Below are 69,649 nucleotides of genomic sequence, written 5' to 3'. Positions count from 1 at the left end.
TAGCATTGTGGATAGCACAATTGCTTCACAGCTCCAGGGTCCCAGGTTCGATTCCGGCTTGGGTCACTGTCTGTGCGGAGTCTGCACGTCCTCCCCGTGTCTGCGTGGGTTTCCTCCGGGTGCTCCGAAGATGTGCAGGGTAGGTGGATTGGCCATGATAAATTGCCCTTAGTGTCCAAAATTGCCCTTGGTGTTGGGTGGAGGTGTTGAGTTTGGGTAGGGTGCTCTTTCCAAGAGCCGATGCAGACTCAGGGGGCCGAATGGCCTCCTTCTGCACTGTAAATTCAATGATAATCTATGATTAATCTAGGACAAAGGTTCGGCACAACATCGTGGGCCGAAGGGCCTGTTCTGTGCTGTATTTTCTATGTTCTATGTTCAGTACTGAGGGAGTGCTGCGCTGTCAGAGGGTCAGTACTGAGGGAGTGCTGCACTGTCAGAGGGTCAGTACTGAGGGAGTGCTGCGCTGTCAGAGGGTCAGTACTGAGGGAGTGCTGCGCTGTCAGAGGGTCAGTACTGAGGGAGTGCTGCACTGTCAGAGGGTCAGTACTGAGGGAGTGCTGCACTGTCAGAGGGTCAGTACTGAGGGAGTGCTGCGCTGTCAGAGGGTCAGTACTGAGGGAGTGCTGCACTGTCAGAGGGTCAGTACTGAGGGATTGCAGCACTGTCAGAGGGTCAGTACTGAGGGAGTGCCGCACTGTCAGAGGGTCAGTACTGAGGGAGTGCCGCACTGTCAGAGGGTCAGTACTGAAGGAGTGCTGCATTGTCAGGGGGTCAGTACTGAGGGAGTGCTGCATTGTCAGACGGTCAGTATTGAGGGAGCGCTGCATTTTCAGGAGGTCAGTACTGAGGGAGTGCAGCACTGTCAGAGGGTCAGTACTGAGGGAGTGCGGCACAGTCAGAGGGTCAGTACTGAGGGATTGCAGCACTGTCAGAGTGTCAGTATTGAGGGAGTTCTGCATTTTCAGGAGGTCAGTACTGAGGGAGTGCTGCATTGTCAGAGGATCAGTACTGAGGGAGTGCCGCACTGTCAGAGAGTCAGTACTGAGGGAGTGCTGCACTGTCAGAGGGTCAGTACTGAGGGAGTGCTGCACTGTCAGAGGGTCAGTACTGAGGGAGTGCTGCACTGTCAGAGGGTCAGTACTGAGGGAGTGCCGCACTGTCAGAGGGTCAGTACTGAGGGAGTGCTGCACTGTCAGAGGGTCAGTACTGAGGGAGTGCTGCACTGTCAGAGGGTCAGTACTGAGGGAGCGCTGCACTGTCAGAGGGTCAGTACTGAGGGAGCGCTGCACTGTCAGAGGGTCAGTACTGAGGGATTGCAGCACTGTCAAAGGGTAAGTACTGAGGGAGCGCTGCACTGTCAGCGGGTCAGTACTGGGGGCGTGCCGCACTCAGTATATATTGCAGCAGGTAGTTTGCTGTCCTTAAGAAATACTTAATTTGCTGGATAGCACATTAGGCATCCATGAAAGACATTATGCAAATGCAAGGTATTTTGTCTTCTGAACAAATATATCCTGTTGCAGTTACAAAACCTGTTCACTGAGAAAAATTGCTTCTAGTGAGCTCAATGGCGTCATCTGCTGGGGTTGTAAGTTACTGCAGCAAGTCCTTAATAAAATGGCAACTTGTTTATTTTAGATTAAAAACGCAGTCTGACGGCCAGAAGATGGACCTGCCCTGGGGGTCTCCGTGGCCCATTGGAGGCACACCCCCCCCACACACACACACACACACAATCTCACACAGGAGTTTTCTGCCGAATTGAAGTGGTTCTGTGATCGCATTTCGATGTATGGTCGTCGTCCAGAACTGCATCTTGTTTTACGAATATCGGACAAATCCTGAGCTCGTGTTCCACGGGCCTTTCTCTAACCTGCCTTTAAATACGCCTCTGCCATTGGCCCCAAATACACCATGGGCAGGGTTTTTCGGATGGCCTGGGTTTCCATTGCCATCACCCCATGGGGGGTCAATGGGAAACACATCCATACCGACATCGGAATTAGGACCAGCAGCCGGCCGTCCGGCACTCCGAATATGCTCCATTCAATCACATCATGCCTGCTCTGATTGTAACATAAGAAGAACAAAGAACAGTGCAGCACAGGAACAGGCCCTTCGGCCCTCCAGGCCTGTGCTGATCCTGATGCCGTAACTAAAACAAAACCTTCTGCCCTTCCTCCGTCCGTGTCGCTCTGTTTCCTCCCTATTCATGTACCCATCCTGATGCGACCATCAATTCACACAAAACCAGGAGTAGAAGTAAGCTGTGGCTTTAATCAACTAGAACAGTGCCTGCCTGCGACTGGTCTGCTAGTGAGAGCCGCCGACAGGGTGACTGCTCTTTATATCCCCCCTCAACGGGTGGAGTCAGGGGCGGAGCCCACACAGGCCCCAACATGCTACATCATAGGTAATACCTTACAATGGTCCATAGGTGGAGCCCACATGGGCAACAGCGTAATACAGATATGCACATGGTGAATTGTTACAGCAATACATTCACCACATTCACCCCCTGTTAAACAAAATGAAGTCCTGCGGGGGTGAAGGATTCATAAGTTCAGCCTGTCCGGCGCACGGATTGTGCGCTGTGATCGCCGAAGCTCTGGTATCGCAGCTGGCCCGGGCGTTGAACTCGGCCGTGCTGGCGTGGGTCGTGAAGTCGCCGGTGCGGGCACAGACGTGGACTCTGGGTGCATGTCTTCTGGGGCTTCATTCCTGTGGGTCGGTGAAGGGGGAATGACGGGCGGGAGGGGGTGCAGGTGCCATGTAGGGGCGGGGGTGCAGGTCAGCGTAGGTTGGGCGGGGTAAGATGGGGTGGCGGTGGTAGTGGAACCTGCGGGTGCCAGGTCCCGGAGGGAGACTGCATCCTGTCGGCCGTTGGAGTGTTCGATGTTTGCGTACTGGGTTGGAGTGTAGGAGCTGGTCCCTCTCGACCAGGGGACCGGACTTATGGCTCTGTAGCACCGTCAATATGACGCGAGGCAGGTTGAGGTAATGTCAATTGAAGGCTTTATTAAGCAGAACTTTATCCCCAGCAGCGTGGTTACAGAATACAGCTGCTGAGGGAAATGGAGGGAAAAACTGGGTTCTTATACCGGCATTTCTGGGTGGAGTCCAGTAGGTGGCAGATCCTATCAGGATCTGGCATCCCTCCACCAATAGCCTGTCGACATGTGGTGTACCGTATTACCCCTAATACATACCGCCACAGGCTCCTGATGTGTTTGCGGAGCAGGACGGGACCTGGTGTCTTCAGCCAGGACGGAAGCGAGGCCCCGGAGGTGGATTTCCTCGGGAAAACAAATAGGCGGTCATGAGGGGTCTCGTTTGTGGCCGTGCAAAGTAGGGACCTAATAGAGTGGAGCGCCTTGGGGAGGACCTCCTGCCAGTGGGGAACTGGGAGATTCCTAGACCGTAGGGCCAGGAGAACGGTCTTCCAGACCGCCGCGTTCTCCCTCTCCACCTGCCCGTTTCCCCTGGGGTTATAACTGGTAGTCCTGCTCGAGGCGATGCCCTTACCGAGCAGGTACTGACGCAGTTCGTCGCTCATGAACAATGAGCCCCGGTCACTGTGAACGTACGTGGGGAACCAAACAGGGGGAAGACACTATGTAGGGCTTTAATGATGGTGGCCGAGGTCATGTCGGGGCAAGGGATTGCAAAGGGGAAGCGGGAGGGGACCTTTGAAATCGATACTGAGGCGCTCAAAGGGCCGGGATGCCTTTACCAGGTGGGCTTTATCCGGTCGATAGAAGTGCAGCTCGCACTCCGCGCAGATCGGGCAGTCCCTGGTCATGGCCCTGACCTCCTCAGTGGAGTAGGGCAGGTTGCGGGCCTTGATGTAGTGGAGAAGCCGGGTGACCCCCGGGTGGCAGAGGTCATTGTGGATAGCCGTTGTGCTTCCCAGGACGATACACTATATCGTCATTATAGGTGGAGAGTCCGATCCTCCACCTCAAGATCTTATCATTCTTGATCTTGCCCCGCTGCGTATTATCGAACATGAAGGCTACCGATCGTTGGTGGGTGATGAGGGTAAACCTCCTCCCAGCGAGGTAGTGCTTCCAATGCCGTACAGCTTCCACAATGGCTTGGACTTCCTTTTCGACCGAGGTGTGTCAAATTTCGGAGGTGGTGAGGGTTCGTGAAAAAAACGCTACTGGCCTGCCTGCCTGATTGAAGGTAGTGGTGAGGGCGACCTCTGATGCGTCGCTCTCCTCCTGGAAGGGGACGGACTCGTCCACCGCGCGCATCGCGGCTTTGGCGATATCCGCCTTGATGCAGCTGAAGGCCTGGCGGGCCTCGGCCGCCAGTGGGAAGATGGTGGCCTTGATTAGCGAGCTGGCTTTGTCCGCAAAGTTGGGGACCCACTGGGCGTAATGTGAAAAGAACCCGAGGCACCTTTTCAGGGCCTTGGGCCAGTGGGGGAGGGGGAGTTGCAGGAGGGGGCGCATGCGGTCGGGGTCAGGTCCTAGAACCCCGTTTTTCACGACGTAGCCGAGGATGGCTAGTCTGGTTGTGCGGAAAACGCATTTCTCCTTGTTGTAAGTGAGGTTAAGGGTTCGGGCGGTTTGGAGAAATCTCTGGAGATTGGCATCGTGGTCCTGCTGATCATGGCCGCAGATGGTGACGTTGTCCAAGTACGGAAATGTGGCCCGCAGCCCGTACCGGTCCACCATTCGGTCCATTGTTCTTTGGAAGACCGAGACCCCGTTCGTGACGCCAAAGGGGACCTGGAGGAAGTGGAAGAGGTGGCCGTCTGCCTCAAAAGCCGTGTAGTGGCAGTCCCCCGGGCGGATTGGGAGCTGGTGGTATGCAGACTTCAGATCCACCGTGGAGAACGCCCGGTAGTGCGCGATCTGGTTTACCATGTCTGCAATCCGGGGAAGGGGGTACGCATCGAGGTGCGTGTACCGGTTTATGGTTTGGCTGTAATCTACAACCATCCGGTTCTTTTCCCCGGTCCTGATGACCACCACCTGAGCTCTCCAGGGGCTATTGCTGGCCTCGGTGATTCCCTCCTGCATCTCGGACCTGATAAAAGTCCTGTCCTGGATGCTGTGCCGCCTGTTTCTGGTGGCGACTGGTTTGCAGTCGGCGGTGAGATTTGCGAAGAGCGGGGGAGGGTCGACCTTTAGGGTCGCGAGGCTACATACGGTGAGTGGGGATAGGGGCCCGCCGAACTTCAGGGTTAGGCTCCTGAGGTTACATTGGAAATCCAGTCCCAATAGAAGAGGAGCGCAGAGGTCTGGGAGTACGTATAATTTAAAGTTGGCGTACTCGGCGCCCTGTATTGCGAGGGTCGCGGTAGTGCATCCCCGGACCTGCACCGAGTGCGACCCGGAGGCGAGGGAGATGGTTTGCTGCGCCGGGAAGATTGGGAGCGAGCAGCGTCTTACCATGTCTGGATGAATGAAGCTCTCTGTGCTCCCGGAGTAGAAGAGGCAGAGCGTTTCGTGTCCGTTTACCCGGATGGTCATCATTGAGGTCCGGAGGTGTTTGGGTCGCGACTGGTCGAGGGTGACCGCGCTGAGTTGCGGGTAGCCGGCGTGGTCGGAGGTGCTGGGGCAGTCCCAAGATGGCTGCCCCCGTTGATTGCACGTGTCGGGTGGTGAGGAAGATGGCGGCCCCCATGAATCGCACGTGGCGGGCCGCGTGGGCGAGGATGGCCAAGATGGCGGCCCCCGTGAGTCGCACACGCTGTGCGGGCTGGAAGATGGCTGCCCCCACGGACAGCACGAGGCCGATGACGCGTCCGGGAGGGGGCGGAGCCGGCGGACACGTTGCCACACTGCGGGATCTGCGGGCCTGTGAGTCTGAGGGTCGGGCCTGCGATTTAGAGTTTTTGGGCCTGGCCAGACAAACTTTAGCAAAATGTCCTTTTCTCCCGCAGCCGCTGCAGTTCGCGTTCCGGGCCGGGCGGCGCTGCCGGGGGTGTTGAGGCTGGCCGCAGGAATAACAGGGTAGCCTCCCCATGGTGGGCGGGCAGCCGCGCGGCACAGGCCTGGGGTATTCTTTGGTCGGGGGTCCACGAGGGGGTCGCGTGATCGGACGGGAACGCGTTAAGGCTTTGGAACGCTACTTCCAGAGAGGAGGCTAATTTTACCGTCTCTTCCAGGTCTAGGCCACCTTTTTCGAGTAGGCTGTCTCACGTAGTTGGACCTGACTCCAGCCACGTAGGTGTCCCGGACGGCGAGGTCCATATGTTGAGTGGCCATAACAGCCTGGTAATTGCAGCTTTGTGCAAGGACTTTGAGGTCACGTAGGTAATCTTCCGGCGATTCCCCGGGACGCTGGCGGCGAGTGGTGAGGAGATGCCGCGTGTATACCTCGTTCACGGGCCTTACGTAGAGGCGCTCTAGCATCGCGAGGGCGTCTGCGTAGGTGGAGGCTTCCTCGAGTTGAACAGAGATTCGATGGCTCACCCGTGCGTGGAGGGCACTCAGCTTCTGTTCGTCGGGGACGGAAGGCGAGGAGGAGGCGGCGAGGTAGGCCTTGAAACAGCGGAGCCAGTGCAAAATAATCTCTTTCGCCTCCGCGGCCTGCGGATCGAGTTCCAGTCGGTCAGGTTTGAGGGCCGATTCCACAGTGGCGTTGTAGTTGATTAAATTGATGCGCCCATCAATTCACACAAAACCAGGAGTAGAAGTAAACTGTGGCTTTAATCAACTAGAACAGTGCCTGCCTGCGACTGATCTGTTAGTGGGAGTCGCCTACAGGTCGACTGCTCTTATACCTCCCCTCAAGGGGTGGAGCCAGGGGCGGAGCCCACACAGGCCCCAACATGCTACATCATAGGTAATACCTTACAATGGTCCATAGGTGGAGCCCACCTTGGCATCAGCGTAATACAGATATGCACATGGTGAATTGTTACAGCAATACATTCACCACACCCATCCAGATGCCTCTGAAATGTTGCTAATGTGCCTGCTTCCACCACATCCTCTGGCAGCGCGTTCCAGGCACCCACCACTCTCTGCCTGAAAAACTTACCTCGCACATCTCCCTTAAACTTTCCCCCTCTCACCTTGAACCTGTGCCCCCTTGTAATTGACACTTCCACCCAGTGAAAACAATCCTGGTTTATTCAACCTCTCCTCATAGCCAACACCCTCGAGGTCAGGCAACATCCTGGTGAACCTCTCTCCAAAGCTTCCACATCCTTCTGATAATGTAGTGACCAGAACTGTGCACAATACTCTAATTATAATACTATATTCCCACCACCCCAGAACCCCACCAATACTGTCCGCACCCTCCCACCGCCATTTAATGCCCCCGGGAGGCTGTTGATTGGCCATTTGTCGAGGGACATGCACCTTGAGGTGCCAGCCAGCTCACGCGGGGGTCACCGAGGTCCCGGAGCTGAGGAGGTAATGGAGACATCAGGCAGTTCTGGGGTATCGGTAGGCAGGCAGGCCTCAGCGAGGCGAGTTTGAGAAGATGTGAGGGGTGGCTGGGGTTTGAGAGGCTAGGGGATAGGTTTGCAAAGTGGGGGAGGGGGTGTGGAATAGGACCTTCCGGGGGCTGCTTCCGGTAGACACAGGAGACCAACCCCCTCCCCCTCCCCCGCCAGAAGGATGTTCCACCCTCTTGCCCAACCTCGACTTGCCCAGAGAACGCTTCCAGGTTTCCCAACCGGCCCGGGCCTCACCTTGTCCTGGAGTAAATAACAGCGGAGGCAGAATGGCATTTAAGTGGCCACTAATTGGTCACTTAAGGTCCTTAATAGGTCCAAGGGTGGGCGGAGCGCCTGACACGTACACCTAATAATAATAATCTGTATTAGTGTCACAAGTAGGCTCACATTAACACTGCGATGAAGTTACTGTGAAAAGCCCCTAGTCGCCACATTCCGGCGCCTGTTCGGGTACACCGAGGGAGAATTCAGAATGTCCAATTCACCTAAGAGCACGTCTTTCGGGACTTGTGGGAGGAAACCGGAGCGCCCGGAGGAAACCCACGCAGACACGGGGAGAACGTGCAGACTCCGCACGGACAGTTTATGCCAAAATATGGGATAATATGTGGTTTCCTCCCACAGTCCAAAGATGTGCAGGTTAGGTGGGGTTACGGGGTTAGGGGGATAGGATGGGGGAGTGGGCCTCAGTGGGGTGCTGTATCAGAGGGCTGGTGCCGAAGACCTCCTCTGCACCTTGCCAATTCTATGATTGTGATTTTACAATACTCCCCTCCCTCCCACACCTGGAAATCTGCCAGCGGGAGATGGTGACATTCCGCCCCCTCTGGTAGTGAGCTCCACCACTCTCTGGCGAAAGAAACCTTTCCTGAATTCCTCCTTGGATCGAAGAGCACTCCTCTTTCATTAATACCTCCTTGATTCGGCCTCCTGCACAAGTAGAAATGTCTTAGAGCAAAGAAAAGTACAGCACAGGAACAGGCCCTTCGGCCCGCCAAGCCCGTGCCGACCATGCTGCCCGTCTAACCTAAAACATTCTACGCTTCCGGGGTCCGTATCCCTCTATTCCCATCCTATTCATGTATTTGTCAAGACGCCCCTTAAATGTCACTATCGTCCCTGCTTCCACCACCTCCTCCGGCAGCGAGTTCCAGGCACCCACTACCCTCTGTGTAAAAAACTTGCCTCGTACATCTCCTCTAAACTTTGCCCCTCGCACCTTAAACCTATGCCCCCTAGTAATTGACTCTTCCACCCTGGGAAAAAGTCTCTGACTATCCACCCTGTCCATGCCCCTTATTATCTTGTAGACTTCTATCAGGTCGCCCCTCAACCTCCGTCCTTCCATAAAACGTTCGGTAATTCTCCGCGTCTATGCTATCAAACACTGCCAGCAACACTGCTCGGGTCTCACTCAGCTTCCTCTATCCCCTGGAACTGTGCAGTCCATCCTGGTCATTTCTAACCTCGCAGCTATAGTATCGTCCTTCTGAATCTTTACTGCGTTTTCTCCAGTGTCTCGAAATCCTCTCTGCAACGTGGCCACCACAGAGTGAGGGAGGACAACAGCGGTACGGAAGTCGTGGAAAAGATTGAGTTGGCGGTGGAGATGGGATGCGATTCCCACCCAGGAGGTGGAGATGGGATGCGATTCCAATCCAGTGAGGATATGAGGATGAGCGATTAGTGATCAGAAAGCAGAACGTGGGTCAGGTGACCTACCCCTATTCGTTGGTGTGTTCGATTGCGAAGAAGGAACACTGACTTCCTTCCCTGCTAGCGACCCAGCTGGGTTTGTTGACAACAATCCCCAATGTTTTCACGGCCATCGTTAGACCTTTGAGTCCCAGATTTTCTTTTTCATCGAATTCAAGTTTCACCATTCGCCGTGGTGGGATTCGAACCCGGTGTCACGACCCCCTGGGCTTGTGCGCTGTCAATTCCAGCCCCACTTGGGCGGCACGGCAGCAGAGTGGTTACCACTGTCGTTTCACAGCTCCAGGGACCCGGGTTCGATTCCCGGCTTGGGTCACTGTCTGTGCGGAGTCTGCACGTTCTCCCCGTGGCTGCGTGGGTTTCCTCCGGGCGCTCCGGTTTCCTCCCACAAGTCCCGAAAGACGTGCTGTGAGGCAAATTGGACATTCTGAATTCTCCCTCTGTGTACCCGAACAGGTGCCGGAATGTGGCGACTAGGGGCTTTTCACAGTAACTTCATTGCGGTGTTAATGTAAGCCTACTTGTGACATAAATAAATATTATTATTATTAAACAGAAAGAAAATATTAATAAAACTAACAAGATAAGGATCTTTAATGCACTGGGAATGACTTCCAGTCAATGTCTTTCTGAGGTTCAGCTTTCGTTTTGGTACCTTTTCATTCTAGACTTGAGGTGGTTTTCTCTGGCATGGTCGCCTACCTTCTCTGCAGACTCAGCATCATTTCAGGTTGACAGCAAAGGATGAGCCATGAACCCACTGCTTTTGGATCGATAGAGCATTCCTTTCACTTCCAAGGTCTAAACACTTCTGCCCAGTTCTGTCAGATAGCATCACGCAGGAACCAGTGGCTGATTGGTGTCACGCAGAACACTGCCCACTGGTTGCCCGGTATCCAATTGAATCGACTTCCTCCAAAACTTCCTCAGATTTACCCGGGCCGAACAGTCTGGTTTCTTCTCTCCAAGGATAAAACCTGGGAACACGCTGTCCTGGCAAGGCAGGAGACTCAGGGGGCCGAATGGCCTCCTTCTGCACTGTAAATTCAATGATAATCTATGATTAATCTAGGACAAAGGTTCGGCACATCGTGGGCCGAAGGGCCTGTTCTGTGCTGTATTTTCTATGTTCTATGTTTGGCTTGAGTTTTCTGCTTAAAGGCACATTCCGATTATGGGTTCACGGATCAAAAATAGCAAAATAAAACAAACGGAACGAAGGAAATAAATAGGAAGGACTCTGACACTGGGTCCTGGATCGTTACTCTGGGTCTCTGGGTTACTAGTCCAGTGACAGTACCATTCACCACCCCTGCCCCACGCATCTTGTGTCAAGAGATTCTCGAGGAGGTTGCCGGGATGTCGGAGCAGCGGTCACATTTTGGGCAAAGTAAGGCTGGGATTTTCCAGCCTGGCCTTGGCGAGACCCACCGGGAAATGCGTCAGGCCAGCCAAATGTCCATTTGTGATCGGCAAGACCCGAAGATCCCAGTGGCAGGCGGGACTGGAAAACCCCAGCCCCAGTCTGTACACCGTATTAGCGGTGGTCTGGAAAGGTTGCAGAGTTTGGCATGGAATGGTTTTCCTGGACGCATTCAGTGATGGAGATAAGCATGAGCTTGATGGTGTGAAAAATGTCAATATAACACCCCGCATGTTAGCCACACAGAGGATGCCCATGTCACCCAACGTGACGCTACTCAACTCATCTGCGCGTAGGGCAGCACGGTGGCGCAGTGGTTAGCACTGCTGCCTCACAGCGCTCAGGACCCGGGTTCAATCCCGGCCCTGTGTCACTGTCCGTGTGGAGTTTGCACATTCTCCCCGTGTCTGCGTGGGCTTCGCCCCCACAACCCAAAGATGTGCAGGGGAGGTGGATTGGCCGTGCTAAATTGCCCCTTAATTGGAAAAAAAACTCATCTGCTCCTGAAAGCCTCCTCTGTTCGTTCAGGATTTGACTATTCCTTCAGCTCAGCCACAACTCTGCTGTCGGTTTTCGAACTCACGCCCAGTTCCGTTCGCCCGTCGGCGCCGCGCTCACCAATCTACATCCGTCCGCGGCTCAGCAATACCTCGGTCTTCAAACTGCACATTCTTGTTCTTAAAACCCTCCATGGCCTCACCCCTCCCTCCCTATCTCTCTAACCTCCTCCAGCCCCACAAACCTCCGAGATCTCCGCCCTTCTCCAACTCAGGCCCCTTGAGCATATCCCTCGCCTCCAGTTGCCAGGGCCCCAAGAACTGGCGGTGCGGTGGTTAGCATTGCTGTCTCACACCGCCAGGGTCCCAGGTTCGATTCCCCGCTGGGTCACTGTCTGTGCGGAGTCTGCGCGTTCTCCCCGTGTCTGCGTTGGTTTCCTCCGGGTGCTCCGGTTTCCTCCCACAGTCCAAAGATGTGCGGGTTAGGTGGATTGGCCGTGATAAATTGTGGGGGGGGTGAGACCCAGGCAGACACGGGGAGAATGTGCAAACTCCACACGGACAGTGATCCAGAGCAGGGATCGAACCCGGGTCCTCAGCGCAGCTGTGCTAACGACTGGGCCACCGTACCACCCTTAGAATGCTCCCGAGAACGTTCCACTTTGATCAAACCTTTGGTCATCCATTCAAATATCTCTGCGGGACTCTAAAGATATTTCCCGAATCTCACTCCTTCATCTCGGAGTGCCAGTTTAAATTTGAGGACCACACCCCCTCCCTCACCCCTCACCCCTCGTCACAAGCTCCCTACCCAGAGGGAAAAGTCAATTCCTTATTTACTTCATCAAAGGCTTTCTTCGGCTGGAACGTTCCAGTCGTTCTCGCCGGTGGGATATTCCGGTCCGTTGGTTTCCCAGCGGGGTGTGCTCAGGATGGGAAAGCCTATCGACGGCGGAAGGACGTGGCGGTCAGTCCGCTAACGGCAACCGGCCTCCGCCGCCTCGAAACACGCCGCCCGAGGGGAACGCGGAAAATCCCACCCGCTAGTCACTTCCAATCTCCTCAGCTTTCACTGGTGCAATCTTAATATTTCCCCTCGGAGGGTTAGCTGATGTCAGTGTAGTCACTGACCTAATGCAGTCAACACTGCAGCCAATTTGCTCACAGCAAGCTCTGTTAAATTGTGACGGCGGATGGGGGCTAAATATTGGCCAAGATTCCACGCAGATCGCCCCTGCTCCTCTCTTTGATGTGGAATGGTTTTCTCAGTCTCCTTTCCCTGGTGATTGTAATTGTTTTAAGTTCCTCCTTCCCGTTCACCTCTTGCTTGACAAATATGTCTGGGATATTTCCGGGGCGGCGCGGTGGCTCGGACTTTAGCACTGCTGCCTCACACCGCCAGGGACCAGGGTTCATTTCTGATCGTGGGTGACTGTCTGTGTGGATTCTGCACGTCCTCCCCGTGTCCGCGTGGGTTTCCTCCGATTTCCTCCTGCAGTCCAAAGGTGCGCAGGTTCGGTGGATTGGCCGTGATAAGTGGCCCCTTAGTGTCCAAACGTTAGATGGGGTTACGGGTTTAAGGGGGAGTGGGCCTAGATGGGGTGCTTTTTCAGAGAATCGGCGCAGACTCGATGGGTCGAATGGCCTCCTTCTGCACTATAGAGATTCTACGATATTATCCGTGTTCTCTACAGGCTCGCTCTTCAGAGGGCTCACACTCACCTGAGTTACTCTTTTCCTTAAAAGCCAGTAGAAACATTTGCTAGATGTTGTTATATTTCGACCTCGCTCTCTCTCATTCTCTATTTTCCCCCTCCATATTATTATTTTAGTCACCCTTACTTGGTTTTTAAATTCTGTCCAACCTTCTGACCTACCGCTAATCTTTTCAGAATTTTCTTTCAATTTGATTCTATTTTCAACTTCCTTAGTTAGCCCTGGACTGTGCATCCATCTCCTGGAATCTTCCCTCCTCGTTGGAATGTGTCTTTCTTCAGTGTTATGAACTATATCCTGAATTGTTTGCCACTGCCCTGCCCTTTAGCCTAATTCCCCAGCCTACTGTAGCCAGCTCTATCTCCATACCCTTGTTTTTTTTAACATTTAAGTTGAAACCACTAGTCTCAGACCCACTCTTCTCTCCCTCAACATAGAAAAAGGAGCAGGGGTAGGCCATTTGGTCCATCGAGCCTGCCCCACCACTCAATGTGATCATGGCTTATCCTCTAACTCAACGCAACATTCCCGTTCTCTCCCCATTCCCTTTGGGACCTTTATTGCCTGGAAACCGATCTATCGCTTTCTTCCATGCATTCAGTGATTTGGCCTCCACAGCCAAGCGTAGCAGAGAATTCCACAGATTCACCACCTTCTGAGTCCTAAATAGTCTAGTCTGCACCCTGTCTGCAACTTGCGACCGTGACCCCCCTTGTTCGAGACTCCCTCCACACCCAGCCAGACGAAACATCAAACCTATGCCCAGTCTCACCCGCCCTGTAGGAATTGTGCAATTGTCGAATAATGGGATATTTGATAAAGTAGTTGACGATGAGGTCATGAAAGAGGTCGGATCCGATTTTGGACGCACGACTGGGCCGTAATTTCACATGGAATCAATGGGCCGAATGGCCACCCTCTGCACTGTAGGGATTGTGTGGTTCTATGAATTGTTGCCTTTTGTAAGTGGGGGAGATTATTTATGGCGAGCTGGCCTACTAACGATTCTGTATGGTATGGAAATTGTCATAACCGGACCCCCCCCCCCCACAAAGACCTTTGGGAAACCATCATTGATCTCCCCGGGGGACGCGGCAAGTACGTGCTCCCCAGGTAGGGGGTGAAGGTGACCCCCCCATTTGGCATTTTGGCCTCTCCTGGTGCAATTTTCTCCACCTCTCAGTTTTTCCCTGCTCCAGCTGGACCGGAAAGATTCTGCCGCTAGATGCTGAGGATTGCGTGTAAAGATAAAATAACGTCGCCAAAGGAGGACCCCAGAGGGAGTGCTGCACTGTCAGAGGGTCAGTACTGAGGGAGTGCTGCAGTGTCAGAGGGTCAGTGCTGAGGGAGTGCTGCACTGTCAGAGGGTCAGTGCTGAGGGAGTGCCGCACTGTCAGAGGGTCAGTGCTGAGGGAGTGCCGCACTGTCAGAGGGTCAGTACTGAGGGAGTGCTGCACTGTCAGAGGGTCAGTACTGAGTGAGGGCTGCACTGTCAGAGGGTCAGTACTGAGGGAGTGCTGCACTGTCAGAGGGTCAGTACTGAGGGAGTGCTGCACTGTCAGAGGGTCAGTACTGAGGGAGCGCCGCACTGTCAGAGGGTCAGTACTGAGGGAGTGCCGCACTGTCAGAGTGTCAGGACTGAGGGAGTGCCGCACTGTCAGAGGGTCAGTACTGAGGGAGTGCTGCACTGTCAGAAGGTCAGTACTGAGGGAGCGCCGCACTGTCAGAGGGTCAGGACTGAGGGAGTGCCGCACTGTCAGAGGGTCAGTACTGAGGGAGTGCTGCACTGTCAGAAGGTCAGTACTGAGGGAGTGCTGCACTGTCAGAGGGTCAGTACTGAGGGAGTGCCGCACTGTCAGGGGGTCAGTACTGAGGGAGTGCTGCACTGTCAGAGGGTCAGTACTGAGGGAGTGCTGCACTGTCAGAGGGTCAGTACTGAGGGAGCGCTGCACTGTCAGAGGGTCAGTACTGAGGGAGTGCTGCACTGTCAGAGGGTCAGTACTGTGTGAGTGTCGCACTGTCAGAGGGTCAGTACTGTGTGAGTGTCGCACTGTCAGAGGGTCAGTACTGTGTGAGTGTCGCACTGTCAGAGGGTCAGTACTGTGTGAGTGTCGCACTGTCAGAGGGTCAGTACTGTGTGAGTGTCGCACTGTCAGAGGGTCAGTACTGAGGGAGTGCTGCACTGTCAGAGGGTCAGTACTGAGGGTGTGCTGTACTGTCAGAGGGTCAGTACTGTGTGAGTGTCGCACTGTCAGAGTGTCAGTACTGTGTGAGTGTCGCACTGTCAGAGGGTCAGTACTGTGTGAGTGTCGCACTGTCAGAGGGTCAGTACTGAGGGAGTGCTGCACTGTCAGAGGGTCAGTACTGAGGGTGTGCTGTACTGTCAGAGGGTCAGTACTGAGGGTGTGCTGTACTGTCAGAGGGTCAGTACTGAGGGAGCGCTGCACTGTCAGAGGGTCAGTACTGAGGGAGTGCCGCACTGTCAGAGGGTCAGTACTGAGGGTGTGCTGTACTGTCAGAGGGTCAGTACTGAGGGAGTGCTGCACTGTCAGAGGGTCAGTACTGAGGGAGTGCTGTACTGTCAGAGGGTCAGTACTGAGGGAGTGCTGCACTGTCAGAGGGTCAGTACTGAGGGAGTGCTGTACTGTCAGAGGGTCAGTACTGAGGGTGTGCTGTACTGTCAGAGGGTCAGTACTGAGGGAGTGCTGTACTGTCAGAGGGTCAGTACTGAGGGAGTGCTGCACTGTCAGAGGGTCAGTACTGAGGGAGTGCTGTACTGTCAGAGGGTCAGTACTGAGGGAGTGCTGCACTGTCAGAGGGTCAGTACTGAGGGAGTGCTGTACTGTCAGAGGGTCAGTACTGAGGGAGTGCTGTACTGTCAGAGGGTCAGTACTGAGGGAGTGCTGCACTGTCAGAGGGTCAGTACTGAGGGAGTGCTGCACTGTCAGAGGGTCAGTACTGAGGGAGTGCTGCACTGTCAGAGGGTCAGTACTGAGGGAGTGCTGCACTGTCAGAGGGTCAGTACTGAGGGAGTGCCGCACTGTCAGAGGGTCAGTACTGAGGGAGTGCCGCACTGTCAGAGGGTCAGTACTGAGGGAGTGCCGCACTGTCAGAGGGTCAGTACTGAGGGAGTGCTGCACTGTCAGAGGGTCAGTACTGAGGGAGTGCTGCACTGTCAGAGGGTCAGTACTGAGGGAGTGCTGCACTGTCAGAGGGTCAGTACTGAGGGAGTGCTGCACTGTCAGAGGGTCAGTACTGAGGGAGTGCCGCACTGTCAGAGGGTCAGTACTGAGGGAGTGCTGCACTGTCAGAGGGTCAGTACTGAGAAAGTCCTGCACTGTCAGAGGGTCAGTACTGAGGGAGTGCTGCACTGTCAGAGGGTCAGTACTGAGGGAGAGCTGCACTGTCAGAGGGTCAGTACTGAGGGAGTGCCGCACTGTCGGAGGGTCAGTACTGAGGGAGAGCTGCACTGTCAGAGGGTCAGTACTGAGGGAGTGCTGCACTGTCAGAGGGTCAGTACTGAGGGAGTGCTGCACTGTCAGAGGGTCAGTACTGAGGGAGAGCTGCACTGTCAGAGGGTCAGTACTGAGGGAGTGCTGCACTGTCAGAGGGTCAGTACTGAGGGAGTGCTGCACTGTCAGAGGGTCAGTACTGAGGGAGAGCTGCACTGTCAGAGGGTCAGTACTGAGGGAGAGCTGCACTGTCAGAGGGTCAGTACTGAGGGAGTGCTGCACTGTCAGAGGGTCAGTACTGAGGGAGAGCTGCACTGTCAGAGGGTCAGTACTGAGGGAGAGCTGCACTGTCAGAGGGTCAGTACTGAGGGAGTGCTGCACTGTCAGAGGGTCAGTACTGAGGGAGTGCTGCACTGTCAGAGGGTCAGTACTGAGAAAGTCCTGCACTGTCAGAGGGTCAGTACTGAGGGAGTGCTGCACTGTCAGAGGGTCAGTACTGAGGGAGAGCTGCACTGTCAGAGGGTCAGTACTGAGGGAGAGCTGCACTGTCAGAGGGTCAGTACTGAGGGAGAGCTGCACTGTCAGAGGGTCAGTACTGAGAAAGTCCTGCACTGTCAGAGGGTCAGTACTGAGGGAGTGCTGCACTGTCAGAGGGTCAGTACTGAGGGAGAGCTGCACTGTCAGAGGGTCAGTACTGAGGGAGTGCTGCACTGTCAGAGGGTCAGTACTGAGGGAGAGCTGCACTGTCAGAGGGTCAGTACTGAGGGAGTGCCGCACTGTCAGAGGGTCAGTACTAAGGGAGTGCTGCACTGTCAGAGGGTCAGGACTGAGGGAGTGCTGCACTGTCAGAGGGTCAGTACTGAGGGAGCGCTGCACTGTCAGAGGGTCAGTACTGAGGGAGTGCCGCACTGTCAGAGGGTCAGTACTGAGGGTGTGCTGTACTGTCAGAGGGTCAGTACTGAGGGAGTGCTGCACTGTCAGAGGGTCAGTACTGAGGGAGTGCTGTACTGTCAGAGGGTCAGTACTGAGGGAGTGCTGCACTGTCAGAGGGTCAGTACTGAGGGAGTGCTGTACTGTCAGAGGGTCAGTACTGAGGGTGTGCTGTACTGTCAGAGGGTCAGTACTGAGGGAGTGCTGTACTGTCAGAGGGTCAGTACTGAGGGAGTGCTGCACTGTCAGAGGGTCAGTACTGAGGGAGTGCTGTACTGTCAGAGGGTCAGTACTGAGGGAGTGCTGCACTGTCAGAGGGTCAGTACTGAGGGAGTGCTGTACTGTCAGAGGGTCAGTACTGAGGGAGTGCTGTACTGTCAGAGGGTCAGTACTGAGGGAGTGCTGCACTGTCAGAGGGTCAGTACTGAGGGAGTGCTGCACTGTCAGAGGGTCAGTACTGAGGGAGTGCTGCACTGTCAGAGGGTCAGTACTGAGGGAGTGCTGCACTGTCAGAGGGTCAGTACTGAGGGAGTGCCGCACTGTCAGAGGGTCAGTACTGAGGGAGTGCCGCACTGTCAGAGGGTCAGTACTGAGGGAGTGCCGCACTGTCAGAGGGTCAGTACTGAGGGAGTGCTGCACTGTCAGAGGGTCAGTACTGAGGGAGTGCTGCACTGTCAGAGGGTCAGTACTGAGGGAGTGCTGCACTGTCAGAGGGTCAGTACTGAGGGAGTGCTGCACTGTCAGAGGGTCAGTACTGAGGGAGTGCCGCACTGTCAGAGGGTCAGTACTGAGGGAGTGCTGCACTGTCAGAGGGTCAGTACTGAGAAAGTCCTGCACTGTCAGAGGGTCAGTACTGAGGGAGTGCTGCACTGTCAGAGGGTCAGTACTGAGGGAGAGCTGCACTGTCAGAGGGTCAGTACTGAGGGAGTGCCGCACTGTCGGAGGGTCAGTACTGAGGGAGAGCTGCACTGTCAGAGGGTCAGTACTGAGGGAGTGCTGCACTGTCAGAGGGTCAGTACTGAGGGAGTGCTGCACTGTCAGAGGGTCAGTACTGAGGGAGAGCTGCACTGTCAGAGGGTCAGTACTGAGGGAGTGCTGCACTGTCAGAGGGTCAGTACTGAGGGAGTGCTGCACTGTCAGAGGGTCAGTACTGAGGGAGAGCTGCACTGTCAGAGGGTCAGTACTGAGGGAGAGCTGCACTGTCAGAGGGTCAGTACTGAGGGAGTGCTGCACTGTCAGAGGGTCAGTACTGAGGGAGAGCTGCACTGTCAGAGGGTCAGTACTGAGGGAGAGCTGCACTGTCAGAGGGTCAGTACTGAGGGAGTGCTGCACTGTCAGAGGGTCAGTACTGAGGGAGTGCTGCACTGTCAGAGGGTTAGTACTGAGAAAGTCCTGCACTGTCAGAGGGTCAGTACTGAGGGAGTGCTGCACTGTCAGAGGGTCAGTACTGAGGGAGAGCTGCACTGTCAGAGGGTCAGTACTGAGGGAGAGCTGCACTGTCAGAGGGTCAGTACTGAGGGAGAGCTGCACTGTCAGAGGGTCAGTACTGAGAAAGTCCTGCACTGTCAGAGGGTCAGTACTGAGGGAGTGCTGCACTGTCAGAGGGTCAGTACTGAGGGAGAGCTGCACTGTCAGAGGGTCAGTACTGAGGGAGTGCTGCACTGTCAGAGGGTCAGTACTGAGGGAGAGCTGCACTGTCAGAGGGTCAGTACTGAGGGAGTGCCGCACTGTCAGAGGGTCAGTACTAAGGGAGTGCTGCACTGTCAGAGGGTCAGGACTGAGGGAGTGCTGCACTGTCAGAGGGTCAGTACTGAGGGAGAGCTGCACTGTCAGAGGGACAGGACTGAGGGAGTGCTGTTCTGTCAGAGGGTCAGTACTGAGGAAGTGCTGCACTGTCAGAGGGTCAGTACTGAGGGAGTGCTGTCCTGTCAGAGGGTCAGGACTGAGGGAGTGCCGCACTCTCATAGGGTCAGGACTGAGGGAGGGCTGTACTGTCAGAGGGTCAGGACTGAGGGAGTGCCGCACTGTCAGAGGGTCAGTACTGAGGGGGTGCCACACTGTCAGAGGGTCAGGACTGAGGGAGTGCCGCACTGTCAGAGGGTCAGGACTGAGGGAGTGCTATACTGTCAGAGCGTCAGGACTGAGGGAGTGCTGTACTGTCAGAGGGTCAGTACTGAAGAGTGCTGCACTGACAGAGAGTCAGTACTGCGGGAGTGCTGCATTGTCAGAGGGTCAGTAATGAGGGAGTGCTGCACTGTCAGAGGGTCAGGACTGAGGGACTGCCGCACTGTCAGAGGGTCAGTACTGAGGGAGAGCTGTTCTGTCAGAGCGTCAGGACTGAGGGAGTGCTGTACTGTCAGAGGGTCAGTACTGAGGGAGTGCTGCACTGTCAGAGGGTCAGTACAGAGGGAGTGCTGCACTTTCAGAGTGTCAGTACTGAGGGAGTGCAGCACTGTCAGAGGGTCAGTACTGAGGGAGTGCCGCACTGTCAGAGGGTCAGTATTGAGGGAGTGCCGCACTGTCAGAGGGTCAGTCCTGAGGGAGTGCTGTACTGTCAGAGGGTCAGTACTGAGGGAGTGCCACACTGTCAGAGGGTCAGTACTGAGGGAGTGCTGCACTGTCAGAGAATCAGTACTGAGGGAGTGCTGCACTGTGGAGGATCAGTACTGAGGGAGTGCCGCACTGTCAGAGGGTCAGTACTGAGGGAATGCCGCACTGTCAGAGAGTCAGTACTGAGGGAGTGCTGCACTATCAGAGGGTCAGTACTGAGTGAGTGCTGCACTGTCAGAGAGTCAGTACTGAGGGAGTGCTGCACTGTCAGAGTGTCAGTACTGAGGGAGTGCCGCACTGTCAGAGGGCCAGTGCTGAGAGAGTGCAGCACTGTCAGAGGGTCAGTACTGAGAGAGTGTAGCACTGTCAGAGGGTCAGTCCTGAGGGAATGCCGCACTGTCAATAGGTCAGTTCTGAGGGAGTGCAGCACTGTTCAAGGGTCAGTACTGAGGGAGCGCTGAACTGTCAGAGGGTCAGTACTGAGGTAGTGCTGCACTGTCAGAGGGTCAGTACTGAGGGAGTGCCGTACTGTCAGAGGGTCAGTACTGAGGGAGTGCTGCACTGTCAGAGGGTCAGTACTGAGGGAGTGCCGCACTGTCAGAGGGTCAGTACTGAGGGAGGACAGGACTGTCAGAGGGTCAGTACTGAGGGAGTGCCGCACTGTCAGAGGGTCAGTACTGAGGGAGTGCCGCACTGTCAGAGGGTAAGTACTGAGGGAGTGCAGCACTGTCATAGGGTCAGTACTGAGGGAGTGCCACACTGTCAGAAGGTCAGTACTGAGGGAGTGCAGCACTGTCAGAGGGTCAGTACTGAGGGAGTGCCGCACTGTCAGAGGGTCAGGACTGAGGGAGTGCTATACTGTCAGAGCGTCAGGACTGAGGGAGTGCTGTACTGTCAGAGGGTCAGTACTGAAGAGTGCTGCACTGACAGAGAGTCAGTACTGCGGGAGTGCTGCATTGTCAGAGGGTCAGTAATGAGGGAGTGCTGCACTGTCAGAGGGTCAGGACTGAGGGACTGCCGCACTGTCAGAGGGTCAGTACTGAGGGAGAGCTGTACTGTCAGAGCGTCAGGACTGAGGGAGTGCTGTACTGTCAGAGGGTCAGTACTGAGGGAGTGCTGCACTGTCAGAGGGTCAGTACAGAGGGAGTGCTGCACTTTCAGAGTGTCAGTACTGAGGGAGTGCAGCACTGTCAGAGGGTCAGTACTGAGGGAGTGCCGCACTGTCAGAGGGTCAGTATTGAGGGAGTGCCGCACTGTCAGAGGGTCAGTCCCGAGGGAGTGCTGCACTGTCAGAGGGTCAGTACTGAGGGAGTGCCACACTGTCAGAGGGTCAGTACTGAGGGAGTGCTGCACTGTCAGAGAGTCAGTACTGAGGGAGTGCTGCACTGTCAGAGTGTCAGTCCTGAGCGAGTGCCGCACTGTCAGAGGGCCAGTGCTGAGAGAGTGCAGCACTGTCAGAGGGTCAGTACTGAGAGAGTGTAGCACTGTCAGAGGGTCAGTCCTGAGGGAATGCCGCACTGTCAATAGGTCAGTTCTGAGGGAGTGCAGCACTGTTCAAGGGTCAGTACTGAGGGAGCGCTGAACTGTCAGAGGGTCAGTACTGAGGTAGTGCTGCACTGTCAGAGGGTCAGTACTGAGGGAGTGCCGCACTGTCAGAGGGTCAGTACTGAGGGAGGACAGGACTGTGAGAGGGTCAGTACTGAGGGAGTGCCGCGCTGTCAGAGGGTCAGTACTGTGGGAGTGCCGCACTGTCAGAGGGTAAGTACTGAGGGAGTGCAGCACTGTCATAGGATCAGCACTGAGGGAGTGCCACAATGTCAGAAGGTCAGTACTGAGGGAGTGCAGCACTGTCAGAGGGTCAGTACTGAGGGAGTGCCGCACTGTCAGAGGGTCAGTACTGAGGGAGTGCAGGACTGTCAGAGGGTCAGTACTGAGGGAGTGCCGCACTGTCAGAGGGTCAGTACTGAGGGAGTGCCTCAGTGTCAGAGGGTCTGTACTGAGGGAGCGCTGAACTGTCAGAGGGTCAGTAATGAGGGAGTGCTGCACTGTCAGAGGATCATTACTGAGGGAGTGCAGCATTGTCAGATGGTCAGTATTGAGGGAGTGCAGCACTGTCAGAGGGTCAGTGCTGAGGGAGTGCCGCACTGTTAGAGGGTCAGTACTGAGGGAGTGCAGCACTGTCAGAGGGTCAGTACTGAGGGAGTGCCGCACTGTCAGAGGGGCAGTACTGAGGGAGTGCTGCACTGTCAGAGGGTCAGTACTGAGGGAGTGCTGCACTGTCGAGGGTCATTACTGAGGGAGTGCCGCACTGTCAGAGGGTCAGTACTGAGGGAGTGCTGCACTATCAGAGGGTCAGTACTGAGTGAGGGCTGCACTATCAGAGGGTCAGTAGTGAGAGAGTGCTGCACTGTCAGAGGGTCAGTACTGAGGGAGTGCTGCACTGTCAGAGGGTCAGTACTGACGGAGTGCTGCACTGTCAGAGGGTCAGTACTGAGGGAGTGCTGCACTGTCAGAGGGTCAGTACTGAGTGAGGGCTGCACTGTCAGAGGGTCAGTACTGAGGGAGTGCTGCACTGTCAGATGGTCTGTACTGAGGGAGCGCTGCACTGTCAGAGGGTCAGGACTGTGGGAGTGCCTCACTATCAGAGGGTCACTACTGAGGGAGTGCTGCACTGTCGGAGGGTCAGTACTGAGGGAGTGCTGCACTGTCAGAGGGTCAGTACTGAGGGAGTGCCGCACTGTCACAAGGTCAGTACTGAGGGAGTGCTGCACTGTCAGAGGGTCAGTACTGAGGGAGTGCCGCATGGTCACAAGGTCAGTACTGAGGGAGTGCTGCACTATCAGAAGGTCAGTACTGTGGGAGTGCCTCACTATCAGAGTGTCAGGACTGAGGGAGTGCTGCACTGTCGGAGGGTCAGTACTGAGGGAGTGCCGTACTGTCAGAGGGTCAGTACTGAGGGAGTGCCGCACTGTCACAAGGTCAGTACTGAGGGAGTGCTGCACTGTCAGAGGAAAGTACTGAGGGAGTGATGCACTGTCAGAGGGTCAGTACTGAGGGAGTGCCTCACTATCAGATGGTCAGTACTGAGGGAGTGCCGCACTGTCAGAGGGTCAGAACTGAGAGAGAGCAGCACTGTCAGAGGGTCAGTGCTGAGGGATTCCGCACTCTCAGAGGGTCAGTACTAAGGGAGTGCTGCACTGTCAGAGGGTCAGGACTGAGGGAGTGCTGCAGTGTCAGAGGGACAGGACTGAGGGAGTGCTGTCCTGTCAGAGGGTCAGTACTGAGGAAGTGCTGCACTGTCAGAGGGTCAGTACTGAGGGGGTGCCACACTGTCAGAGGGTCAGGACTGAGGGAGTGCCGCACTGTCAGAGGGTCAGGACTGAGGGAGTGCTATACTGTCAGAGTGTCAGGACTGAGGGAGTGCTGTACTGTCAGAGGGTCAGTACTGAGGGAGTGCTGCACTGTCAGAGGATCAGTACTGCGGGAGTGCTGCATTGTCAGAGGGTCAGGAATGAGGGAGTGCCGCACTGTCAGAGGGTCAGTACTGAGGGGGTGCCACACTGTCAGAGGGTCAGGACTGAGGGAGTGCCGCACTGTCAGAGGGTCAGGACTGAGGGAGTGCTATACTGTCAGAGAGTCAGTACTGAGGGAGTGCCGCACTGTCAGAGGGTCAGTACTGAGGAAGTGCCGCACTGTCAGAGGGTCAGTCCTGAGGGAGTGCTGCACTGTCAGAGGGTCAGTACTGAGAGAGTGCCACACTGTCAGAGGGTCAGTACTGAGGGAGTGCTGCACTGTCAGAGGGCCAGTGCTGAGAGAGTGCAGCACTGTCAGAGGGTCAGTACTGAGAGAGTGCAGCACTGTCAGAGGGTCAGTCCTGAGGGAATGCCGCACTGTCAGAAGGTCAGTTCTGAGGGAGTGCCGCACTGTCAGAGGGTCAGTACTGAGGGGGTGCCACACTGTCAGAGGGTCAGGACTGAGGGAGTGCTGCACTGTCAGAGGGTCAGTACTGAGTGAGGGCTGCACTGTCAGAGGGTCAGTACTGAGGGAGTGCTGCACTGTCAGAGGGTCTGTACTGAGGGAGCGCTGCACTGTCAGAGGGTCAGTACTGTGGGAGTGCCTCACTATCAGAGGGTCACTATTGAGGGAGTGCTGCACTGTCGGAGGGTCAGTACTGAGGGAGTGCTGCACTGTCAGAGGGTCAGTACTGAGGGAGTGCCGCACTGTCACACGGTCAGTACTGAGGGAGTGCTGCAATGTCAGAGGAAAGTACTGAGGGAGTGCTGCACTGTCAGAGGGTCAGTACTGTGGGAGTGCCGCATGGTCACAAGGTCAGTACCGAGGGAGTGCTGCACTATCAGAAGGTCAGTACTGTGGGAGTGCCTCACTATCAGAGGGTCAGTACTGAGGGAGTGCTGCACTGTCGGAGGGTCAGTACTGAGGGAGTGCCGTACTGTCAGAGGGTCAGTAATGAGGGAGTGCTGCACTGTCAGAGGGTCAGTACTGAGGGAGTGCCGCACTGTCACAAGGTCAGTACTGAGGGAGTGCTGCACGGTCAGAGGGCCAGTGCTGAGAGAGTGCAGCACTGTCAGAGGCTCAGTCCTGAGGGAATGCCGCACTGTCAGAAGGTCAGTTCTGAGGGAGTGCCGCACTGTCAGAGGGTCAGTACTGAGGGGGTGCCACACTGTCAGAGGGTCAGGACTGAGGGAGTGCTGCACTGTCAGAGGGTCAGTACTGAGTGAGTGCTATACTGTCAAAGCGTCAGGACTGAGGGAGTGCTGTACTGTCAGAGGGTCAGTACTGAGGGAGTGCTGCACTGACAGAGGGTCAGTACTGCGGGAGTGCTGCATTGTCAGAGGGTCAGTACTGAGGGAGTGCTGCACTGTCAGAGAATCAGTACTGAGGGAGTGCTGCACTGTCAGAGGGTCAGTACTGAGGGAGTGCTGCACTATCAGAGGGTCAGTACTGCGGGAGTGCTGCATTGTCAGAGGGTCAGTACTGAGGGAGTGCCGCACTGTCAGAGGGTCAGTACTGAGGGAGAGCTGTACTGTCAGAGCGTCAGGACTGAGGGAGTGCTGTACTGTCAGAGGGTCAGTACTGAGGGAGTGCTGCACTTTCAGAGGGTCAGTACAGAGGGAGTGCTGCACTTTCAGAGTGTCAGTACTGAGGGAGTGGAGCACCGTCAGAGGGTCAGTACTGAGGGAGTGCCGCACTGTCAGAGGGTCAGTATTGAGGGAGTGCCGCACTGTCAGAGGGTTAGTCCTGAGGGAGTGCTGCACTGTCAGAGGGTCAGTACTGAGGGAGTGCCACACTGTCAGAGGGTCAGTACTGAGGGAGTGCTGCACTGTCAGAGAATCAGTACTGAGGGAGTGCTGCACTGTCGAGGGTCAGTACTGAGGGAGTGCCGCACTGTCAGAGGGTCAGTACTGAGGGAGTGCTGCACTATCAGAGGGTCAGTACTGAGTGAGTGCTGCACTGTCAGAGAGTCAGTACTGAGGGAATGCTGCACTGTCAGAGTGTCAGTACTGAGGGAGTGCCGCACTGTGAGAGGGTTAGTACTGAGAGAGTACTTTACTGTCAGAGGGTTTGTACTGAGGGAGTCCTGCACTGTCAGAGGGCCAGTGCTGAGAGAGTGCAGCACTGTCAGAGGGTCAGTACTGAGAGAGTGCAGCACTGACAGAGGGTCAGTCCTGAGGGAATGCCGCACTGTCAGAAGGTCTGTTCTAAGGGAGTGCAGCACTGTTGGAGGGTCAGTACTGAGGGAGCGCTGAACTGTCAGAGGGTCAGTACTGAGGTAGTGCTGCACTGTCAGAGGGTCAGTACTGAGGGAGTGCTGTACTGTCAGAGGGTCAGTACTGAGGGAGTGCTGCACTGTCAGAGGGTCAGTACTGAGGGAGTGCCGCACTGTCAGAGGGTAAGTACTGAGGGAGTACAGGACTGTCAGAGGGTCAGTACTGAGGGAGTGCCGCACTGTCAGAGGGTCAGTACTGAGGGAGTGCCGCACTGTCAGAGGGTCAGTACTGATGGAGTGCAGCACTGTCATAGGGTCAGTACTGAGGGAGTGCCAAACTGTCAGAAGGTCAGTACTGAGGGAGTGCAACACTGTCAGAGGGTCAGTACTGAGGGAGTGCAGCACTGTCAGAGGGTCAGTACTGAGGGAGTGCCGCACGGTCAGAGTGTCAGTACTGAGGGAGTGCCTCACTGTCAGAGGGTCTGTACTGAGGGAGCGCTGAACTGTCAGAGGGTCAGTAATGAGGGAGTGCTGCACTGTCAGAGGGTCATTACTGAGGGAGTGCAGCATTGTCAGAGGGTCAGTACTGAGGGAGTGCAGCACTGTCAGAGGGTCAGTACTGAGGGAGTGCAGCACTGTCAGAGGTTCAGTGCAGAGGGAGTGCCGCACTGTCAGAGGGTCAGTACTGAGGGAGTGCAGCACTGTCAGAGGGTCAGTACTGAGGGAGTGCCGCACTGTCAGAGGGTCAGTACTGAGGGAGTGCTGCACTGGCAGAGGGTCAGTACTGAGGGAGTGCCGCACTGTCAGAGGGTCAGTACTGAGGGAGTGCTGCACTGTCGAGGGTCATTACTGAGGGAGTGCCGCACTGTCAGAGGGTCAGTACTGAGGGAGTGCTGCACTATCAGTGGGTCAGTACTGAGGGAGTGCCACACTGTCAGAAGTTCAGTACTGAGGGAGTGCAGCACTGTCAGAGGGTCAGTACTGAGGGAGTGCCGCACTGTCAGAGGGTCAGTACTGAGGGAGTGCAGGACTGTCAGAGGGTCAGTACTGAGGGAGTGCCGCACTGTCAGAGGGTCAGTACTGAGGGAGTGCCTCACTGTCAGAGGGTCTGTACTGAGGGAGCGCTGAACTGTCAGAGGGTCAGTAATGAGGGAGTGCTGCACTGTCAGAGGGTCATTACTGAGGGAGTGCAGCATTGTCAGATGGTCAGTACTGAGGGAGTGCAGCACTGTCAGAGGGTCAGTGCTGAGGGAGTGCTGCACTGTCAGAGGGTCAGTACTGAGGGAGTGCAGCACTGTCAGAGGGTCAGTACTGAGGGAGTGCCGCACTGTCAGAGGGACAGTACTGAGGGAGTGCTGCACTGTCAGAGGGTCAGTACTGAGGGAGTGCTGCACTGTCGAGGGTCATTACTGAGGGAGTGCCGCACTGTCAGAGGGTCAGTACTGAGGGAGTGCTGCACTATCAGAGGGTCAGTACTGAGTGAGGGCTGCACTGTCAGAGGGTCAGTACTGAGGGAGTGCTGCACTGTCAGAGGGTCAGTACTGAGTGAGGGCTGCACTGTCAGAGGGTCAGTACTGAGGGAGTGCTGCACTGTCAGAGGGTCAGTACTGAGGGAGTGCTGCACTGTCAGAGGGTCAGTACTGAGTGAGGGCTGCACTGTCAGAGGGTCAGTACTGAGGGAGTGCTGCACTGTCAGAGGGTCTGTACTGAGGGAACGCTGCACTGTCAGAGGGTCAGGACTGTGGGAGTGCCTCACTATCAGAGGGTCACTAATGAGGGAGTGCTGCACTGTCGGAGGGTCAGTACTGAGGGAGTGCTGCACTGTCAGAGGGTCAGTACTGAGGGAGTGCCGCACTGTCAGAGGGTCAGAACTGAGAGAGAGCAGCACTGTCAGAGGAAAGTACTGAGGGAGTGCTGCACTGTCAGAGGGTCAGTACTGAGGGAGTGCCTCACTATCAGATGGTCAGTACTGAGGGAGTGCCGCACTGTCAGAGGGTCAGAACTGAGAGAGAGCAGCACTGTCAGAGGGTCAGTGCTGAGGGATTCTGCACTCTCAGAGGGTCAGTACTAAGGGAGTGCTGCACTGTCAGAGGGTCAGGACTGAGGGAGTGCTGCAGTGTCAGAGGGACAGGACTGAGGGAGTGCTGTCCTGTCAGAGGGTCAGGACTGAGGGAGTGCCGCACTGTCAGAGGGTCAGGACTGAGGGAGTGCTGTACTGTCAGAGGGTCAGTACTGAAGAGTGCTGCACTGACAGAGAGTCAGTACTGCGGGAGTGCTGCATTGTCAGAGGGTCAGTAATGAGGGAGTGCTGCACTGTCAGAGGGTCAGGACTGAGGAACTGCCGCACTGTCAGAGGGTCAGTACTGAGGGAGAGCTGTACTGTCAGAGCGTCAGGACTGAGGGAGTGCTGTACTGTCAGAGGGTCAGTACTGAGGGAGTGCTGCACTGTCAGAGGGTCAGTCCAGAGGGAGTGCTGCACTTTCAGAGTGTCAGTACTGAGGGAGTGCAGTACTGTCAGAGGGTCAGTACTGAGGGAGTGCCGCACTGTCAGAGGGTCAGTATTGAGGGAGTGCCGCACTGTCAGAGGGTCAGTCCTGAGGGAGTGCTGCACTGTCAGAGGGTCAGTACTGAGGGAGTGCCACACTGTCAGAGGGTCAGTACTGAGGGAGTGCTGCACTGTCAGAGAATCAGTACTGAGGGAGTGCTGCACTGTGGAGGATCAGTACTGAGGGAGTGCCGCACTGTCAGAGGGTCAGTACTGAGGGAGTGCTGCACTATCAGAGGGATAGTACTGAGTGAGTGCTGCACTGTCAGAGAGTCAGTACTGAGGGAGTGCTGCACTGTCAGAGTGTCAGTACTGAGCGAGTGCCGCACTGTCAGAGGGCCAGTGCTGAGAGAGTGCAGCACTGTCAGAGGGTCAGTACTGAGAGAGTGTAGCACTGTCAGAGGGTCAGTCCTGAGGGAATGCGGTACTGTTCAAGGGTCAGTACTGAGGGAGCGCTGAACTGTCAGAGGGTCAGTACTGAGGTAGTGCTGCACTGTCAGAGGGTCAGTACTGAGGGAGTGCCGTACTGTCAGAGGGTCAGTACTGAGGGAGTGCTGCACTGTCAGAGGGTCAGTACTGAGGGAGTGCCGCACTGTCAGAGGGTCAGTACTGAGGGAGGACAGGACTGTGAGAGGGTCAGTACTGAGGGAGTGCCGCACTGTCAGAGGGTCAGTACTGAGGGAGTGCCGCACTGTCAGAGGGTAAGTACTGAGGGAGTGCAGCACTGTCACAGGATCAGTACTGAGCGAGTGCCGCACTGTCAGAGGGCCAGTGCTGAGAGAGTGCAGCACTGTCAGAGGGTCAGTACTGAGAGAGTGTAGCACTGTCAGAGGGTCAGTCCTGAGGGAATGCGGTACTGTTCAAGGGTCAGTACTGAGGGAGCGCTGAACTGTCAGAGGGTCAGTACTGAGGTAGTGCTGCACTGTCAGAGGGTCAGTACTGAGGGAGTGCCGTACTGTCAGAGGGTCAGTACTGAGGGAGTGCTGCACTGTCAGAGGGTCAGTACTGAGGGAGTGCCGCACTGTCAGAGGGTCAGTACTGAGGGAGGACAGGACTGTGAGAGGGTCAGTACTGAGGGAGTGCCGCACTGTCAGAGGGTCAGTACTGAGGGAGTGCCGCACTGTCAGAGGGTAAGTACTGAGGGAGTGCAGCACTGTCATAGGATCAGCACTGAGGGAGTGCCACACTGTCAGAAGGTCAGTACTGAGGGAGTGCAGCACTGTCAGAGGGTCAGTACTGAGGGAGTGCCGCACTGTCAGAGGGTCAGTATTGAGGGAGTGCCTCACTGTCAGAGGGTCTGTACTGAGGGAGCGCTGAACTGTCAGAGGGTCAGTAATGAGGGAGTGCCGCACTGTCAGAGGGTCAGTATTGAGGGAGTGCAGCATTGTCAGATGGTCAGTATTGAGGGAGTGCAGCACTGTCAGAGGTTCAGTGCTGAGGGAGTGCCGCACTGTTAGAGGGTCAGTACTGAGGGAGTGCAGCACTGTCAGAGGGTCAGTACTGAGGGAGTGCCGCACTGTCAGAGGGTCAGTACTGAGGGAGTGCTGCACTGTCAGAGGGTCAGTACTGAGGGAGTGCTGCACTGTCGAGGGTCATTACTGAGGGAGTGCCGCACTGTCAGAGGGTCAGTACTGAGGGAGTGCTGCACTATCAAAGGGTCAGTACTGAGTGAGGGCTGCACTATCAGAGGGTCAGTAGTGAGGGAGTGCTGCACTGTCAGAGGGTCAGTACTGAGAGAGTGCTGCACTGTCAGAGGGTCAGTACTGAGTGAGGGCTGCACTGTCAGAGGGTCAGTACTGAGGGAGTGCTGCACTGTCAGAGGGTCAGTACTGACGGAGTGCTGCACTGTCAGAGGGTCAGTACTGAGTGAGGGCTGCACTGTCAGAGGGTCAGTACTGAGGGAGTGCTGCACTGTCAGAGGGTCTGTACTGAGGGAGCGCTGCACTGTCAGAGGGTCAGGACTGTGGGAGTGCCTCACTATCAGAGGGTCACTACTGAGGGAGTGCTGCACTGTCGGAGGGTCAGTACTGAGGGTGTGCCGTACTGTCAGAGGGTCAGTACTGAGGGAGTGCCGCACTGTCACAAGGTCAGTATTGAGGGAGTGCTGCACTGTCAGAGGAAAGTACTGAGGGAGTGCTGCACTGTCAGAGGGACAGTACTGAGGGAGTGCCTCACTATCAGATGGTCAGTACTGAGGGAGTGCCGCAATGTCAGAGGGTCAGAACTGAGAGAGAGCAGCACTGTCAGAGGGTCAGTGCTGAGGGATTCCGCACTCTCAGAGGGTCAGTACTAAGGGAGTGCTGCACTGTCAGAGGGTCAGGAATGAGGGAGTGCTGCAGTGTCAGAGGGACAGGACTGAGGGAGTGCTGTCCTGTCAGAGGGTCAGTACTGAGGAAGTGCTGCACTGTCAGAGGGTCAGTACTGAGGGAGTGCTGTCCTGTCAGAGGGTCAGGACTTTGAGGGAGTGCCGCACTGTCAGAGGGTCAGTACTGAGGGGGTGCCACACTGTCAGAGGGTCAGGACTGAGGGAGTGCCGCACTGTCAGAGGGTCAGGACTGAGGGAGTGCTATACTGTCAGAGTGTCAGGACTGAGGGAGTGCTGTACTGTCAGAGGGTCAGTACTGAGGGAGTGCTGCACTGTCAGAGGGTCAGTACTGCGGGAGTGCTGCATTGTCAGAGGGTCAGGACTGAGGGAGTGCCGCACTGTCAGAGGGTCAGTACTGAGGGAGTGCTGCACTGTGGAGGATCAGTACTGAGGGAGTGCCGCACTGTCAGAGGGTCAGTACTGAGGGAGTGCTGCACTATCAGAGGGATAGTACTGAGTGAGTGCTGCACTGTCAGAGAGTCAGTACTGAGGGAGTGCTGCACTGTCAGAGTGTCAGTACTGAGCGAGTGCCGCACTGTCAGAGGGCCAGAACTGAGAGAGTGCAGCACTGTCAGAGGGTCAGTCCTGAGGGAGTGCAGCACTGTTCAAGGGTCAGTACTGAGGGAGCGCTGAACTGTCAGAGGGTCAGTACTGAGGTAGTGCTGCACTGTCAGAGGGTCAGTACTGAGGGAGTGCCGTACTGTCAGAGGGTCAGTACTGAGGGAGTGCTGCACTGTCAGAGGGTCAGTACTGAGGGAGTGCCGCACTGTCAGAGGGTCAGTACTGAGGGAGGACAGGACTGTGAGAGGGTCAGTACTGAGGGAGTGCCGCACTGTCAGAGGGTCAGTACTGAGGGAGTGCCGCACTGTCAGAGGGTAAGTACTGAGGGAGTGCAGCACTGTCATAGGATCAGCACTGAGGGAGTGCCACACTGTCAGAAGGTCAGTACTGAGGGAGTGCAGCACTGTCAGAGGGTCAGTACTGAGGGAGTGCCGCACTGTCAGAGGGTCAGTACTGAGGGAGTGCAGGACTGTCAGAGGGTCAGTACTGAGGGAGTGCCGCACTGTCAGAGGGTCAGTACTGAGGGAGTGCTGCACTGTCAGAGGGTCAGTACTGAGGGAGTGCCGCACTGTCAGAGGGTCAGTACTGAGGGAGGACAGGACTGTGAGAGGGTCAGTACTGAGGGAGTGCCGCACTGTCAGAGGGTCAGTACTGAGGGAGTGCCGCACTGTCAGAGGGTAAGTACTGAGGGAGTGCAGCACTGTCATAGGATCAGCACTGAGGGAGTGCCACACTGTCAGAAGGTCAGTACTGAGGGAGTGCAGCACTGTCAGAGGGTCAGTACTGAGGGAGTGCCGCACTGTCAGAGGGTCAGTACTGAGGGAGTGCAGGACTGTCAGAGGGTCAGTACTGAGGGAGTGCCGCACTGTCAGAGGGTCAGTATTGAGGGAGTGCCTCACTGTCAGAGGGTCTGTCCTGAGGGAGCGCTGAACTGTCAGAGGGTCAGTAATGAGGGAGTGCCGCACTGTCAGAGGGTCAGTATTGAGGGAGTGCAGCATTGTCAGATAGTCAGTATTGAGGGAGTGCAGCACTGTCAGAGGTTCAGTGCTGAGGGAGTGCCGCACTGTTAGAGGGTCAGTACTGAGGGAGTGCAGCACTGTCAGAGGGTCAGTACTGAGGGAGTGCCGCACTGTCAGAGGGTCAGTACTGAGGGAGTGCTGCACTGTCAGAGGGTCAGTACTGAGGGAGTGCTGCACTGTCGAGGGTCATTACTGAGGGAGTGCCGCACTGTCAGAGGGTCAGTACTGAGGGAGTGCTGCACTGTGGAGGATCAGTACTGAGGGAGTGCCGCACTGTCAGAGGGTCAGTACTGAGGGAGTGCTGCACTATCAGAGGGATAGTACTGAGTGAGTGCTGCACTGTCAGAGAGTCAGTACTGAGGGAGTGCTGCACTGTCAGAGTGTCAGTACTGAGCGAGTGCCGCACTGTCAGAGGGCCAGAACTGAGAGAGTGCAGCACTGTCAGAGGGTCAGTCCTGAGGGAGTGCAGCACTGTTCAAGGGTCAGTACTGAGGGAGCGCTGAACTGTCAGAGGGTCAGTACTGAGGTAGTGCTGCACTGTCAGAGGGTCAGTACTGAGGGAGTGCCGTACTGTCAGAGGGTCAGTACTGAGGGAGTGCTGCACTGTCAGAGGGTCAGTACTGAGGGAGTGCCGCACTGTCAGAGGGTCAGTACTGAGGGAGGACAGGACTGTGAGAGGGTCAGTACTGAGGGAGTGCCGCACTGTCAGAGGGTCAGTACTGAGGGAGTGCCGCACTGTCAGAGGGTAAGTACTGAGGGAGTGCAGCACTGTCATAGGATCAGCACTGAGGGAGTGCCACACTGTCAGAAGGTCAGTACTGAGGGAGTGCAGCACTGTCAGAGGGTCAGTACTGAGGGAGTGCCGCACTGTCAGAGGGTCAGTACTGAGGGAGTGCAGGACTGTCAGAGGGTCAGTACTGAGGGAGTGCCGCACTGTCAGAGGGTCAGTACTGAGGGAGTGCTGCACTGTCAGAGGGTCAGTACTGAGGGAGTGCCGCACTGTCAGAGGGTCAGTACTGAGGGAGGACAGGACTGTGAGAGGGTCAGTACTGAGGGAGTGCCGCACTGTCAGAGGGTCAGTACTGAGGGAGTGCCGCACTGTCAGAGGGTAAGTACTGAGGGAGTGCAGCACTGTCATAGGATCAGCACTGAGGGAGTGCCACACTGTCAGAAGGTCAGTACTGAGGGAGTGCAGCACTGTCAGAGGGTCAGTACTGAGGGAGTGCCGCACTGTCAGAGGGTCAGTACTGAGGGAGTGCAGGACTGTCAGAGGGTCAGTACTGAGGGAGTGCCGCACTGTCAGAGGGTCAGTATTGAGGGAGTGCCTCACTGTCAGAGGGTCTGTCCTGAGGGAGCGCTGAACTGTCAGAGGGTCAGTAATGAGGGAGTGCCGCACTGTCAGAGGGTCAGTATTGAGGGAGTGCAGCATTGTCAGATAGTCAGTATTGAGGGAGTGCAGCACTGTCAGAGGTTCAGTGCTGAGGGAGTGCCGCACTGTTAGAGGGTCAGTACTGAGGGAGTGCAGCACTGTCAGAGGGTCAGTACTGAGGGAGTGCCGCACTGTCAGAGGGTCAGTACTGAGGGAGTGCTGCACTGTCAGAGGGTCAGTACTGAGGGAGTGCTGCACTGTCGAGGGTCATTACTGAGGGAGTGCCGCACTGTCAGAGGGTCAGTACTGAGGGAGTGCTGCACTATCAGAGGGTCAGTACTGAGTGAGGGCTGCACTATCAGAGGGTCAGTAGTGAGGGAGTGCTGCACTGTCAGAGGGTCAGTACTGAGGGAGTGCTGCACTGTCAGAGGGTCAGTACTGAGTGAGGGCTGCACTGTCAGAGGGTCAGTACTGAGGGAGTGCTGCACTGTCAGAGGGTCAGTACTGACGGAGTGCTGCACTGTCAGAGGGTCAGTACTGAGTGAGGGCTGCACTGTCAGAGGGTCAGTACTGAGGGAATGCTGCACTGTCAGAGGGTCTGTACTGAGGGAGCGCTGCACTGTCAGAGGGTCAGGACTGTGGGAGTGCCTCACTATCAGAGGGTCACTACTGAGGGAGTGCTGCACTGTCGGAGGGTCAGTACTGAGGGAGTGCCGTACTGTCAGAGGGTCAGTACTGAGGGAGTGCCGCACTGTCACAAGGTCAGTATTGAGGGAGTGCTGCACTGTCAGAGGAAAGTACTGAGGGAGTGCTGCACTGTCAGAGGGTCAGTACTGAGGGAGTGCCTCACTATCAGATGGTCAGTACTGAGGGAGTGCCGCACTGTCAGAGGGTCAGAACTGAGAGAGAGCAGCACTGTCAGAGGGTCAGTGCTGAGGGATTCCGCACTCTCAGAGGGTCAGTACTAAGGGAGTGCTGCACTGTCAGAGGGTCAGGACTGAGGGAGTGCTGCGGTGTCAGAGGGACAGGACTGAGGGAGTGCTGTCCTGTCAGAGGGTCAGTACTGAGGAAGTGCTGCACTGTCAGAGGGTCAGTACTGAGGGAGTGCTGTCCTGTCAGAGGGTCAGGACTTTGAGGGAGTGCCGCACTGTCAGAGGGTCAGTACTGAGGGGGTGCCACACTGTCAGAGGGTCAGGACTGAGGGAGTGCCGCACTGTCAGAGGGTCAGGACTGAGGGAGTGCTATACTGTCAGAGTGTCAGGACTGAGGGAGTGCTGTACTGTCAGAGGGTCAGTACTGAGGGAGTGCTGCACTGTCAGAGGGTCAGTACTGCGGGAGTGCTGCATTGTCAGAGGGTCAGGACTGAGGGAGTGCCGCACTGTCAGAGGGTCAGTACTGAGGGGGTGCCACACTGTCAGAGGGTCAGGACTGAGGGAGTGCCGCACTGTCAGAGGGTCAGGACTGAGGGAGTGCTATACTGTCAGAGAGTCAGTACTGAGGGAGTGCCGCACTGTCAGAGGGTCAGTACTGAGGAAGTGCCGCACTGTCAGAGGGTCAGTCCTGAGGGAGTGCTGCACTGTCAGAGGGTCAGTACTGAGAGAGTGCCACACTGTCAGAGGGTCAGTACTGAGGGAGTGCTGCACTGTCAGAGAATCAGTACTGAGGGAGTGCTGCACTGTCGAGGGTCAGTACTGAGGGAGTGCCGCACTGTCAGAGGGTCAGTACTGAGGGAGTGCTGCACTATCAGAGGGTCAGTACTGAGTGAGTGCTGCACTGTCAGAGGGTCAGTACTGAGGGGGTGCTGCACTGTCAGAGTGTCAGTACTGAGGGAGTGCCGCACTGTGAGAGGGTCAGTACTGAGCGAGTGCTTTACTGTCAGAGGGTTAGTACTGAGAGAGTCCTGCACTGTCAGAGGGCCAGTGCTGAGAGAGTGCAGCACTGTCAGAGGGTCAGTACTGAGAGAGTGCAGCACTGTCAGAGGGTCAGTCCTGGGGGAATGCCGCACTGTCAGAAGGTCAGTTCTGAGGGAGTGCCGCACTGTCAGAGGGTCAGTACTGAGGGGGTGCCACACTGTCAGAGGGTCAGGACTGAGGGAGTGCTGCACTGTCAGAGGGTCAGTACTGAGTGAGGGCTGCACTGTCAGAGGGTCAGTACTGAGGGAGTGCTGCACTGTCAGAGGGTCTGTACTGAGGGAGCGCTGCACTGTCAGAGGGTCAGTACTGTGGGAGTGCCTCACTATCAGAGGGGCAGTACTGAGGGAGTGCTGCACTGTCAGAGGGTCAGTACTGAGGGAGTGCCGCACTGTCACAAGGTCAGTACTGAGGGAGTGCTGCAATGTCAGAGGAAAGTACTGAGGGAGTGCTGCACTGTCAGAGGGTCAGTACTGAGGGAGTGCCGCATGGTCACAAGGTCAGTACCGAGGGAGTGCTGCACTATCAGAAGGTCAGTACTGTGGGAGTGCCTCACTATCAGAGGGTCAGTACTGAGGGAGTGCTGCACTGTCGGAGGGTCAGTACTGAGGGAGTGCCGTACTGTCAGAGGGTCAGTACTGAGGGAGTGCTGCACTGTCAGAGGGTCAGTACTGAGGGAGTGCTGCACTGTCAGAGGGTCAGTACTGAGGGAGTGCCGCACTGTCACAAGGTCAGTACTGAGGGAGTGCTGCACTGTCAGCGGGTCAGTACTGAGGGGGTGCCACACTGTCAGAGGGTCAGGACTGAGGGAGTGCTGCACTGTCAGAGGGTCAGTACTGAGTGAGTGCTATACTGTCAAAGCGTCAGGACTGAGGGAGTGCTGTACTGTCAGAGGGTCAGTACTGAGGGAGTGCTACACTGACAGAGGGTCAGTACTGCGGGAGTGCTGCATTGTCAGAGGGTCAGTACTGAGGGAGTGCTGCACTGTCAGAGAATCAGTACTGAGGGAGTGCTGCACTGTCGAGGGTCAGTACTGAGGGAGTGCCGCACTGTCAGAGGGTCAGTACTGAGGGAGTGCTGCACTATCAGGGGGTCAGTACTGCGGGAGTGCTGCATTGTCAGAGGGTCAGTACTGAGGGAGTGCTGCACTGTCAGAGGGTCAGGACTGAGGGACTGCCGCACTGTCAGAGGGTCAGTACTGAGGGAGAGCTGTACTGTCAGAGCGTCAGGACTGAGGGAGTGCTGTACTGTCAGAGGGTCAGTACTGAGGGAGTGCTGCACTTTCAGAGGGTCAGTACAGATGGAGTGCTGCACTTTCAGAGTGTCAGTACTGAGGGAGTGGAGCACCGTCAGAGGGTCAGTACTGAGGGAGTGCCGCACTGTCAGAGGGTCAGTATTGAGGGAGTGCCGCACTGTCAGAGGGTTAGTCCTGAGGGAGTGCTGCACTGTCAGAGGGTCAGTACTGAGGGAGTGCCACACTGTCAGAGGGTCAGTACTGAGGGAGTGCTGCACTGTCAGAGAATCAGCACTGAGGGAGTGCTGCACTGTCGAGGGTCAGTACTGAGGGAGTGCCGCACTGTCAGAGGGTCAGTACTGAGGGAGCGCTGCACTATCAGAGGGTCAGTACTGAGTGAGTGCTGCACTGTCAGAGAGTCAGTACTGAGGGAATGCTGCACTGTCAGAGTGTCAGTACTGAGGGAGTGCCGCACTGTGAGAGGGTTAGTACTGAGAGAGTACTTTACTGTCAGAGGGTTTGTACTGAGGGAGTGCAGCACTGTTGGAGGGTCAGTACTGAGGGAGCGCTGAACTGTCAGAGGGTCAGTACTGAGGTAGTGCTGCACTGTCAGAGGGTCAGTACTGAGGGAGTGCTGTACTGTCAGAGGGTCAGTACTGAGGGAGTGCTGCACTGTCAGAGGGTCAGTACTGAGGGAGTGCCGCACTGTCAGAGGGTCAGTACTGAGGGAGTACAGGACTGTCAGAGGGTCAGTACTGAGGGAGTGCCGCACTGTCAGAGGGTCAGTACTGAGGGAGTGCCGCACTGTCAGAGGGTCAGTACTGAGGGAGTGCAGCACTGTCATAGGGTCAGTACTGAGGGAGTGCCAAACTGTCAGAAGGTCAGTACTGAGGGAGTGCAGCACTGTCAGAGGGTCAGTACTGAGGGAGTGCAGCACTGTCAGAGGGTCAGTACTGAGGGAGTGCCGCACTGTCAGAGTGTCAGTACTGAGGGAGTGCCTCACTGTCAGAGGGTCTGTACTGAGGGAGCGCTGAACTGTCAGAGGGTCAGTAATGAGGGAGTGCTGCACTGTCAGAGGGTCATTACTGAGGGAGTGCAGCATTGTCAGAGGGTCAGTACTGAGGGAGTGCAGCACTGACAGAGGGTCAGTACTGAGGGAGTGCAGCACTGTCAGAGGTTCAGTGCAGAGGGAGTGCCGCACTGTCAGAGGGTCAGTACTGAGGGAGTGCAGCACTGTCAGAGGGTCAGTACTGAGGGAGTGCCGCACTGTCAGAGGGTCAGTACTGAGGGAGTGCTGCACTGACAGAGGGTCAGTACTGAGGGAGTGCTGCACTGTCAGAGGGTCAGTACTGAGGGAGTGCTGCACTGTCGAGGGTCATTACTGAGGGAGTGCCGCACTGTCAGAGGGTCAGTACTGAGGGAGTGCTGCACTATCAGTGGGTCAGTACTGAGTGAGGGCTGCACTGTCAGAGGGTCAGTACTGAGGGAGTGCTGCACTGTCAGACGGTCAGTACTGAGTGAGGGCTGCACTGTTAGAGGGTCAGTACTGAGGGAGTGCTGCACTGTGAGAGGGTCAGTACGGAGGGAGTGCAGCACTGTCAGAGGGTCAGTACAGTGGGAGTGCCTTACTATCAGCGGGTCAGTACTGAGGGAGTGCTGCACTGTCAGAGGAAAGTACTGAGGGAGTGCTGCACTGTCAGAGGGTCAGTACTGAGGGAGTGCCGCACTGTCAGGGGGTCAGTACTGAGTGAGTGCTGCACTGTCAGAGGGTCAGTACCGAGGGAGTGCTGCACTATCAGAAGGTCAGTACTGTGGGAGTGCCTTACTATCAGCGGGTCAGTACTGAGGGAGTGCTGCACTGTCGGAGGGTCAGTACTGAGGGAGTGCCGTACTGTCAGAGGGTCAGGACTAAGGGAGTGCTGCACTGTCAGAGGGTCAGTACCGAGGGAGTGCTGCACTATCAGAAGGTCGGTACTGTGGGAGTGCCTTACTATCAGAGGGTCAGTACTGAGGGAGTGCTGCACTGTCGGAGGGTCAGTACTGAGGGAGTGCCGTACTGTCAGAGGGTCAGTACTGAGGGAGTGCCGCACTGTCACAAGGTCAGTACTGAGGGGGTGCTGCACTGTCAGAGGAAGGTACTGAGGGAGTGCTGCACTGTCAGAGGGTCAGTACTGAGGGAGTGCCTCACTATCAGATGGTCAGTACTGAGGGAGTGCCGCACTGTCAGAGGGTCAGAACTTAGAGAGTGCAGCACTGTCAGAGGGTCAGTGCTGAGGGAGTGCTGTCCTGTCAGAGGGTCAGGACTGAAGGAGTGCCGCACTGTCATAGGGTCAGGACTGAGGGAGTGCTGTACTGTCAGAGGGACAGGACTGAGGGAGTGCCGCACTGTCAGAGGGTCAGTACTGAGGGGGTGCCACACTGTCAGATGGTCAGGACTGAGGGAGTGCCGCACTGTCAAAGGGTCAGGACTGAGGGACTGCGATACTGCCAGAGAGTCAGTACTAAGGGAGTGCTGCACTGTCAGAGGGTCAGTACTGCGGGAGTGCTGCATTGTCAGCGGGTCAGGACTGAGGGAGTGCCGCACTGTCAGAGGGTCAGTACTGAGGGGGTGCCACACTGTCAGATGGTCAGGACTGAGGGAGTGCCGCACTGTCAAAGGGTCAGGACTGAGGGAGTGCTATACTGCCAGAGAGTCAGTACTGAGGAGTGCCGCACTGTCAGATGGTCAGTACTGAGGGAGTGCCGCACTGTCCGAGGGTCAATCATGAGGGAGTGCTGCACTGTCAGTGGGTCAGTACTGAGGGAGTGCAGCATTGTCAGATGGTCAGTATTGAGGGTGTGCAGCACTGTCAGAGGTTCAGTGCTGAGGGAGTGCCGCACTGTTAGGGGGTCAGTACTGAGGGAGTGCAGCACTGTCAGAGGGTCAGTACTGAGGGAGTGCCGCACTGTCAGAGGGTCAGTACTGAGGGAGTGCTGCACTGTCAGAGGGTCAGTACTGAGGGAGTGCTGCACTGTCGAGGGTCATTACTGAGGGAGTGCCGAACTGTCAGAGGGTCAGTACTGAGGGAGTGCCGCACTGTCAGAGGGTCAGTACTGAGGGAGTGCCGCACTGTCAGAGGGTAAGTACTGAGGGAGTGCAGCACTGTCATAGGATCAGCACTGAGGGAGTGCCACACTGTCAGAAGGTCAGTACTGAGGGAGTGCAGCACTGTCAGAGGGTCAGTACTGAGGGAGTGCCGCACTGTCAGAGGGTCAGTACTGAGGGAGTGCAGGACTGTCAGAGGGTCAGTACTGAGGGAGTGCCGCACTGTCAGAGGGTCAGTACTGAGGGAGTGCTGCACTGTCAGAGGGTCAGTACTGAGGGAGTGCCGCACTGTCAGAGGGTCAGTACTGAGGGAGGACAGGACTGTGAGAGGGTCAGTACTGAGGGAGTGCCGCACTGTCAGAGGGTCAGTACTGAGGGAGTGCCGCACTGTCAGAGGGTAAGTACTGAGGGAGTGCAGCACTGTCATAGGATCAGCACTGAGGGAGTGCCACACTGTCAGAAGGTCAGTACTGAGGGAGTGCAGCACTGTCAGAGGGTCAGTACTGAGGGAGTGCCGCACTGTCAGAGGGTCAGTACTGAGGGAGTGCAGGACTGTCAGAGGGTCAGTACTGAGGGAGAGCCGCACTGTCAGAGGGTCAGTATTGAGGGAGTGCCTCACTCTCAGAGGGTCTGTCCTGAGGGAGCGCTGAACTGTCAGAGGGTCAGTAATGAGGGAGTGCCGCACTGTCAGAGGGTCAGTATTGAGGGAGTGCAGCATTGTCAGATAGTCAGTATTGAGGGAGTGCAGCACTGTCAGAGGTTCAGTGCTGAGGGAGTGCCGCACTGTTAGAGGGTCAGTACTGAGGGAGTGCAGCACTGTCAGAGGGTCAGTACTGAGGGAGTGCCGCACTGTCAGAGGGTCAGTACTGAGGGAGTGCTGCACTGTCAGAGGGTCAGTACTGAGGGAGTGCTGCACTGTCGAGGGTCATTACTGAGGGAGTGCCGCACTGTCAGAGGGTCAGTACTGAGGGAGTGCTGCACTATCAGAGGGTCAGTACTGAGTGAGGGCTGCACTATCAGAGGGTCAGTAGTGAGGGAGTGCTGCACTGTCAGAGGGTCAGTACTGAGGGAGTGCTGCACTGTCAGAGGGTCAGTACTGAGTGAGGGCTGCACTGTCAGAGGGTCAGTACTGAGGGAGTGCTGCACTGTCAGAGGGTCAGTACTGACGGAGTGCTGCACTGTCAGAGGGTCAGTACTGAGTGAGGGCTGCACTGTCAGAGGGTCAGTACTGAGGGAATGCTGCACTGTCAGAGGGTCTGTACTGAGGGAGCGCTGCACTGTCAGAGGGTCAGGACTGTGGGAGTGCCTCACTATCAGAGGGTCACTACTGAGGGAGTGCTGCACTGTCGGAGGGTCAGTACTGAGGGAGTGCCGTACTGTCAGAGGGTCAGTACTGAGGGAGTGCCGCACTGTCACAAGGTCAGTATTGAGGGAGTGCTGCACTGTCAGAGGAAAGTACTGAGGGAGTGCTGCACTGTCAGAGGGTCAGTACTGAGGGAGTGCCTCACTATCAGATGGTCAGTACTGAGGGAGTGCCGCACTGTCAGAGGGTCAGAACTGAGAGAGAGCAGCACTGTCAGAGGGTCAGGACTGAGGGAGTGCTGCGGTGTCAGAGGGACAGGACTGAGGGAGTGCTGTCCTGTCAGAGGGTCAGTACTGAGGAAGTGCTGCACTGTCAGAGGGTCAGTACTGAGGGAGTGCTGTCCTGTCAGAGGGTCAGGACTTTGAGGGAGTGCCGCACTGTCAGAGGGTCAGTACTGAGGGGGTGCCACACTGTCAGAGGGTCAGGACTGAGGGAGTGCCGCACTGTCAGAGGGTCAGGACTGAGGGAGTGCTATACTGTCAGAGTGTCAGGACTGAGGGAGTGCTGTACTGTCAGAGGGTCAGTACTGAGGGAGTGCTGCACTGTCAGAGGGTCAGTACTGCGGGAGTGCTGCATTGTCAGAGGGTCAGGACTGAGGGAGTGCCGCACTGTCAGAGGGTCAGTACTGAGGGGGTGCCACACTGTCAGAGGGTCAGGACTGAGGGAGTGCCGCACTGTCAGAGGGTCAGGACTGAGGGAGTGCTATACTGTCAGAGAGTCAGTACTGAGGGAGTGCCGCACTGTCAGAGGGTCAGTACTGAGGAAGTGCCGCACTGTCAGAGGGTCAGTCCTGAGGGAGTGCTGCACTGTCAGAGGGTCAGTACTGAGGAAGTGCCGCACTGTCAGAGGGTCAGTCCTGAGGGAGTGCTGCACTGTCAGAGAATCAGTACTGAGGGAGTGCTGCACTGTCGAGGGTCAGTACTGAGGGAGTGCCGCACTGTCAGAGGGTCAGTACTGAGGGAGTGCTGCACTATCAGAGGGTCAGTACTGAGTGAGTGCTGCACTGTCAGAGGGTCAGTACTGAGGGGGTGCTGCACTGTCAGAGTGTCAGTACTGAGGGAGTGCCGCACTGTGAGAGGGTCAGTACTGAGAGAGTGCTTTACTGTCAGAGGGTTAGTACTGAGAGAGTCCTGCACTGTCAGAGGGCCAGTGCTGAGAGAGTGCAGCACTGTCAGAGGGTCAGTACTGAGAGAGTGCAGCACTGTCAGAGGGTCAGTCCTGGGGGAATGCCGCACTGTCAGAAGGTCAGTTCTGAGGGAGTGCCGCACTGTCAGAGGGTCAGTACTGAGGGGGTGCCACACTGTCAGAGGGTCAGGACTGAGGGAGTGCTGCACTGTCAGAGGGTCAGTACTGAGTGAGGGCTGCACTGTCAGAGGGTCAGTACTGAGGGAGTGCTGCACTGTCAGAGGGTCTGTACTGAGGGAGCGCTGCACTGTCAGAGGGTCAGTACTGTGGGAGTGCCTCACTATCAGAGGGGCAGTACTGAGGGAGTGCTGCACTGTCAGAGGGTCAGTACTGAGGGAGTGCCGCACTGTCACAAGGTCAGTACTGAGGGAGTGCTGCAATGTCAGAGGAAAGTACTGAGGGAGTGCTGCACTGTCAGAGGGTCAGTACTGAGGGAGTGCCGCATGGTCACAAGGTCAGTACCGAGGGAGTGCTGCACTATCAGAAGGTCAGTACTGTGGGAGTGCCTCACTATCAGAGGGTCAGTACTGAGGGAGTGCTGCACTGTCGGAGGGTCAGTACTGAGGGAGTGCCGTACTGTCAGAGGGTCAGTACTGAGGGAGTGCTGCACTGTCAGAGGGTCAGTACTGAGGGAGTGCTGCACTGTCAGAGGGTCAGTACTGAGGGAGTGCCGCACTGTCACAAGGTCAGTACTGAGGGAGTGCTGCACTGTCAGAGGGTCAGTACTGAGGGGGTGCCACACTGTCAGAGGGTCAGGACTGAGGGAGTGCTGCACTGTCAGAGGGTCAGTACTGAGTGAGTGCTATACTGTCAAAGCGTCAGGACTGAGGGAGTGCTGTACTGTCAGAGGGTCAGTACTGAGGGAGTGCTACACTGACAGAGGGTCAGTACTGCGGGAGTGCTGCATTGTCAGAGGGTCAGTACTGAGGGAGTGCTGCACTGTCAGAGAATCAGTACTGAGGGAGTGCTGCACTGTCGAGGGTCAGTACTGAGGGAGTGCCGCACTGTCAGAGGGTCAGTACTGAGGGAGTGCTGCACTATCAGGGGGTCAGTACTGCGGGAGTGCTGCATTGTCAGAGGGTCAGTACTGAGGGAGTGCTGCACTGTCAGAGGGTCAGGACTGAGGGACTGCCGCACTGTCAGAGGGTCAGTACTGAGGGAGAGCTGTACTGTCAGAGCGTCAGGACTGAGGGAGTGCTGTACTGTCAGAGGGTCAGTACTGAGGGAGTGCTGCACTTTCAGAGGGTCAGTACAGAGGGAGTGCTGCACTTTCAGAGTGTCAGTACTGAGGGAGTGGAGCACCGTCAGAGGGTCAGTACTGAGGGAGTGCCGCACTGTCAGAGGGTCAGTATTGAGGGAGTGCCGCACTGTCAGAGGGTTAGTCCTGAGGGAGTGCTGCACTGTCAGAGGGTCAGTACTGAGGGAGTGCCACACTGTCAGAGGGTCAGTACTGAGGGAGTGCTGCACTGTCAGAGAATCAGCACTGAGGGAGTGCTGCACTGTCGAGGGTCAGTACTGAGGGAGTGCCGCACTGTCAGAGGGTCAGTACTGAGGGAGCGCTGCACTATCAGAGGGTCAGTACTGAGTGAGTGCTGCACTGTCAGAGAGTCAGTACTGAGGGAATGCTGCACTGTCAGAGTGTCAGTACTGAGGGAGTGCCGCACTGTGAGAGGGTTAGTACTGAGAGAGTACTTTACTGTCAGAGGGTTTGTACTGAGGGAGTGCAGCACTGTTGGAGGGTCAGTACTGAGGGAGCGCTGAACTGTCAGAGGGTCAGTACTGAGGTAGTGCTGCACTGTCAGAGGGTCAGTACTGAGGGAGTGCTGTACTGTCAGAGGGTCAGTACTGAGGGAGTGCTGCACTGTCAGAGGGTCAGTACTGAGGGAGTGCCGCACTGTCAGAGGGTCAGTACTGAGGGAGTACAGGACTGTCAGAGGGTCAGTACTGAGGGAGTGCCGCACTGTCAGAGGGTCAGTACTGAGGGAGTGCCGCACTGTCAGAGGGTCAGTACTGAGGGAGTGCAGCACTGTCATAGGGTCAGTACTGAGGGAGTGCCAAACTGTCAGAAGGTCAGTACTGAGGGAGTGCAGCACTGTCAGAGGGTCAGTACTGAGGGAGTGCAGCACTGTCAGAGGGTCAGTACTGAGGGAGTGCCGCACTGTCAGAGTGTCAGTACTGAGGGAGTGCCTCACTGTCAGAGGGTCTGTACTGAGGGAGCGCTGAACTGTCAGAGGGTCAGTAATGAGGGAGTGCTGCACTGTCAGAGGGTCATTACTGAGGGAGTGCAGCATTGTCAGAGGGTCAGTACTGAGGGAGTGCAGCACTGACAGAGGGTCAGTACTGAGGGAGTGCAGCACTGTCAGAGGTTCAGTGCAGAGGGAGTGCCGCACTGTCAGAGGGTCAGTACTGAGGGAGTGCAGCACTGTCAGAGGGTCAGTACTGAGGGAGTGCCGCACTGTCAGAGGGTCAGTACTGAGGGAGTGCTGCACTGACAGAGGGTCAGTACTGAGGGAGTGCTGCACTGTCAGAGGGTCAGTACTGAGGGAGTGCTGCACTGTCGAGGGTCATTACTGAGGGAGTGCCGCACTGTCAGAGGGTCAGTACTGAGGGAGTGCTGCACTATCAGTGGGTCAGTACTGAGTGAGGGCTGCACTGTCAGAGGGTCAGTACTGAGGGAGTGCTGCACTGTCAGACGGTCAGTACTGAGTGAGGGCTGCACTGTTAGAGGGTCAGTACTGAGGGAGTGCTGCACTGTGAGAGGGTCAGTACGGAGGGAGTGCAGCACTGTCAGAGGGTCAGTACAGTGGGAGTGCCTTACTATCAGCGGGTCAGTACTGAGGGAGTGCTGCACTGTCAGAGGAAAGTACTGAGGGAGTGCTGCACTGTCAGAGGGTCAGTACTGAGGGAGTGCCGCACTGTCAGGGGGTCAGTACTGAGTGAGTGCTGCACTGTCAGAGGGTCAGTACCGAGGGAGTGCTGCACTATCAGAAGGTCAGTACTGTGGGAGTGCCTTACTATCAGCGGGTCAGTACTGAGGGAGTGCTGCACTGTCGGAGGGTCAGTACTGAGGGAGTGCCGTACTGTCAGAGGGTCAGGACTAAGGGAGTGCTGCACTGTCAGAGGGTCAGTACCGAGGGAGTGCTGCACTATCAGAAGGTCGGTACTGTGGGAGTGCCTTACTATCAGAGGGTCAGTACTGAGGGAGTGCTGCACTGTCGGAGGGTCAGTACTGAGGGAGTGCCGTACTGTCAGAGGGTCAGTACTGAGGGAGTGCCGCACTGTCACAAGGTCAGTACTGAGGGGGTGCTGCACTGTCAGAGGAAGGTACTGAGGGAGTGCTGCACTGTCAGAGGGTCAGTACTGAGGGAGTGCCTCACTATCAGATGGTCAGTACTGAGGGAGTGCCGCACTGTCAGAGGGTCAGAACTTAGAGAGTGCAGCACTGTCAGAGGGTCAGTGCTGAGGGAGTGCTGTCCTGTCAGAGGGTCAGGACTGAAGGAGTGCCGCACTGTCATAGGGTCAGGACTGAGGGAGTGCTGTACTGTCAGAGGGACAGGACTGAGGGAGTGCCGCACTGTCAGAGGGTCAGTACTGAGGGGGTGCCACACTGTCAGATGGTCAGGACTGAGGGAGTGCCGCACTGTCAAAGGGTCAGGACTGAGGGACTGCGATACTGCCAGAGAGTCAGTACTAAGGGAGTGCTGCACTGTCAGAGGGTCAGTACTGCGGGAGTGCTGCATTGTCAGCGGGTCAGGACTGAGGGAGTGCCGCACTGTCAGAGGGTCAGTACTGAGGGGGTGCCACACTGTCAGATGGTCAGGACTGAGGGAGTGCCGCACTGTCAAAGGGTCAGGACTGAGGGAGTGCTATACTGCCAGAGAGTCAGTACTGAGGAGTGCCGCACTGTCAGATGGTCAGTACTGAGGGAGTGCCGCACTGTCCGAGGGTCAATCATGAGGGAGTGCTGCACTGTCAGAGGGTCAGTACTGAGGGAGTGCAGCATTGTCAGATGGTCAGTATTGAGGGAGTGCAGCACTGTCAGAGGTTCAGTGCTGAGGGAGTGCCGCACTGTTAGGGGGTCAGTACTGAGGGAGTGCAGCACTGTCAGAGGGTCAGTACTGAGGGAGTGCCGCACTGTCAGAGGGTCAGTACTGAGGGAGTGCTGCACTGTCAGAGGGTCAGTACTGAGGGAGTGCTGCACTGTCGAGGGTCATTACTGAGGGAGTGCCGAACTGTCAGAGGGTCAGTACTGAGGGAGTGCTGCACTATCAGAGGGTCAGTACTAAGTGAGGGCTGCACTATCAGAGGGTCAGTAGTGAGGGAGTGCTGCACTGTCAGAGGGTCAGTACTGAGGGAGTGCTGCACTGTCAGAGGGTCAGTACTGAGTGAGGGCTGCACTGTCAGAGGGTCAGTACTGAGGGAGTGCTGCACTGTCAGAGGGTCAGTACTGACGGAGTGCTGCACTGTCAGAGGGTCAGTACTGAGTGAGGGCTGCACTGTCAGAGGGTCAGTACTGAGGGAATGCTGCACTGTCAGAGGGTCTGTACTGAGGGAGCGCTGCACTGTCAGAGGGTCAGGACTGTGGGAGTGCCTCACTATCAGAGGGTCACTACTGAGGGAGTGCTGCACTGTCGGAGGGTCAGTACTGAGGGAGTGCCGTACTGTCAGAGGGTCAGTACTGAGGGAGTGCCGCACTGTCACAAGGTCAGTATTGAGGGAGTGCTGCACTGTCAGAGGAAAGTACTGAGGGAGTGCTGCACTGCCAGAGGGTCAGTACTGAGGGAGTGCCTCACTATCAGATGGTCAGTACTGAGGGAGTGCCGCACTGTCTGAGGGTCAGAACTGAGAGAGAGCAGCACTGTCAGAGGGTCAGTGCTGAGGGATTCCGCACTCTCAGAGGGTCAGTACTAAGGGAGTGCTGCACTGTCAGAGGGTCAGGACTGAGGGAGTGCTGCAGTGTCAGAGGGACAGGACTGAGGGAGTGCTGTCCTGTCAGAGGGTCAGTACTGAGGAAGTGCTGCACTGTCAGAGGGTCAGTACTGAGGGAGTGCTGTCCTGTCAGAGGGTCAGGACTTTGAGGGAGTGCCGCACTGTCAGAGGGTCAGTACTGAGGGGGTGCCACACTGTCAGAGGGTCAGGACTGAGGGAGTGCCGCACTGTCAGAGGGTCAGGACTGAGGGAGTGCTATACTGTCAGAGTGTCAGGACTGAGGGAGTGCTGTACTGTCAGAGGGTCAGTACTGAGGGAGTGCTGCACTGTCAGAGGGTCAGTACTGCGGGAGTGCTGCATTGTCAGAGGGTCAGGACTGAGGGAGTGCCGCACTGTCAGAGGGTCAGTACTGAGGGGGTGCCACACTGTCAGAGGGTCAGGACTGAGGGAGTGCCGCACTGTCAGAGGGTCAGTCCTGAGGGAGTGCTGCACTGTCAGAGAGTCAGGACTGAGGGAGTGCTATACTGTCAGAGAGTCAGTACTGAGGGAGTGCCGCACTGTCAGAGGGTCAGTACTGAGGAAGTGCCGCACTGTCAGAGGGTCAGTCCTGAGGGAGTGCTGCACTGTCAGAGGGTCAGTACTGAGGGAGTGCTGCACTGTCAGAGAATCAGTACTGAGGGAGTGCTGCACTGTCGAGGGTCAGTACTGAGGGAGTGCCGCACTGTCAGAGGGTCAGTACTGAGGGAGTGCTGCACTATCAGAGGGTCAGTACTGAGTGAGTGCTGCACTGTCAGAGTGTCAGTACTGAGGGGGTGCTGCACTGTCAGAGTGTCAGTACTGAGGGAGTGCCGCACTGTGAGAGGGTCAGTACTGAGAGAGTGCTTTACTGTCAGAGGGTTAGTACTGAGAGAGTCCTGCACTGTCAGAGGGCCAGTGCTGAGAGAGTGCAGCACTGTCAGAGGGTCAGTACTGAGAGAGTGCAGCACTGTCAGAGGGTCAGTCCTGGGGGAATGCCGCACTGCCAGAAGGTCAGTTCTGAGGGAATGCCGCACTGTCAGAGGGTCAGTACTGAGGGGGTGCCACACTGTCAGAGGGTCAGGACTGAGGGAGTGCTGCACTGTCAGAGGGTCAGTACTGAGTGAGGGCTGCACTGTCAGAGGGTCAGTACTGAGGGAGTGCTGCACTGTCAGAGGGTCTGTACTGAGGGAGCGCTGCACTGTCAGAGGGTCAGTACTGTGGGAGTGCCTCACTATCAGAGGGGCAGTACTGAGGGAGTGCTGCACTGTCAGAGGGTCAGTACTGAGGGAGTGCCGCACTGTCACAAGGTCAGTACTGAGGGAGTGCTGCAATGTCAGAGGAAAGTACTGAGGGAGTGCTGCACTGTCAGAGGGTCAGTACTGAGGGAGTGCCGCATGGTCACAAGGTCAGTACCGAGGGAGTGCTGCACTATCAGAAGGTCAGTACTGTGGGAGTGCCTCACTATCAGAGGGTCAGTACTGAGGGAGTGCTGCACTGTCAGAGGGTCAGTACTGAGGGAGTGCCGCACTGTCACAAGGTCAGTACTGAGGGAGTGCTGCACTGTCAGAGGGCCAGTGCTGAGAGAGTGCAGCACTGTCAGAGGGTCAGTCCTGAGGGAATGCCGCACTGTCAGAAGGTCAGTTCTGAGGGAGTGCCGCACTGTCAGAGGGTCAGTACTGAGGGGGTGCCACACTGTCAGAGGGTCAGTACTGAGTGAGTGCTATACTGTCAAAGCGTCAGGACTGAGGGAGTGCTGTACTGTCAGAGGGTCAGTACTGAGGGAGTGCTGCACTGACAGAGGGTCAGTACTGCGGGAGTGCTGCATTGTCAGAGGGTCAGTACTGAGGGAGTGCTGCACTGTCAGAGAATCAGTACTGAGGGAGTGCTGCACTGTCGAGGGTCAGTACTGAGGGAGTGCCGCACTGTCAGAGGGTCAGTACTGAGGGAGTGCTGCACTATCAGGGGGTCAGTACTGCGGGAGTGCTGCATTGTCAGAGGGTCAGTACTGAGAGAGTGCTGCACTGTCAGAGGGTCAGGACTGAGGGACTGCCGCACTGTCAGAGGGTCAGTACTGAGGGAGAGCTGTACTGTCAGAGCGTCAGGACTGAGGGAGTGCTGTACTGTCAGAGGGTCAGTACTGAGGGAGTGCTGCACTTTCAGAGGGTCAGTACAGAGGGAGTGCTGCACTTTCAGAGTGTCAGTACTGAGGGAGTGGAGCACCGTCAGAGGGTCAGTACTGAGGGAGTGCCGCACTGTCAGAGGGTCAGTATTGAGGGAGTGCCGCACTGTCAGAGGGTTAGTCCTGAGGGAGTGCTGCACTGTCAGAGGGTCAGTACTGAGGGAGTGCCACACTGTCAGAGGGTCAGTACTGAGGGAGTGCTGCACTGTCAGAGAATCAGTACTGAGGGAGTGCTGCACTGTCGAGGGTCAGTACTGAGGGAGTGCCGCACTGTCAGAGGGTCAGTACTGAGGGAGTGCTGCACTATCAGAGGGTCAGGACTGAGTGAGTGCTGCACTGTCAGAGAGTCAGTACTGAGGGAATGCTGCACTGTCAGAGTGTCAGTACTGAGGGAGTGCCGCATTGTGAGAGGGTTAGTACTGAGAGAGTACTTTACTGTCAGAGGGTTTGTACTGAGGGAGTGCAGCACTGTTGGAGGGTCAGTACTGAGGGAGCGCTGAACTGTCAGAGGGTCAGTACTGAGGTAGTGCTGCACTGTCAGAGGGTCAGTACTGAGGGAGTGCTGTACTGTCAGAGGGTCAGTACTGAGGGAGTGCTGCACTGTCAGAGGGTCAGTACTGAGGGAGTGCCGCACTGTCAGAGGGTCAGTACTGAGGGAGTACAGGACTGTCAGAGGGTCAGTACTGAGGGAGTGCCGCACTGTCAGAGGGTCAGTACTGAGGGAGTGCCGCACTGTCAGAGGGTCAGTACTGAGGGAGTGCAGCACTGTCATAGGGTCAGTACTGAGGGAGTGCCAAACTGTCAGAAGGTCAGTACTGAGGGAGTGCAGCACTGTCAGAGGGTCAGTACTGAGGGAGTGCAGCACTGTCAGAGGGTCAGTACTGAGGGAGTGCCGCACTGTCAGAGTGTCAGTACTGAGGGAGTGCCTCACTGTCAGAGGGTCAGTACTGAGGGAGTGCTGCACTGTCAGAGGGTCAGTACTGAGGGAGTGCCGCACTGTCACAAGGTCAGTACTGAGGGAGTGCTGCACTGTCAGAGGGCCAGTGCTGAGAGAGTGCAGCACTGTCAGAGGGTCAGTCCTGAGGGAATGCCGCACTGTCAGAAGGTCAGTTCTGAGGGAGTGCCGCACTGTCAGAGGGTCAGTACTGAGGGGGTGCCACACTGTCAGAGGGTCAGTACTGAGTGAGTGCTATACTGTCAAAGCGTCAGGACTGAGGGAGTGCTGTACTGTCAGAGGGTCAGTACTGAGGGAGTGCTGCACTGACAGAGGGTCAGTACTGCGGGAGTGCTGCATTGTCAGAGGGTCAGTACTGAGGGAGTGCTGCACTGTCAGAGAATCAGTACTGAGGGAGTGCTGCACTGTCGAGGGTCAGTACTGAGGGAGTGCCGCACTGTCAGAGGGTCAGTACTGAGGGAGTGCTGCACTATCAGGGGGTCAGTACTGCGGGAGTGCTGCATTGTCAGAGGGTCAGTACTGAGAGAGTGCTGCACTGTCAGAGGGTCAGGACTGAGGGACTGCCGCACTGTCAGAGGGTCAGTACTGAGGGAGAGCTGTACTGTCAGAGCGTCAGGACTGAGGGAGTGCTGTACTGTCAGAGGGTCAGTACTGAGGGAGTGCTGCACTTTCAGAGGGTCAGTACAGAGGGAGTGCTGCACTTTCAGAGTGTCAGTACTGAGGGAGTGGAGCACCGTCAGAGGGTCAGTACTGAGGGAGTGCCGCACTGTCAGAGGGTCAGTATTGAGGGAGTGCCGCACTGTCAGAGGGTTAGTCCTGAGGGAGTGCTGCACTGTCAGAGGGTCAGTACTGAGGGAGTGCCACACTGTCAGAGGGTCAGTACTGAGGGAGTGCTGCACTGTCAGAGAATCAGTACTGAGGGAGTGCTGCACTGTCGAGGGTCAGTACTGAGGGAGTGCCGCACTGTCAGAGGGTCAGTACTGAGGGAGTGCTGCACTATCAGAGGGTCAGGACTGAGTGAGTGCTGCACTGTCAAAGAGTCAGTACTGAGGGAATGCTGCACTGTCAGAGTGTCAGTACTGAGGGAGTGCCGCATTGTGAGAGGGTTAGTACTGAGAGAGTACTTTACTGTCAGAGGGTTTGTACTGAGGGAGTGCAGCACTGTTGGAGGGTCAGTACTGAGGGAGCGCTGAACTGTCAGAGGGTCAGCACTGAGGTAGTGCTGCACTGTCAGAGGGTCAGTACTGAGGGAGTGCTGTACTGTCAGAGGGTCAGTACTGAGGGAGTGCTGCACTGTCAGAGGGTCAGTACTGAGGGAGTGCCGCACTGTCAGAGGGTCAGTACTGAGGGAGTACAGGACTGTCAGAGGGTCAGTACTGAGGGAGTGCCGCACTGTCAGAGGGTCAGTACTGAGGGAGTGCCGCACTGTCAGAGGGTCAGTACTGAGGGAGTGCAGCACTGTCAGAGGGTCAGTACTGAGGGAGTGCAGCACTGTCAGAGGGTCAGTACTGAGGGAGTGCCGCACTGTCAGAGTGTCAGTACTGAGGGAGTGCCTCACTGTCAGAGGGTCTGTACTGAGGGAGCGCTGAACTGTCAGAGGGTCAGTAATGAGGGAGTGCTGCACTGTCAGAGGGTCATTACTGAGGGAGTGCAGCATTGTCAGAGGGTCAGTACTGAGGGAGTGCAGCACTGACAGAGGGTCAGTACTGAGGGAGTGCTGCACTGTCAGAGGTTCAGTGCAGAGGGAGTGCCGCACTGTCAGAGGGTCAGTACTGAGGGTGTGCAGCACTGTCAGAGGGTCAGTACTGAGGGAGTGCCGCACTGTCAGAGGGTCAGTACTGAGGGAGTGCTGCACTGGCAGAGGGTCAGTACTGAGGGAGTGCTGCACTGTCAGAGGGTCAGTACTGAGGGAGTGCTGCACTGTCGAGGGTCATTACTGAGGGAGTGCCGCATTGTCAGAGGTTCAGTACTGAGGGAGTGCTGCACTATCAGTGGGTCAGTACTGAGTGAGGGCTGCACTGTCAGAGGGTCAGTACTGAGGGAGTGCTGCACTGTCAGACGGTCAGTACTGAGTGAGGGCTGCACTGTTAGAGGGTCAGTACTGAGGGAGTGCTGCACTGTGAGAGGGTCAGTACTGAGGGAGTGCAGCACTGTCAGAGGGTCAGTACAGTGGGAGTGCCTCACTATCAGAGGGTCACTACTGAGGTAGTGCTGCACTGTCGGAGGGTCAGTACTGAGGGAGTGCTGCACTGTCAGAGGGTCAGTACTGAGGGAGTTCCGTACTGTCACAAGGTCAGTACTGAGGGAGTGCTGCACTGTCAGAGGAAAGTACTGGGGGAGTGCTGCACTGTCAGAGGGTCAGTACTGAGGGAGTGCCGCACTGTCAGGGGGTCAGTACTGAGTGAGTGCTGCACTGTCAGAGGGTCAGTACCGAGGGAGTGCTGCACTATCAGAAGGTCAGTACTGTGGGAGTGCCTTACTATCAGCGGGTCAGTACTGAGGGAGTGCTGCACTGTCGGAGGGTCAGTACTGAGGGAGTGCCGTACTGTCAGAGGGTCAGGACTAAGGGAGTGCTGCACTGTCAGAGGGTCAGTACCGAGAGAGTGCTGCACTATCAGAAGGTCAGTACTGTGGGAGTGCCTTACTATCAGAGGGTCAGTACTGAGGGAGTGCTGCACTGTCGGAGGGTCAGTACTGAGGGAGTGCCGTACTGTCAGAGGGTCAGTACTAAGGGAGTGCTGCACTGTCAGAGGGTCAGTACTGAGGGAGTGCCGCACTGTCACAAGGTCAGTACTGAGGGGGTGCTGCACTGTCAGAGGAAGGTACTGAGGGAGTGCTGCACTGTCAGAGGGTCAGTACTGAGGGAGTGCCTCACTATCAGATGGTCAGTACTGAGGGAGTGCCGCACTGTCAGAGGGTCAGAACTTAGAGAGTGCAGCACTGTCAGAGGGTCAGTGCTGAGGGAGTGCTGTCCTGTCAGAGGGTCAGGACTGAAGGAGTGCCGCACTGTCATAGGGTCAGGACTGAGGGAGTGCTGTACTGTCAGAGGGTCAGGACTGAGGGAGTGCCGCACTGTCAGAGGGTCAGTACTGAGGGGGTGCCACACTGTCAGATGGTCAGGACTGAGGGAGTGCCGCACTGTCAAAGGGTCAGGACTGAGGGAGTGCTATACTGCCAGAGAGTCAGTACTGAGGAGTGCCGCACTGTCAGATGGTCAGTACTGAGGGAGTGCCGCACTGTCAGAGGGTCAATCATGAGGGAGTGCTGCACTGTCAGAGGGTCAGTACTGAGGGAGTGCAGCATTGTCAGATGGTCAGTATTGAGGGAGTGCAGCACTGTCAGAGGTTCAGTGCTGAGGGAGTGCCGCACTGTCAGAGGGTCAGTACTGAGGGAGTGCTGCACTGTCAGAGGGTCAGTACTGAGGGAGTGCTGCACTGTCGAGGGTCATTACTGAGGGAGTGCCGAACTGTCAGAGGGTCAGTACTGAGGGAGTGCTGCACTATCAGAGGGTCAGTACTAAGTGAGGGCTGCACTATCAGAGGGTCAGTAGTGAGGGAGTGCTGCACTGTCAGAGGGTCAGTACTGAGGGAGTGCTGCACTGTCAGAGGGTCAGTACTGAGTGAGGGCTGCACTGTCAGAGGGTCAGTACTGAGAGAGTGCTGCACTGTCAGAGGGTCAGTACTGACGGAGTGCTGCACTGTCAGAGGGTCAGTACTGAGTGAGGGCTGCACTGTCAGAGGGTCAGTACTGAGGGAATGCTGCACTGTCAGAGGGTCTGTACTGAGGGTGCGCTGCACTGTCAGAGGGTCAGGACTGTGGGAGTGCCTCACTATCAGTGGGTCACTACTGAGGGAGTGCTGCACTGTCGGAGGGTCAGTACTGAGGGAGTGCCGTACTGTCAGAGGGTCAGTACTGAGGGAGTGCCGCACTGTCACAAGGTCAGTATTGAGGGAGTGCTGCACTGTCAGAGGAAAGTACTGAGGGAGTGCTGCACTGCCAGAGGGTCAGTACTGAGGGAGTGCCTCACTATCAGATGGTCAGTACTGAGGGAGTGCCGCACTGTCAGAGGGTCAGAACTGAGAGAGAGCAGCACTGTCAGAGGGTCAGTGCTGAGGGATTCCGCACTCTCAGAGGGTCAGTACTAAGGGAGTGCTGCACTGTCAGAGGGTCAGGACTGAGGGAGTGCTGCAGTGTCAGAGGGACAGGACTGAGGGAGTGCTGTCCTGTCAGAGGGTCAGTACTGAGGAAGTGCTGCACTGTCAGAGGGTCAGTACTGAGGGAGTGCTGTCCTGTCAGAGGGTCAGGACTTTGAGGGAGTGCCGCACTGTCAGAGGGTCAGTACTGAGGGGGTGCCACACTGTCAGAGGGTCAGGACTGAGGGAGTGCCGCACTGTCAGAGGGTCAGGACTGAGGGAGTGCTATACTGTCAGAGTGTCAGGACTGAGGGAGTGCTGTACTGTCAGAGGGTCAGTACTGAGGGAGTGCTGCACTGTCAGAGGGTCAGTACTGCGGGAGTGCTGCATTGTCAGAGGGTCAGGACTGAGGGAGTGCCGCACTGTCAGAGGGTCAGTACTGAGGGGGTGCCACACTGTCAGAGGGTCAGGACTGAGGGAGTGCCGCACTGTCAGAGGGTCAGGACTGAGGGAGTGCTATACTGTCAGAGAGTCAGTACTGAGGGAGTGCCGCACTGTCAGAGGGTCAGTACTGAGGAAGTGCCGCACTGTCAGAGGGTCAGTCCTGAGGGAGTGCTGCACTGTCAGAGGGTCAGTACTGAGAGAGTGCCACACTGTCAGAGGGTCAGTACTGAGGGAGTGCTGCACTGTCAGAGAATCAGTACTGAGGGAGTGCTGCACTGTCGAGGGTCAGTACTGAGGGAGTGCCGCACTGTCAGAGGGTCAGTACTGAGGGAGTGCTGCACTATCAGAGGGTCAGTACTGAGTGAGTGCTGCACTGTCAGAGGGTCAGTACTGAGGGGGTGCTGCACTGTCAGAGTGTCAGTACTGAGGGAGTGCCGCACTGTGAGAGGGTCAGTACTGAGAGAGTGCTTTACTGTCAGAGGGTTAGTACTGAGAGAGTCCTGCACTGTCAGAGGGCCAGTGCTGAGAGAGTGCAGCACTGTCAGAGGGTCAGTACTGAGAGAGTGCAGCACTGTCAGAGGGTCAGTCCTGGGGGAATGCCGCACTGCCAGAAGGTCAGTTCTGAGGGAGTGCCGCACTGTTAGAGGGTCAGTACTGAGGGGGTGCCACACTGTCAGAGGGTCAGGACTGAGGGAGTGCTGCACTGTCAGAGGGTCAGTACTGAGTGAGGGCTGCACTGTCAGAGGGTCAGTACTGAGGGAGTGCTGCACTGTCAGAGGGTCTGTACTGAGGGAGCGCTGCACTGTCAGAGGGTCAGTACTGTGGGAGTGCCTCACTATCAGAGGGGCAGTACTGAGGGAGTGCTGCACTGTCAGAGGGTCAGTACTGAGGGAGTGCCGCACTGTCACAAGGTCAGTACTGAGGGAGTGCTGCAATGTCAGAGGAAAGTACTGAGGGAGTGCTGCACTGTCAGAGGGTCAGTACTGAGGGAGTGCCGCATGGTCACAAGGTCAGTACCGAGGGAGTGCTGCACTATCAGAAGGTCAGTACTGTGGGAGTGCCTCACTATCAGAGGGTCAGTACTGAGGGAGTGCTGCACTGTCAGAGGGTCAGTACTGAGGGAGTGCCGCACTGTCACAAGGTCAGTACTGAGGGAGTGCTGCACTGTCAGAGGGCCAGTGCTGAGAGAGTGCTGCACTATCAGGGGGTCAGTACTGCGGGAGTGCTGCATTGTCAGAGGGTCAGTACTGAGGGAGTGCTGCACTGTCAGAGGGTCAGGACTGAGGGACTGCCGCACTGTCAAAGGGTCAGTACTGAGGGAGAGCTGTACTGTCAGAGCGTCAGGACTGAGGGAGTGCTGTACTGTCAGAGGGTCAGTCCTGAGGGAGTGCTGCACATTCAGAGGGTCAGTACAGAGGGAGTGCTGCACTTTCAGAGTGTCAGTACTGAGGGAGTGGAGCACCGTCAGAGGGTCAGTACTGAGGGAGTGCCGCACTGTCAGAGGGTCAGTATTGAGGGAGTGCCGCACTGTCAGAGGGTTAGTCCTGAGGGAGTGCTGCACTGTCAGAGGGTCAGTACTGAGGGAGTGCCACACTGTCAGAGGGTCAGTACTGAGGGAGTGCTGCACTATCAGAGGGTCAGTACTGAGTGAGTGCTGCACTGTCAGAGAGTCAGTACTGAGGGAATGCTGCACTGTCAGAGTGTCAGTACTGAGGGAGTGCCGCATTGTGAGAGGGTTAGTACTGAGAGAGTACTTTACTGTCAGAGGGTTTGTACTGAGGGAGTGCAGCACTGTTGGAGGGTCAGTACTGAGGGAGCGCTGAACTGTCAGAGGGTCAGTACTGAGGTAGTGCTGCACTGTCAGAGGGTCAGTACTGAGGGAGTGCTGTACTGTCAGAGGGTCAGTACTGAGGGAGTGCTGCACTGTCAGAGGGTCAGTACTGAGGGAGTGCCGCACTGTCAAAGGGTCAGTACTGAGGGAGTACAGGACTGTAAGAGGGTCAGTACTGAGCGAGTGCCGCACTGTCAGAGGGTCAGTACTGAGGGAGTGCCGCACTGTCAGAGGGTCAGTACTGAGGGAGTGCAGCACTGTCATAGGGTCAGTACTGAGGGAGTGCCAAACTGTCAGAAGGTCAGTACTGAGGGAGTGCAGCACTGTCAGAGGGTCAGTACTGAGGGAGTGCAGCACTGTCAGAGGGTCAGTACTGAGGGAGTGCCTCACTGTCAGAGGGTCTGTACTGAGGGAGCGCTGAACTGTCAGAGGGTCAGTAATGAGGGAGTGCTGCACTGTCAGAGGGTCATTACTGAGGGAGTGCAGCATTGTCAGAGGGTCAGTACTGAGGGAGTGCAGCACTGTCAGAGGGTCAGTACTGAGGGAGTGCAGCACTGTCAGAGGTTCAGTGCAGAGGGAGTGCCGCACTTTCAGAGGGTCAGTACTGAGGGAGTGCAGCACTGTCAGAGGGTCAGTACTGAGGGAGTGCCGCACTGTCAGAGGGTCAGTACTGAGGGAGTGCTGCACTGGCAGAGGGTCAGTACTGAGGGAGTGCTGCACTGTCAGAGGGTCAGTACTGAGGGAGTGCTGCACTGTCGAGGGTCATTACTGAGGGAGTGCCGCACTGTCAGAGGGTCAGTACTGAGGGAGTGCTGCACTGGCAGAGGGTCAGTACTGAGGGAGTGCTGCACTATCAGTGGGTCAGTACTGAGTGAGGGCTGCACTGTCAGAGGGTCAGTACTGAGGGAGTGCTGCACTGTCAGACGGTCAGTACTGAGTGAGGGCTGCACTGTTAGAGGGTCAGTACTGAGGGAGTGCTGCACTGTGAGAGGGTCAGTACTGAGGGAGTGCAGCACTGTCAGAGGGTCAGTACTGTGGGAGTGCCTCACTATCGGAGGGGCAGTACTGAGGGAGTGCTGCACTGTCAGAGGGTCAGTACTGAGGGAGTGCCGCACTGTCACAAGGTCAGTACTGAGGGAGTGCTGCAATGTCAGAGGAAAGTACTGAGGGAGTGCTGCACTGTCAGAGGGTCAGTACTGAGGGAGTGCCGCATGGTCACAAGGTCAGTACCGAGGGAGTGCTGCACTATCAGAAGGTCAGTACTGTGGGAGTGCCTCACTATCAGAGGGTCAGTACTGAGGGAGTGCTGCACTGTCAGAGGGTCAGTACTGAGGGAGTGCCGCACTATCACAAGGTCAGTACTGAGGGAGTGCTGCACTGTCAGAGGGCCAGTGCTGAGAGAGTGCAGCACTGTCAGAGGGTCAGTCCTGAGGGAATGCCGCACTGTCAGAAGGTCAGTTCTGAGGGAGTGCCGCACGTTCAGAGGGTCAGTACTGAGGGGGTGCCACACTGTCAGAGGGTCAGGACTGAGGGAGTGCTGCACTGTCAGAGGGTCAGTACTGAGTGAGTGCTATACTGTCAAAGCGTCAGGACTGAGGGAGTGCTGTACTGTCAGAGGGTCAGTACTGAGGGAGTGCTGCACTGACAGAGGGTCAGTACTGCGGGAGTGCTGCATTGTCAGAGGGTCAGTACTGAGGGAGTGCTGCACTGTCAGAGAATCAGTACTGAGGGAGTGCTGCACTGTCGAGGGTCAGTACTGAGGGAGTGCCGCACTGTCAGAGGGTCAGTACTGAGGGAGTGCTGCACTATCAGGGGGTCAGTACTGCGGGAGTGCTGCATTGTCAGAGGGTCAGTACTGAGGGAGTGCTGCACTGTCAGAGGGTCAGGACTGAGGGACTGCCGCACTGTCAGAGGGTCAGTACTGAGGGAGAGCTGTACTGTCAGAGCGTCAGGACTGAGGGAGTGCTGTACTGTCAGAGGGTCAGTACTGAGGGAGTGCTGCACTTTCAGAGGGTCAGTACAGAGGGAGTGCTGCACTTTCAGAGTGTCAGTACTGAGGGAGTGGAGCACCGTCAGAGGGTCAGTACTGAGGGAGTGCCGCACTGTCAGAGGGTCAGTATTGAGGGAGTGCCGCACTGTCAGAGGGTTAGTCCTGAGGGAGTGCTGCACTGTCAGAGGGTCAGTACTGAGGGAGTGCCACACTGTCAGAGGGTCAGTACTGAGGGAGTGCTGCACTGTCAGAGAATCAGTACTGAGGGAGTGCTGCACTGTCGAGGGTCAGTACTGAGGGAGTTCCGCACTGTCAGAGGGTCAGTACTGAGGGAGTGCTGCACCATCAGAGGGTCAGTACTGAGTGAGTGCTGCACTGTCAGAGAGTCAGTACTGAGGGAATGCTGCACTGTCAGAGTGTCAGTACTGAGGGAGTGCCGCATTGTGAGAGGGTTAGTACTGAGAGAGTACTGTACTGTCAGAGGGTTTGTACTGAGGGAGTGCAGCACTGTTGGAGGGTCAGTACTGAGGGAGCGCTGAACTGTCAGAGGGTCAGTACTGAGGTAGTGCTGCACTGTCAGAGGGTCAGTACTGAGGGAGTGCTGTACTGTCAGAGGGTCAGTACTGAGGGAGTGCTGCACTGTCAGAGGGTCAGTACTGAGGGAGTGCCGCACTGTCAGAGGGTCAGTACTGAGGGAGTACAGGACTGTCAGAGGGTCAGTACTGAGGGAGTGCCGCACTGTCAGAGGGTCAGTACTGAGGGAGTGCCGCACTGTCAGAGGGTCAGTACTGAGGGAGTGCAGCACTGTCATAGGGTCAGTACTGAGGGAGTGCCAAACTGTCAGAAGGTCAGTACTGAGGGAGTGCAGCACTGTCAGAGGGTCAGTACTGAGGGAGTGCAGCACTGTCAGAGGGTCAGTACTGAGGGAGTGCCGCACTGTCAGAGTGTCAGTACTGAGGGAGTGCCTCACTGTCAGAGGGTCTGTACGGAGGGAGCGCTGAACTGTCAGAGGGTCAGTAATGAGGGAGTGCTGCACTGTCAGAGGGTCATTACTGAGGGAGTGCAGCATTGTCAGAGGGTCAGTACTGAGGGAGTGCAGCACTGTCAGAGGGTCAGTACTGAGGGAGTGCAGCACTGTCAGAGGTTCAGTGCAGAGGGAGTGCCGCACTGTCAGAGGGTCAGTACTGAGGGAGTGCAGCACTGTCAGAGGGTCAGTACTGAGGGAGTGCCGCACTGTCAGAGGGTCAGTACTGAGGGAGTGCTGCACTGGCAGAGGGTCAGTACTGAGGGAGTGCTGCACTGTCAGAGGGTCAGTACTGAGGGAGTGCTGCACTGTCGAGGGTCATTACTGAGGGAGTGCCGCACTGTCAGAGGGTCAGTACTGAGGGAGTGCTGCACTATCAGTGGGTCAGTACTGAGTGAGGGCTGCACTGTCAGAGGGTCAGTACTGAGGGAGTGCTGCACTGTCAGACGGTCAGTACTGAGTGAGGGCTGCACTGTTAGAGGGTCAGTACTGAGGGAGTGCTGCACTGTGAGAGGGTCAGTACTGAGGGAGTGCAGCACTGTCAGTGGGTCAGTACAGTGGGAGTGCCTCACTATCAGAGGGTCACTACTGAGGGAGTGCTGCACTGTCGGAGGGTCAGTTCTGAGGGAGTGCTGCACTGTCAGAGGGTCAGTACTGAGGGAGTTCCGTACTGTCACAAGGTCAGTAGTGAGGGAGTGCTGCACTGTCAGAGGAAAGTACTGAGGGAGTGCTGCACTGTCAGAGGGTCAGTACTGAGGGAGTGCCGCACTGTCAGGGGGTCAGTACTGAGTGAGTGCTGCACTGTCAGAGGGTCAGTACCGAGGGAGTGCTGCACTATCAGAAGGTCAGTACTGTGGGAGTGCCTTACTATCAGCGGGTCAGTACTGAGGGAGTGCTGCACTGTCGGAGGGTCAGTACTGAGGGAGTGCCGTACTGTCAGAGGGTCAGGACTAAGGGAGTGCTGCACTGTCAGAGGGTCAGTACCGAGGGAGTGCTGCACTATCAGAAGGTCAGTACTGTGGGAGTGCCTTACTATCAGAGGGTCAGTACTGAGGGAGTGCTGCACTGTCGGAGGGTCAGTACTGAGGGAGTGCCGTACTGTCAGAAGGTCAGTACTAAGGGAGTGCTGCACTGTCAGAGGGTCAGTACTGAGGGAGTGCCGCACTGTCACAAGGTCAGTACTGAGGGGGTGCTGCACTGTCAGAGGAAGTTACTGAGGGAGTGCTGCACTGTCAGAGGGTCAGTACTGAGGGAGTGCCTCACTATCAGATGGTCAGTACTGAGGGAGTGCCGCACTGTCAGAGGGTTAGAACTTAGAGAGTGCAGCACTGTCAGAGGGTCAGTGCTGAGGGAGTGCTGTCCTGTCAGAGGGTCAGGACTGAAGGAGTGCCGCACTGTCATAGGGTCAGGACTGAGGGAGTGCTGTACTGTCAGAGGGTCAGGACTGAGGGAGTGCCGCACTGTCAGAGGGTCAGTACTGAGGGGGTGCCACACTGTCAGATGGTCAGGACTGAGGGAGTGCCGCACTGTCAAAGGGTCAGGACTGAGGGAGTGCTATACTGCCAGAGAGTCAGTACTGAGGAGTGCCGCACTGTCAGATGGTCAGTACTGACGGAGTGCCGCACTGTCAGAGGGTCAATCATGAGGGAGTGCTGCACTGTCAGAGGGTCAGTACTGAGAGAGTGCCACACTGTCAGAGGGTCAGTACTGAGGGAGTGCTGCAATATCAGAGGGTCAGTACTGAGTGAGTGCTGCGCTGTCAGAGGGTCAGTACTGAGGGAGTGCTGCACTGTCAGAGTGTCAGTACTGAGGGAGTGCCGCACTGTGAGAGGGTCAGTACTTAGAGAGTGCTTTACTGTCAGAGGGTTAGTACTGAGGGAGTCCTGCACTGTCAGAGGGCCAGGGCTGAGAGAGTGCAGCACTGTCAGAGGGTCAGTACTGAGAGAGTGCAGCACTGTCAGAGGGTCAGTACTAAGGGAGTGCTGCACTGTCAGTGGGTCAGGACTGAGGGAGTGCTGCACTGTCAGAGGGACAGGACTGAGGGAGTGCTGTCCTGTCAGGGGGTCAGTACTGAGGAGGTGCTGCACTGTCAGAGGGTCAGTACTGAGGGAGTGCTGTCCTGTCAGAGGGTCAGTACTGAGGGAGTGCCGCACTGTCAGAGGGTCAGTACTGAGGGAGTGCTGCACTGTCAGAGGGCCAGTACTGACAGAGTGCAGCACTGTCATAGGGTCAGTACTGAGGGAGTGCCTCACTGTCAGAGGGTCAGTAATGAGGGAGTGCTGCACTGTCAGAGGGTCATTACTGAGGGAGTGCAGCATTGTCAGAGGGTCAGTACTGAGGGAGTGCAGCACTGTCAGAGGGTCAGTACTGAGGGAGTGCTGCACTGTCAGAGGGTCAGTGCTGAGTGAGTGCTGCACTATCAGTGAGTCAGTACTGAGTGAGGGCTGCACTGTCAGAGGGTCAGTACTGAGGGAGTGCTGCACTGTCAGAGGGTCAGTACTGAGGGAGTGCTGCACTGTCAGATGGTCAGTACTGAGTGAGGGCTGCACTGTCAGAGGGTCAGTACTGGGGGAGTGTCGCACTGTCAGAGGGTCAGTCCTGAGGGAGTGCTGCACTGTCAGAGGGTCAGTACTGAGAGAGTGCTGCACTGTCAGACGGTCAGTACTGAGGGAGTGCTGCACTGTCAGAGGGTCAGTACTGAGGGAGTGTTGCACTGTCAGAGGGTCAGTCCTGAGGGAGTGCTGCACTGTCAGAGGGTCAGTACTGAGAGAGTGCTGCACTGTCAGACGGTCAGTACTGAGTGAGGGCTGCACTGTCAGAGGGTCTGTACTGAGGGAGTGCCGTACTGTCAGAGGATCAGTACTGAGGGAGTGCTGCACTGTCAGAGGGTCAGTACTGAGGGAGTGCCGCACGGTCACATGGTCAGTAGTGAGGGAGTGCTGCACTGTCAGAGGAGAGTACTGAGGGAGTGCTGCACTGTCAGAGGGTCAGTACAGAGGGAGTGCTGCACTGTCAGAGGGTCAGTACTGAGAGAGTGCTGCACTGTCAGAGGGTCAGTACTGAGTGAGGGCTGCACTGTCAGAGGGTCTGTACTGAGGGAGTGCTGCACTGTCAGAGGGTCAGTACTGAGGGAGTGCTGCACTGTCAGAGGGTCAGTACTGAGGGACTGCTGCACTGTCAGAGGAAAGTACTGAGGGAGTGCTGCACTGTCAGAGGGTCAGTACTGAGGGAGTGCCGCACTGTCGGAGAGTCAGTACTGAGGGAGTACCGCACTGTCAGAGGGTCAGTACTGAGGGAGTGCTGCACTGTCAGAGGAAAGTGCTGAGGGAGTGCTGCACTGTCAGAGGGTCAGTACTGAGGGAGTGCCTCACTATCAGAGGGTCAGTACTGAGAGAGTGCCGCACTGTCAGAGGGTCAGAACTGAGAGAGTGCAGCACTGTCAGAGGGTCAGTACTGAGGGAGTGCTGTACTGTCAGAGGGTCAGTACTGAGGGAGAGCTGCACTGTCAGAGGGACAGTACTGAGGGAGTGCTGTCCTGTCAGAGGGTCAGTACTGAGGAAGTGCTGCACTGTCAGAGGGTCAGTACTGAGGGAGTGCTGCCTGTCAGAGGGTCAGGACTGAGGGAGTGCCGCACTGTCATAGGGTCAGGACTGAGGGACTGCTGTACTGTCAGAGGGTCAGGACTGAGGGAGTGCCACACTATTCAGAGGGTCAGGACTGAGGGAGTGCCGCACTGTCAGAGGGTCAGTACTGAGGGAGTGCCGCACTGTCAGAGGGTCAGTCCTGAGGGAGTGCTGCACTTTCAGAGGGTCAGTACTGAGGGAGTGCCGCACTGTCAGAGAATCAGTACTGAGGGAGTGCTGCACTGTCAAGGGTCAGTACTGAGGGAGTGCCGTACTGTCAGAGGGTCAGTACTGAGGGAGTCCCGCACGGTCACAAGGTCAGTACTGAGGGAGTGCTGCACTGTCAGAGGAAAGTACTGAGGGAGTCCTGCACTGTCAGAGGGCCAGTGCTGAGAGAGTGCAGCACTGTCAGAGGGTCAGTACTGAGAGAGTGCAGCATTGTCAGAGGGTCAGTCCTGAGGGAATGCCGCACTGTCAGAAGGTCAGTTCTGAGGGAGTGCAGCACTGTTCGAGGGTCAGTACTGAGGGAGCGCTGAACTGTCAAATGGTCACTACTGAGGTAGTGCTGCACTGTCAGAGGGTCAGTACTGAGGGAGTGCCGCACTGTCAGAAGGTCAGTACTGAGCGAGTGCCGCACTGTCAGAGTGTCAATACTGAGGGAGTGCTGCACTATCAGAGGGTCAGTACTGAGGGAGTGCTGCGCTGTCAGAGGGTCAGTACTGAGGGAGTGCTGCACTGTCAGAGGGTCAGTACTGAGGGAGTGCTGCGCTGTCAGAGGGTCAGTACTGAGGGAGTGCTGCACTATCAGAGGGTCAGTACTGAGTGAGTGCTGCACTGTCAGAGGGTCAGTACTGAGGGAGTGCTGCACTGTCAGTGTCAGTACTGAGGGAGTGCCGCACAGTGAGAGGGTCAGTACTGAGAGAGTGCTTTACTGTCAGAGGGTTAGTACTGAGGGAGTCCTGCACTGTCAGAGGGCCAGTGCTGAGAGAGTGCAGCACCGTCAGAGGGTCAGTACTGAGGGAGTGCTGCACTATCAGAGGGTCAGTACTGAGTGAGTGCTGCACTGTCAGAGGGTCAGTACTTAGGGAATGCTGCACTGTCAGAGTGTCAGTACTGAGGGAGTGCCGCACTGTGAGAGGGTCAGTACTGAGAGAGTGCTTTACTGTCAGAGGGTTAGTACTGAGGGAGTCCTGCACTGTCAGAGGGCCAGTGCTGAGAGAGTGCAGCACTGTCAGAGGGTCAGTACTGAGGGAATGCCGCACTGTCAGAAGGTCAGTTCTGAGGGAGTGCAGCACTGTTCGATGGTCAGTACTGAGGGAGCGCTGAACTATCAAAGGGTCACTACTGAGGTAGTGCTGCACTGTCAGAGGGTCAGTACTGAGGGAGTGCCACACTGTCAGAGGGTCAGTACTGAGGGAGTGCTGCACTGTCAGAGGGCCAGTACTGAGAGAGTGCAGCACTGTCATAGGGTCAGTACTGAGGGAGTGCCACACTGTCAGAAGGTCAGTACTGAGGGAGTGCAGCACTGTCAGACGGTCAGTACTGATGTAGTGCTGCACTGTCAGAGGGTCAGTACTGAGGGAGTGCCGCACTGTCAGAGGGTCAGTACTGAGGGAGTGCCTCACTGTCAGAGGGTCTGTACTGAGGGAGCGCTGAACTGTCAGAGGGTCAGTACTGAGGGAGTGCCGCACTGTCAGAGGGTCAGTGCTGAGTGAGTGCTGCACTATCAGTGAGTCAGTACTGAGTGAGGGCTGCACTGTCAGAGGGTCAGTACTGAGGGAGTGCTGCACTGTCAGAGGGTCAGTACTGAGGGAGTGCTGCACTGTCAGAGCGTCAGTACTGAGTGAGGGCTGCACTGTCAGAGGGTCAGTACTGAGGGAGTGTTGCACTGTCAGAGGGTCAGTACTGAGGGAGTGCCGCACTGTCAGAGGGTCAGTGCTGAGTGAGTGCTGCACTATCAGTGGGTCAGTACTGAGTGAGGGCTGCACTGTCAGAGGGTCAGTACTGAGGGAGTGCTGCACTGTCAGAGGGTCAGTACTGAGTGAGGGCTGCACTGACAGAGGGTCAGTACTGAGGGAGTGTTGCACTGTCAGAGGGTCAGTACTGAGAGAGTGCTGCACTGTCAGAGGGTCAGTACTGAGTGAGGGCTGCACTGTCAGAGGGTCTGTACTGAGGGAGTGCCGTACTGTCAGAGGGTCAGTACTGAGGGAGTGCCGCACGGTCACAAGGTCAGTAGTGAGGGAGTGCTGCAATGTCAGAGGAAAGTACTGAGGGAGTGCTGCACTGTCAGAGAGTCAGTACTGAGGGAGTGCTGCACTGTCAGAGGGTCAGTACTGAGAGAGTGCTGCACTGTCAGAGGGTCAGTACTGAGAGAGGGCTGCACTGTCAGAGGGTCTGTACTGAGGGAGTGCCATACTGTCAGAGGGTCAGTACTGAGGGAGTGCCGCACGGTCACAAGGTCAGTAGTGAGGGAGTGCTGCACTGTCAGAGGGTCAGTACTGATGGAGTGCTGCACTGTCAGAGGGTCAGTACTGAGAGAGTGCTGCACTGTCAGAGGGTCAGTACTGCGGGAGTGCTGCATTGTCAGAGGGTCAGGACTGAGGGAGTGCCGCACTGTCAGAGGGTCAGGACTGAGGGGGTGCCACACTGTCAGATGGTCAGGACTGAGGGAGTGCCGCACTGTCAGAGGGTCAGGACTGAGGGAGTGCTATACTGTCAGAGAGTCAGTACTGAGGGAGTGCCGCACTGTCAGAGGGTCAGTACTAAGGGAGTGCCGCACTGTCAGAGGGTCAATCCTGAGGGAGTGCTGCACTGTCAGAGGGTCAGTACTGAGAGAGTGCCACACTGTCAGAGGGTCAGTACTGAGGGAGTGCTGCACTATCAGAGGGTCAGTACTGAGGGAGTGCTGCACTGTGAGAGGGTCAGTGCTGAGAGAGTGCTTTACTGTCAGAGGGTTAGTACTGAGGGAGTCCTGCACTGTCAGAGGGCCAGGGATAAGAGAGTGCAGCACTGTCAGAGGGTCAGTACTGAGAGAGTGCAGCACTGTCAGAGGGTCAGTACTAAGGGAGTGCTGCACTGTAAGTGGGTCAGGACTGAGGGAGTGCTGCACTGTCAGAGGGTCAGTACTGAGGGAGTGCTGTACTGTCAGAGGGTCAGTACTGAGGGAGAGCTGCACTGTCAGAGGGACAGGACTAAGGGAGTGCTGTCCTGTCAGGGGGTCAGTACTGAGGAGGTGCTGCACTGGCAGAGGGTCAGTACTGAGGGAGTGCTGTCCTGTCAGAGGGTCAGTACTGAGGGAGTGCCGCACTGTCAGAGGGTCAGTACTGAGGGAGTGCTGCACTGTCAGAGGGCCAGTACTGAGAGAGTGCAGCACTGTCATAGGCTCAGTACTGAGGGCGTGCCTCACTGTCAGAGGGTCAGTAATGAGGGAGTGCTGCACTGTCAGAGGGTCATTACTGAGGGAGTGCAGCATTGTCAGAGGGTCAGTACTCAGGGAGTGCAGCACTGTCAGAGGGTCAGTACTGAGGGAGTGCCGCACTGTCAGAGGGTCAGTACTGAGGGAGTGCTGCACTGTCAGAGAGTCTGTACTGAGGGAGTGCTGCACTGTCAGAGGGTCAGTACTGAGGGAGTGCTGCACTGTCAGAGGGTCAGTACTGAGTGAGGGCTGCACTGTCAGAGGGTCAGTACTGAGGGAGTGCTGCACTGTCAGAGGGTCAGTACTGAGGGAGTGTTGCACTGTCAGAGGGTCAGTACTGAGGGAGTGTTGCACTGTCAGAGGGTCAGTACTGAGGGAGTGCCGCACTGTCAGAGGGTCAGTACTGAGGCAGTGCTGCACTGTCAGAGGGTCAGTACTGAGAGAGTGCTGCACTGTCAGAGGGTCAGTACTGAGTGAGGGCTGCACTGTCAGAGGGTCTGTACTGAGGGAGTGCCGTACTGTCAGAGGGTCAGTACTGAGGGAGTGCCGCACGGTCACAAAGTCAGTAGTGAGGGAGTGCTGCAATGTCAGAGGAAAGTACTGAGGGAGTGCTGCGCTGTCAGAGGGTCAGTACTGAGGGAGTGCTGCACTATCAGAGGGTCAGTACTGAGTGAGTGCTGCACTGTCAGAGGGTCAGTACTGAGGGAGTGCTGCACTGTCAGTGTCAGTACTGAGGGAGTGCCGCACAGTGAGAGGGTCAGTACTGAGAGAGTGCTTTACTGTCAGAGGGTTAGTACTGAGGGAGTCCTGCACTGTCAGAGGGCCAGTGCTGAGAGAGTGCAGCACTGTCAGAGGGTCAGTACTGAGGGAGTGCTGCACTATCAGAGGGTCAGTACTGAGTGAGTGCTGCACTGTCAGAGGGTCAGTACTTAGGGAATGCTGCACTGTCAGAGTGTCAGTACTGAGGGAGTGCCGCACTGTGAGAGGGTCAGTACTGAGAGAGTGCTTTACTGTCAGAGGGTTAGTACTGAGGGAGTCCTGCACTGTCAGAGGGCCAGTGCTGAGAGAGTGCAGCACTGTCAGAGGGTCAGTACTGAGGGAATGCCGCACTGTCAGAAGGTCAGTTCTGAGGGAGTGCAGCACTGTTCGAGGGTCAGTACTGAGGGAGCGCTGAACTATCAAAGGGTCACTACTGAGGTAGTGCTGCACTGTCAGAGGGTCAGTACTGAGGGAGTGCCACACTGTCAGAGGGTCAGTACTGAGGGAGTGCTGCACTGTCAGAGGGCCAGTACTGAGAGAGTGCAGCACTGTCATAGGGTCAGTACTGAGGGAGTGCCACACTGTCAGAAGGTCAGTACTGAGGGAGTGCAGCACTGTCAGACGGTCAGTACTGATGTAGTGCTGCACTGTCAGAGGGTCAGTACTGAGGGAGTGCCGCACTGTCAGAGGGTCAGTACTGAGGGAGTGCCTCACTGTCAGAGGGTCTGTACTGAGGGAGCGCTGAACTGTCAGAGGGTCAGTACTGAGGGAGTGCCGCACTGTCAGAGGGTCAGTGCTGAGTGAGTGCTGCACTATCAGTGAGTCAGTACTGAGTGAGGGCTGCACTGTCAGAGGGTCAGTACTGAGGGAGTGCTGCACTGTCAGAGGGTCAGTACTGAGGGAGTGCTGCACTGTCAGAGCGTCAGTACTGAGTGAGGGCTGCACTGTCAGAGGGTCAGTACTGAGGGAGTGTTGCACTGTCAGAGGGTCAGTACTGAGGGAGTGCCGCACTGTCAGAGGGTCAGTGCTGAGTGAGTGCTGCACTATCAGTGGGTCAGTACTGAGTGAGGGCTGCACTGTCAGAGGGTCAGTACTGAGGGAGTGTTGCACTGTCAGAGGGTCAGTACTGAGAGAGTGCTGCACTGTCAGAGGGTCAGTACTGAGTGAGGGCTGCACTGTCAGAGGGTCTGTACTGAGGGAGTGCCGTACTGTCAGAGGGTCAGTACTGAGGGAGTGCCGCACGGTCACAAGGTCAGTAGCGAGGGAGTGCTGCAATGTCAGAGGAAAGTACTGAGGGAGTGCTGCACTGTCAGAGGGTCAGTACTGAGGGAGTGCTGCACTGTCAGAGGGTCAGTACTGAGAGAGTGCTGCACTGTCAGAGGGTCAGTACTGAGAGAGGGCTGCACTGTCAGAGGGTCTGTACTGAGGGAGTGCCATACTGTCAGAGGGTCAGTACTGAGGGAGTGCCGCACGGTCACAAGGTCAGTAGTGAGGGAGTGCTGCACTGTCAGAGTGTCAGTACTGAGGGAGTGCTGCACTGTCAGAGGGTCAGTACTGAGAGAGTGCTGCACAGTCTGAGGGTCAGTACTGCGGGAGTGCTGCATTGTCAGAGGGTCAGGACTGAGGGAGTGCCGCACTGTCAGAGGGTCAGTACTGAGGGGGTGCCACACTGTCAGATGGTCAGGACTGAGGGAGTGCCGCACTGTCAGAGGGTCAGGACTGAGGGAGTGCTATACTGTCAGAGAGTCAGTACTGAGGGAGTGCCGCACTGTCAGAGGGTCAGTACTAAGGGAGTGCCGCACTGTCAGAGGGTCAATCCTAAGGGAGTGCTGCACTGTCAGAGGGTCAGTACTGAGAGAGTGCCACACTGTCAGAGGGTCAGTACTGAGGGAGTGCTGCACTATCAGAGGGTCAGTACTGAGTGAGTGCTGCACTGTCAGAGGGTCAGTACTGAGGGAGTGCTGCACTGTGAGAGGGTCAGTACTGAGAGAGTGCTTTACTGTCAGAGGGTTAGTACTGAGGGAGTCCTGCACTGTCAGAGGGCCAGGGCTGAGAGAGTGCAGCACTGTCAGAGGGTCAGTACTGAGAGAGTGCAGCACTGTCAGAGGGTCAGTACTAAGGGAGTGCTGCACTGTCAGTGGGTCAGGACTGAGGGAGTGCTGCACTGTCAGAGGGTCAGTACTGAGGGAGTGCTGTACTGTCAGAGGGTCAGTACTGAGGGAGAGCTGCACTGTAAGAGGGACAGGACTGAGGGAGTGCTGTCCTGTCA

This window comes from Scyliorhinus torazame, chromosome 25, assembly GCF_047496885.1.
Source record: "Scyliorhinus torazame isolate Kashiwa2021f chromosome 25, sScyTor2.1, whole genome shotgun sequence".
In the NCBI taxonomy this organism is placed as follows: domain Eukaryota; kingdom Metazoa; phylum Chordata; class Chondrichthyes; order Carcharhiniformes; family Scyliorhinidae; genus Scyliorhinus; species Scyliorhinus torazame.
Note: the sequence above shows the minus strand (reverse complement) of the source record.